Raw genomic sequence first — 64,724 nt, forward strand, 5'->3', positions numbered from 1 at the left:
GTTGATCTTGTTATGAATTAAGTACTTGCTTATCCAAAATCAAACTTTGCAGGCCGTCAGAAGCAAGAAGGTTGGCCTGAAGAGGTTAAATCTAAGGTTATTAATTCAAAATATGACAAATAAAGAGTGATATGAAATTGATTTATTAATACATGTGCCTAGCAGTGCATGCTATTGTTTACCAGTATTTACCGGAGAGAGAATCCATATTTCTCCAGTCTTTTTCTGAGGCCAGCGACTTCAGATAATTGGAAACCTCTACCGGCTTGGAAAGCACTATCACGCCCCAGACTCGGGGAGCGCGACCGGCGCTCAACCGAGAGAACCTGGTCGAGCAAGCCTGTTAGATTACCTTCTACCCAAATGCATCTATGAATAAAGAGGAGATGCACTCCATTACTGAAACACTGAAAAGATTCTATTAACAACTACCTTTTCATTCCCATTAGCAGCTTCATTCATAATTTCCAAAATATTACGAGTTTATAGAATTCATGAAAAACATGATTTCCAATTACCAACATTTCTAGTTCAATTCCCAACATCAACCACAACCCACAACCTGTCTACGGAGCCTCTAAGTACAATAGATGAGTAATATGGTAATGCCGGCAACAAGGCTCCGGCTATACCTCAAAACACAGTACATGAGAAACAAAAGATACATGACCCCGAAATGAAGTGGGGCTCACCAAGTCAACTGAAAAGAGTGCACTGCTATCGCTGATCAGTGCTGCCTGCTGTAGAACCACCTGCATCCATTAAAGATGCAGCAAACGGGACGTTAGTACTGTCGAATAGCACTAGTATGTATAGCTAAAAATCTTCTTTCAAAATAGAATGCCCATATAATAAAAGACAACACATAGAAACAACAAGTCACAATCAACAATATTCAAATGTCCATTTAAATCATAATAATTTTCGAAATACAAACTTCATATACAATTTTGGTTGGGAGATCATTAGCACTGATATACCACCGTCTTTGTTAGCACGGAGTCCGATCACGCCCGATCGGCTAGGCCATCTTCCCACGAACTATGTGGTTTGACAAGTGATGCGAAAAAAAGTTGTTACCAAGAATAGTACCACCATGTGCACAACATGGCGTACGATCTCCACCCGATCAGCTAGGCCGCCTTCCCACATATGCCGTGTGGGTTGACTTTTTCAATCCACAATTGTTATCAGTTTCATCCTAATTAAGGGGAATAATATCACAATTTCTCCAATATTTCAATTTCATCCAAAATAAGGGAAATAATCACAACTCACTCCTACACCGGCACGTGTAGTTTCAGGCGTGGTCCTTATGACCCATCTTTCCTCGGTTTTGCTAATGATGCTCCCAAAAATATTTTTAATTTGATTTGCACACAAAGGTAACATAAATATAATTGTACTCACCTCAACATCTTTTACATTGTATAAATTCTTATTAGTATTTTAAGTCACCCACTACAACAATATTTCCTTGGCTCATTTGGCCATTCACAAGATTCTTTATTCCTGGCACAATGACCGTATTTCATATTCCGCACTTTCACCTCTTTCAATTTCAAAGATCACCATCAAATATCAGCATGTAGAATATTTCAGAAATCGTATACTTCAAAATTCATTTGAAATGTGAAATTTAAACACAAATGGTTTCTTCCCAAAGAATGAGGCATACCAACCAGCAATAGAAACACACATCAAAATCATAAACAATCAATACACCATTTATTCTTGCAATACTCTTTCCCAACAATGACAATATACAATTTCAACACATGAGTGTATAGAACTCGAATCACACTGAATATATTTATAAAGCCAAGCATTAGTTAAAGTAGCCACTAATGGGCATGAATTGAGTACAAAACCTCTTAGGCAAATTCTATTTTCCAAATCACTTTTTAAACAGTAGAGTCGTGGCTCATTTCATATTCTTTATCGCATCCTCTCAAATCATTTACACTACTAGCCACAATCATAACTTAAATCCATGGCACGTTGGCCACACTCTATTTCTTCAGTTTGCTTATTTCATTTTCAAGCATTATTAAAGATTATCAACAACATGGCACTTCCAATCAAGACTTTAGGTACACATATAAGCAATTATGAGTCTTAGGCATGTCGAGTTTTTCTCACTCAATTGGTATACTAGTTTTTTTACTTAAAACATGACTCAAAACCACAACATTTTAATATGCAAACCATACTTTGAACATATATCTTTCGACATAAGGCTCATTCAGAATAAACGAGTTTATAGGGAATAACCCGAAATATAGAAGTTAGGAATCTTGAGTCAATCATTGATCTTACAGAAACATTATGGATATCTATTCTAAGAGAGAAAGTTTAGCCAACATACCTCAATTGAGCTTCCTTACACTCTAAAATATTCCGGAAATCTTAGCAACTTCAATCTATTTTGAAAATGTAACAAATTGAATCCAAATTAGGAAGATGATCATGGTTCTAGCTCATTTGAGCATTTATCAAACACTAGGTGTGCATTAAGGTTCTAAGTCCCTTTTGTGGAAGATTCCATCATTCCCCAACCCATTCTCTACCATTTTTAGCTCACAACCTTCCCACATACCTTAAGGATACATGCATGCAAGGTAAGCACCCCCATCCCCATGAACTACCTTACTAATTGCCCATTCTAGTTACCTTTCGAAATTAAGAGTTTGGTGATAGAACCTTACCTCTTAGGATGAAGACTTGGGGTGCTTCTCTTGATAATCTTCAAGGGTTTATGCGTGAATTGAAGAGTAACTTGATAAAGATCACTTTTTCCCTCTAGGACTCTCTCTCTCACTCTAAGGTATCAGATTTTGCTCAAAATGGTCTATGGGATGTGTTTTAACGGAATTGGGTGGGGTTTAAAAAACCCAAAAATGAAGCTCCGGAACAGTGCGAACCGACCGCAAAATTGGGGGCCAGAACTGGAATGAATTGATCTGGTCTGCGGTCACTATGCGGCCCACAAACCCTTTATGCGGTCGCATAATGCATCGCAGAACGGTTCTACGGTCACATAGTGCACCGCAGAACCTCCCTCCCAAAATTCCCAAGGCGGGATATGCAATAAGAATGCGGCCCATGAAACGGTTATGCAGTCGCATAATGGCCGCAAAATTGGGTATCAAAAAATTCCCCAGAAATCTGTTCCACTCTGCGACCAGTCTGCGGTCCGCAGAGTGGTTCTGCGGCCGTAGAATGGGCCGCAAAAATGCATACTTTTGCCCAACATTTTCCTTCAACTCCTAGCGCACTGCTAAATCCAAAATATTCAAACCGTGGCGAGCTTGCGAGCCGCAAAGAATTTCTACTATTATTAACCTCTATGCATGTCCCGGCATCACGGAACCCTGATTTTTAGGAAATGTTTTCACGGGACCTTACAAGCACGTGCATTCATTTGAAACCGTGAGGGTAACACTTCGTTTGACACTAAGGTTTTATGTGGGTGATGGGAAGGTGTTCCCTAGAATCCCATGATCGGATGACCGTGGGGAGGGAACATCTATTATTTGTTCAGTTGGAGCCGGTGGAGAGATATTACCGGTGGAGCAGAAGATGCAGTGGCAACATGTTCAAAAGTTGAAGGGAGGAAGTTCAGGGGTTAAACTCCTTTGACCAGAATCAACTATGGGGATTCAAAAATGATATGAAGCATTTTCGACTATTTCCATCCCCCCCCTCCCCAGAGTCCTTGAACTTTTTCTGGTGGTGGAGTTTGAAGGTCTCCTAGCTAAGCATCTGGTTGAGCTGATGAAGATCTTTTTCTTCTCTAAAGGGGAGCCTCTTCATCATCAGCTCCTTCGTCATCAAGTATCACTTTGGTTGGTTCGGTTGATGCTTTCTTCAATTTCTTCTCCTGAGTCCCCGCCGAAGAAATACGTTTTCTCTTTGGGTTAGGGACTCTGAGAGGAGGTACCTTCACCAGAAGGTATAGTGGATTCACGAGTTCTCCTCCAGTTAAGGGGATTTTGCAATACCCATCGTGATTCCTGCGGGTCATTGAGAGCCTCAATATCGGGGCAAACAATGGATCCCTTCGGAAGTCCTGTGTGGTACAGAAAAGGTAGTTAATGAATTATTTCTTAGTATTTGGTAAGATAGAGGGAAGGAAGGAATAATTTTTGTTTACCATGGTTTTGGCTTTCCACCTATATTTGGGAGCCATTTCTTTCCACCTTCGGGATTCTGGTGTAGTAATATCCAGAATTTTATGTACCCATTGGGCCAGGTCTTGAACCCGTGGTAGATTCCAGCGAGTAGATGGAGTAAGAAAAATGAAAAGTTAATAGCAAAGGAAGGTCTTTATGAACATAAAAAGAACAAGATATTCGAAGACGTACGAAAAAGATTCCATAATTCGGAAAAAGCAGGTGTTGTGGCCAGGAGCATTGATAACGAACCATTCCATCCATCCACGGTCATTGCCATCATCGATGCTGGTGACAAGGGAATGGTGACCGTGCTTGCTAAGTTTTAGCACACCCCCATGGAAGATCTTTGGGGAGTTATGGTTCATCATGTGTGCAAAAGTCAGGATTTCCTCGGTCTTAGAACACAACTGGCGGAGGCAAGCCACCGTACGCCATATAGATGGGACTACTTGAGCCAAACATATTTGGTACCGGTGGAAAAATTCTAAGATTATTGGGTTGATTCCTTCACCCACTCTCAAAGTAAAAGGGTTTGTATAGGCATACATGAACCCTGGTTTGAAAAAGGTAACCCTTTCTACCTTATTAGGGGTGAGAATTTTAATGTTGTTCCAATTACATTCCTCCCTCACGACAGGGATGCTAGGAGGACGAATTGGAGAAGGATACCTATGAATAAGCCAGTGTCTGTCACTTTTGGGATTTGCAAGTTTTTTTTCGATCTTGAAGGTCAGATTTCGTGCTAAGATAAAGAGGTATGATGGTGTTTACGATAGGAGGTTCCGACTAAACATCGGTCTCATTTGTTTTGTTCTTCTTTGGGACTCCATCGAATATATGGCCAGAGTTTCTGCAAGCAACAATGTTAGAAGACATGATGGTAAGAATTCTGTGAAGAAATATTTTACTGAGAAAATTGAATTTTACAAGTAGGATTCTAAGGTAAGTTGGAGAAGAAAAGGAAGTTGCAAAAGTAAATAGTAAAAATGAGGAGTATCGATAAGTTATAGACGACAAGAATTGTGGTCATGGTAACACTGAGTTGCTTCACCGAAAAGTAGGGTGACTATTTGTATGGGGTAAAACAGCTGGCACCGGATGTAAGCATGCAATCGGTATAGAACGAATCCCTAAGATGGAGTAGCCGGTAACAAAGATTCAAAATATTGTCATCAGATAGCATTCAATGAGCAACCGTTACAGAGAATATCTACATTTATAGCCAACCATTAAGCAACCATCAATGACGTTTTTTTCTTATTAAAGAGAAGCTTGATTTGGGATATTGTCTCCCTAAATAAAGCTATAAATAGGGGAATTAGGATCATTTGTAGACATGAAATATTCTGTAGTAATAAAGCTACATTCTGCTCTCACTTTATAGCACTGTTCTCAGTCTTTATTCTTGAATATTGTTCTCACTCTTGCCACCAGAGAGGCTAAGTTCATAGCCAAACTTGTATTTCCTTTAATTTTATTTCAAAATCTTATTTTGTTTTTTTTTTACTTAATATTTTTGGGTCAAATCGATTCACTTGTCTATAAACTACTCTATAAATTCAACTGTACCCGTTTATTTTTTTACGAAACAAGGTATAACATTTGTGTGGCTGTAAAACTTTTGAAACTTATAGTCTTAAGCTTGCCGAGGGTCTATCGGAAATAACCTCTTTGCTTTCCCAGGGTAGGGGTAATGTCTGTGTACACACTACCCTCCCTATGCCATACTTGTGGGAACTCACTGGGTTTGTTGTTGTTGTTGTTGGTCTTAAACCTGCCATAATATTTTTGTGGCTATAAATGTTTCCTATTAAAAAAATATTGAAAGGTGCCAATCTTTTTGAAACAGACTAATAAGGAAATAGTGCCAATCTTTTATAAACGAAGGGAGTAGTTTTTATGTTTCTTTGGGTAATTTGTTGTTTGACTACCATGTCTACGTTGAGCGAAACTTCACGTTCAAGGGTTGTGGTTCTTTCATGGCTATTATTATTTTAATATTGATTTTGGTATCTTGATTTATCGTATTAGTTTATTTATTTAATTTTGCGCTTAATTATTTGATTTCTTGATCACCAATTGAATACTAACTAAGAATCTAGAATTAAACTTGAAAGTGAGAATTCTAGATTGCACATAGGATTGTGTAGAGCAAGTTCTTGAGCCTATGCATCAAGGAACAGAGTCACGATTAGTATGTGTGTGTATGTGTATATATATATATATATATATATATAATATATATATATATATATATATATATATATATGAATGCATTCTTGTTGATTTGGTAATTATACAGGAATTATGAATGTATTCTTGTTGATTCTAACTTCATAGATATATAGGCGTTAGGGTAGCTTCAACAGGCGGGTAAGATCTCCACAAATTCTTATGAGCAATACTAATACTGTTAGTTAATAAACCAGATACATTATTAGTCAATTCAAGTGAAAAATATAATAGGATTATTAGATAGCTCATAGCCCTAGATCGTTTTGATTGATAATACCAAAATATTCTCTTCCTTTGTTTAGTGTTCACTAGTTATTTTCTTTCTCTTTATTTAGTTATGACTCAAATACTTTTAGTTTTAATTCTTGTTTAGATAATTAAAATTTTTTAATCTAGTTAATAAGTAATAACAAGTCCTCGTAGTAACGATACTAAAATTATTACTTTATTACTTGTCGACCGCGTATACTTACATGTGTGTTTGGCCCCAATACTTAACGAGGAGAAATTGTTCAAACTCTCCCAAAGTATTCAGGGTGATGACAGTCAAATTGACAAATTGCCAAAGATAAGGGAGCAACTAAGGTTGACGACAGAGTGCTGAAAGCTAGTAAAAACGATCGTTACAAATGAAAAGAACACTGTGCGTTGGTAGTACAGGGCAATGTTCGTGTTTGGTTGGTGCGGTGGAAGTGCTGCATACCTAGTTTGGTTCAGGTGGAACCTTGAGTTGGTTAGCAAGGAGCAGAGGCAAGAAATGCTGAAGAAGTCGCAATCTATGAAGATTGCTAGGGATACACAGCAGCTGTCACGACTCAAATCCCATTATAGAGGCCGTGATGACACCTAGTCTCTAAAACTAGGTAAGCCGATCACTTATCAGCATTTAAATCAGTTTAACATGATAGAATAAAACAGATATTAACATAAATGCAAAAAATAAAGGTGATACAAGCCAACACAACGATAATCACAACATATTCCCAAAACTAGGTAGTACAGAGTTACGAGCTCTAATTGAATACATGAGAATATCTCAAAATACAGTACTGTTTGAAATACATAAACAATAAAAATAAAGTAAGGAGAGTGATTCTGAGGCCTGCGAATAAAACAACATCGATACCTTGAAGTCTCCAATAAGCACAACGCCTTCCTATCAATCTACCATGTTATAACCCCAATTTTCCCTCCGTATGAAGTCGTGATGGCACCTAGTCTCTAAGACTAGGTAAGCGTAACACTTACTGAATTAAATAATTCAACCAAAACAACTATCAAACATAAATCATAATCTTCTATAATAGGCCAACAACCTCGAGTACAATACAATATCCCAAAACTGGTAGTACAAGTCATAAGTTCTACTAAATTCAGTTGAAAATTTCTAAGTACAACTGTTTCGGAATAAAAATAAACTGTACAAGTAACTATGAGAAGGTGACTTTGAGCCCTGCGAACGTGATGGCAGGTATACCTTGAGTCTCCACAACAATGTCCGATCAACTAGCTAATGATCCACAAACTCCAGAGTACCTGGATCTGCACAAAAATGTACAGAAAGCATAGAATGCATACACCACAGCGGTACCCAGTAAGTATCAAGACTAACCTCGATAAATTAGTGACGAGGAGCAGTCAAGACACATACTAGACATGACATCCTGTACGAGCATGAATATGAAACTAATTAGGAACAAGATCAATATAAAGCTAAGCATGGTAAACGACAATAATACTTGCAAGTAAGCTGATTGGGTAAGCTGAATACAGTTTAAGTCCGATGAAACCAAGTAAGGAAAGCAAGTAACAACTCAATAAAAATGATTGTTTTTACATAAGATCTATTCAAGAGTTTCCCCGAAGTACCACACCGCATAATTTCAATTCACGGGTCCCAATTCACGAACCCTAATCACTTGGCATCTTGTGCCCACATTACAATTCACAATCGTACAGATAACTCACGTGATGTACGGACACTCATTTGCCAATACCTATAATACCTCATATCTGCACAGACAACTCACGTGCTAGGGGAGTGACAATATCTCATAACCGCGTGGATGACTCATGTGCCAATACTACAACTCTCACACAGAAGGCAATTATACGAAAATATTTGTAAATGGTAAATAAACGTCAAGATTCATCTTCTTTAACCAATATGAGGGATTAATTACATGTATGCTTGTGCAAGTGTTCTACCACAACTCAAGTCAACAAGTAAGAGCAGAGACGACGAATGGTACATAGGAAACAACACTATGAAACGTAAAATGCATAACTCACAGAAGGTAGGCACACCACTACACAAATATCATCAATATCAATGCCCCCAGACCATAGACAGTATGAAAATGTAATATGGATATGTAATGGAAAAATGAAGAAACAGCTGAGACGAAACCAAGACAATAGCATGAACTGGTACCGAAAATCAATAATGGAAATGGCATAAAAGAAGAAACTAAAGGGCTATAGTGATCATGAACGGACAACAACTGCTAGAACGATAAAGAAAGAAGCAACAAGAAAAATTCCCACCAAAACAATTTGCAACATGGAATAAACAACAAGAATCACAACGAGGTACCGCCTCGTGTATAATGAAATCAAACCGAGGTACCACCTCGTATAATCAGGAATCACAACCGAGGTACCGCCTCGTATTCATATTTCTCAATTTTAATCAAAATCTTTTCTTATACCGTCGCGTGAGCCTTACATTTAAAATAGGTTTTGAAAATAGTTTTTCCCGAAATAGCTACACACACTTTAGCCCACCGTATGAGGGTGTGTGGCTTCATGCAGTTCCCATACAAGCAACACGCACATAAGCCCCACCTTATACCGCCGCATGCACATCAACCCCAAGCCTTATACTTCCGCATGGGCGTCAATATCATATCACAATAACAATCCGCACCACAAGTGCCCATATATTACAACTTGCCAACAACAACAATATCAATATTTCCACAACAATAGCCCTTGGCCCCACCACAACATATACAAGAATATCAACAACAACAACAATGGATGAAAAATGCTCAATAAGATAGATGTTTCAACAATAACCAACATCGCCTCAACGTATTAACGACTTTCACAACTTCAACACCAAATAACTCAACAATGAGAGGAATAATGTATAACCACAATACTAGATAAGACTAACTCACAATAAAAGAGATAATATTCAACAACGAGTCTCAAATAATGAAAATCAAAAAGTAAAGATATAACATGAACAATTACTCCAAGTAACGAAAATCAATAAGGAAGGGGATAACACGAACAATAACTTCAAACAATGATAATTAACAATGAAGGGATAACAATAACTTCGATTAAGGTTAAGCAATTACGAAAGAGATAACAATAACTCTAATTAAGGTTAAGTAATTATGGAAGAGATGGCAAAAATTAAAGAGGCAACAACTTTAATTAAGGCCTATAAGAGTTTATTTGACAAAAAGTGTAGAACATAAATCAATCAACTTCAAATAAGACACGTAAGGGGAAATTTAGTAAATGGAGGATTTAACATGATAAGACATTTTCATTTTTAATGAACATAAGAACCTAAGAGTCTAAGCCTGTCAAATTTCTACATATAAGCCGCGTACACACTCGTCACCTCGTGTACACGTCTTTCACGTAGTTCAAATAGTGTAAACACCTCAATTCCTACTAGGTAGTTCCCCCATACAACGTTAGGCAAGATACTTACCTTAAAAACCCTCAATCAATTCTCAAAAATAGCTTTTCCTTTACAATTCACCTCCGCTCAGCACAAATCTAACCAAAATTGACTTAATAACGCCAATTAATGCAAAGGAAATCAATTCCAATAATTAAATCTACGATCTTTACACAATTGCTCAAAAGTCAACCCGGGACTCGCCTGGTCAAAAGTCGGGTCCAATGGTATATTCCGTCTACCCATGACCCCATGAGTTCATATATGCGATTAGTTTCAAAATCCGAGTCCAAATCGACTCTCAAAACTCAAATTCTTATTTTTCAAAACTTTGACAAAGTTTCACAAAGTTTCACAAATTTTTACTTTGATTCATATGATTTTGATGTTAACAATCCAAGATATAATGATGGAATATGATCATAAATAGATTAGAATCACTTACTCAAAGTTTGTAGATGAAATCCCTCTTCAAAATCGCCTCCTACCGAGTCTAGGGTTTCAAAATATGAAAATGAGACCAAAATCCGTCCATCAGCTCTTATGCCGAGTCGCAGGTGTCGCAATTGCGACATCGGGTTCGCAAACGCACACCCTGAAAATGCGAAGAAACCATCGCAAATGCAAAGCTCTTCACACCCCTTCTATGGTCGCAAATGCGACACACAGTTTGCAATTGCGAAAAGTGGCACATAGCAAATGCGACCTGGTTGATCGCAATTGCGAAATAGCTTGCACAGCCCATCCTTTGCATATGCGAACCCGTTATTCGCAAATGCAAACTTAACAGACCTAAACTAACATCGCAATTGCGACTCATTTCTTGCAATTGCGAGACCTGAAGCTTAGGCACAAAACCAGCAGCGCTCAAACTCTATCAAAACACTCTGCAACGCGTTCGAAACTCACCCGAGCCCTCGGGGCTCCAAACCAAACATTAACACAAGTCTTAAAATATAACACGAACTCGCTCGTGTGATCAAATCATCAAAATAACATCCAAAATCATGAATCGGACCTCAAAATACAAGAATTCAACATAAACTCAAGAACTTCTCAAAACAGAACCGCGCGTACGATTCCTATCAAATCAACTCAGAATGACGCCAAACTTTGCGGATAAGTTACAAATGACAAAACGGAATTATTTCAAGTCCTGAAAAGGGAATCCAAACACGATATCTATAAAGTCAACCTACGGTCAAACTAATGAAAATTCAAGGCCTTAAAACTGCCAACTTTCAGCAAAACATCACAAATCAACCTACGGATATTCGAATTCTATTACGAGAATGCGCCCAAGTCCAAAATCACGATATGAACCTATTGGAGCCATCAATACACCGTTCTGGGGTCGTTTCCATGAAAATTAAACCCCGGTCATTATTTTTAAAATAAGCTTCTAAAGTGAGAATCACTCGTCCGAATTCATTTTGAACCATCCAAAAATCAAATCCGGCTATGCACAGAAGTCATAATACACAATATGTAGCTATTCAAGGACTCAAACCACTGAACGGATCACTAAGGCTCGAAACGACCGGTCGGGTCGTTACATGCCCAATCCGAGGTACATGGATTTGCACAATAATTTGAAAAAATATAGTATGAGTACACCACAATCGGTACCCAATAAGTATCAGGACTAACCTCGGTAGAGTAATAACAAGGTTCAAGTCATGTGATACCCACTAGACAAATAACCTGTGCAATATATCAAAAGAAATTGACACAGAATATGTATAATAGAGACAATATCAACACCCTCGTAGAACGTGTGGTAGAACCTCAATATAGTAAATCCTATCTTGTCAATAAAAATTAAATATGAGTGAGGCATGTGATAGCGTATCAAATTCAATCAATAATTCACAGAAGTACAATACATAAACTTTAAGAAACAAGTATGTAATCAAAATATCAACCCCATCTCAACACAAAAACAATATCAAGAAAGATACCCCAAAATATCACATAACATCATCAACAATGCCACCCTTATGTCGCCGGATACACATAATTAATGAAATGTCGCCCTTATGTCGCTGTATGCGCATTTCACCACCCTTATCTCGCCATATGCACATCATATGAAATGCCTCCCTTATGTCACCGCATGCACATCTCGCCACCCTTATACTCCACACAACAATAATCAACCTGCACAACATGTCCACATGTGACACAATATCACAAAATAACAATACCCAAAGTTTCATCAAGATACAAGCTCGCAATTTATCAATAAAGTACATAAGGACATGACAATAACATAAAAGTGTGGAGGAGTATTCAACAATAAAGCATGACTAAGGCTAAGTCAAAGTACCGATCATGATCATGTAGTCACAAGGTGTTTTAAACATGTTTAACATAAAGTTTATTATCAAATTAAGGCATATTAATAGCCTACGGTCTAATCCGGTCAAAACTCACACATAGAGCATGTATACACGCTCGCTACCTTGTGCACACGTCACTTTTCACATAACACAATTAGGCAATTAAGGCAAAATCCTAAGGGGTTTCACTCCCACACAAGATTTGGCAAGATACTTACCTCAAATAAGCTAAATTAATACTCTAAAAATCCTTGCCCCTCAAATGCGCCTTCAAACCAGTCAAATCGAGCAAAACATAACTCAATTGTATCAAACATGGTGGTAGAAATTGATTGATCTTTTACAAAAATAAAGAAGTCAACCAAAACGTCAACCCGGGCCTACCTCCCGAAACCCGATAAAAATCACAAATTCTGAACACCCTTTTACGCCCCACACCTAAGTAAAGATGGAGAGTGTGGCTTCTAGCACGGCCAATCAGCTGGCGACGTGTTGGAGTCCAGAATATGGTTACACGTTTCAGTCAGCTTGTGACAAATGTCTCACTGGGCACTATGACCGGGGTGGGGCGACCCGTTTTGCATGTAGACCCGATGAAGTTTCCTATGTTTGGTATATATATAAAAATGGGCAGTGAGGCTCATTCTCTTTCATTTTTCAGGAAGTATCATTCACTACAACTCACCCAAAATGCTTTAATATCTCTTGATGTTCAAATAGCCTAAACCAAATCAAAAGACAGTTCTATTAGAATTTAGCTTGGAGAACCGTGGAATTGTTGCTGCAACATCTATCATCTGGTGGTATTGATTATGAAGATTTGTTAGAGGCAAAGTTTATCACTATAGAAGTGAAGTTAGTTCTTCAACAAAGGTATGTAGGGCGACTTTCTTTCTTGGCAGGAGTTAGTGTAGGTCTCTTCTTCCTTAAATGACTCCTGCATTGAAGGGTATGGTAGTTCTAAGACCTCTCAACGATGTTTCTCTATTCTTGTACATTCTTGCTGGTAGCATTTATTTCAAGCCAAAAATGTTCCCAGTTAGTATCCTGAGGTCGGGAAGTATGATTTGTTCAAAGTCTAAAACTTAATAATTCTCGAAGTTGATTCTCCATTCCACTTATATGCATGTGTATCGATTTTACTTCACCGAGCCCTTGTTTGGCCGGGTACGACAAATATTGTGCAACCACTGATCAATTCGGTACGATGTGAAATGCTATCGAGTCCTTGTGTGGATGGGTACGACCGAACCCTGGTGTGGCCGGGCATGACCGGGCTATCTAGGAGGCCAAGTACAAAGTAATGTAAGATAAGACACTACCGAGCCCTCTGTGGCTGGGTATGACCGATACCTCCTGAGGCCGGGTACGATGTGATGAGAGAAAGAAATTTACCGAGTTCTCTACGAGGCTTGTTACGATATGAAGTGATATGCCCTAAAAGGGCTAAAAATGTTATATTGAAATCAACATACAATCCTCGTGAGTGGCTTAACTCTTCATAAGACTTGTATATTCTTAAGTGTATAGCTCTACGGAACCCAAGTTGAAAGCATGCTCTCATATCTCTTATGCTATATCTCTAATTTATATGATTAACCTTATATACTCAATACATTTACCGTACTAACGCCCTTCTCTTTAGGCACTGTGTTCATGTGGCCACAGGTGCATATAGACCTGGTGACGTTCCTCCCCAGTAGGTGTACGATTCAGCTATTGGTTGTTACTCTCCTCTTCCCCGAAGTAGCAGTTCAAAGGTCGATACGTACTGAATACAGTGTTCTAAGTATTTTGGGTATGGTGGGGCCCTGCCCCAACCAAGTTATGTCTATATTTAACTCTTTTTGTTTCTCTTAGAGGCTTGAATACTAGAGTTTAGTTGTATATAAAAAGGTGAAAGTATGACTCTGTTACAGTCGTAAATATGAATGGAATGTCCATATTTCTTTTGATAATCAATTATACACTTTATAATTCTGGTATTGATTACTTGGAGGCCTTAATGGCGCTATTAAATAAATGAAAAGAATGTAAGAATACACTTCGGTTCGCGCGGACCTTCGGGCATTATGTGCCGGTCGCACCTTCCAAGGTTGGGGTGTGAAAAACTTGGTATCAAAGTAGGTCTGTCCTAGGGAGTCTGCAAGCCATATCTGGCAGAGTTTTGTTTATCGTTATGTTGTGAACCATACTTATAATTAGGAGGCTACAAGATATTAAGGATGAACACCCTTCTTTCTGATCTAGATCGTGCGATAAAGCTTAGTCGTAAGCGTTCATTTCTAATCTCCATCTTGTTTATGTTTATAGTAATGCCTACAACAAGGCGTCAAGCACTTGCTCAAGGATTAAATGAAGAAGAAGGAAAAGGTACCAGCCAGGTAACGCTTGCCCCGATGGGTCAACATGAACCCCATAGTGAGGTTGAGACACAAGTTTCGGGGACAACGCCACCACACCCGGAACAACATAGAGGAGTTAATGTACCTCCCATTCCTCCCACGGCTGAGCCTGAAGGGGATTTAGATATGAGAAGTGCAGTACAATTGTTTACAGTCGAAAATATGAATGGAATGTCCATATTTCTTTTGCTAATCAATTATACACTTTATAATTTTGTTATTGATTATTTGGAGGCCTTAATGGCCCTATTAAATGAATGAAAAGAACGTAAGAACATGCATCAATTCGCGCGGGCCTTCGGGCATCGTGTGTCGGTCGCACCTCCCAAGGTTGGGGTGTGACAAACTTGGTATCAGAGTAGGTCTATCCTAGGGAGTCTGCAAGCCGTATCTAGTAGAGTTTTGTTTATGAGTATGTTGTGAACCATACTTATAAATAGGAGGCTACACGATATTTAGGATGAACATCCTTCTTTCTGATCCAGATCGTGCGATAGATATGAGTTGTAAGTATTCATTTATGATCTTCATCTTGTTTATGCTTATAGTAATGCCTACCACATGGCGTCAAGCACTTGCTCAGGGATTGAATGAAAAGAAGGAGAAGGTACCGGCCAGGTGCCGCTTGCCCCGATGGGTCAACATGGATACCACAGTGAGGTTGAGACACAAGTTTCGGGGACAATGCCACCACTCCCGGAAAAACATAGAGGAGTTTATGTACCTCCCGTTCCTCCCCCGGTTGAGCCTGAATAGGATTTAGACATGAGAAGTGCAGTACAATTGTTAACTCGGTTAGTGGTCTCCCAGGCCCCTGCCCCTTCAGAAAAAGCAGTCTGCACAAGAGTAAGATTTCATAAACATGGACCCCCCGGTATTCACAGAAACAGATCCAAACGAATATCCCCAGAACTTTTTGGATCAAATGCAGTGGACCTTGCGAGTGATGCATGCTACTGATACTGAGTCCTTGGAGCTTGCCTTTTACAGGTTGAGGGATATAACAATTGTGTGGTATGATACTTGGGATAGTCTAGGGGACCTCTTGCCCCAGCAGCGGGATGGGGGGAATTTTCTGAGGTGTTCTTGCAGCAGTATATGTCCGTTGAACTCTGCTGAGCTAGACAAGATAGATGTTTGCGATTGGAGCAAGGTAACATGAGTGTTCGGGAGTACAACATGCAATTTAACTCCCTCGCTAGGTATGCTCCATCAGTGGCAGCCGAGATGAGTGACCGAGTACATCAATTTGTGGCTAGTTTTGGGTCGCATCAGATAAAGGATTTTACCACGGCTTCTCTGAATCCGATTATGGACATTGCCCGTATTCAAGCCTATGCATAGAACTTACAGGATCGAAAGAAACTACAACAAGTTGCACAAGAAAATGACCAAGGTCAATCTAAGAGATTCCGGTCCATGGGAGACACAGGAGAGTTTCAAGGTGGGCTTGGGTCCTCATTTCCTCAGCAATCATCTAACATGGTGGCTAGCGTGCCATCACAGTCCCGGGGCCAGCATCGAGAACAGACCACTTTTCAAGTAGGGGCCCTTATTTTTTAATGCAGAGTTCTCAGAACAACGGGGACCCTAGCAGGGCGAGACCCCCAATACCACATTGTGGTCAATATGGTAAGAATAATTTTGGGCAATGCCACCAAGGTTCAGATTTGTGTTATTCTTGTGGGCAGCCCGGTCATATCACGCATTTCTGCCCAGTGAGAAATGTGGGTGGCATGACACCCTCAACAGGATCAGCAATAGCTTCTTCATCGATGACACACCCTCCTGAGCAAGGAATGCAACCACTGATAGAAGGGGTAGAGGTAGAGATGGAATGTCTGGCACAGGCGGGCAACAGAATCGTATCTATGCGTTGTCGGGTTGCAAGAACTTAGAGTCTTCACCAGACATGGCATGCTCCGATAGATCCTGTTCCACTTTTTCATGCATTTTCCCATTTGTTTCTAGTAAATGTGGTAAGAAGGCTGAATTGTTATGCCAACCAATCAAGGTGTCCACGCCCGTAGGCAAATCTGTGGTAGTTAGGCGGGTGTATCGAGGTTGTGATGTGATGATTCATGATAGCCATACTTTGGCTGATTTGAATGAGTTAGAAAAGATAGAATTTGATATCATTATGTTCATGGATTGGTTAGCCTCTTGTTATGCTACGGTGGATTGCCTGAAGAATGTTGTTTGTTTTAACTTTCTGGGAGAACACTTTCTTGAATGGTAAGGCGATGTTGCAATGCCAAAGGGGAAATTTATTTTTTACCTTAAGGCTCGAATGATGATCACGAAGGGATATTTCTATCATTTTGTATGGGTGCAGGATGCAGAGGCAAAGTTTCCAACCCTTCTGTCGGTTCCGGTTATTAGCACATTTCCCAATGTGTTCCCGGATGAGCTCTCGGGTGTTCCACCTGAGAGGGAGATTGAGTTTGATATCGATGTTGCACATGATATGCAACCGATATTAATTCCTCCGTACAGGATGGCTCCTGTCGCGCTGAAGGAGTTGAATGGCCAGCTGAATGATCTTCTTGATAAGGGCTTTATCCAACCCAGTACTTCCCTGTGGGGAGCCACAACATTATTTGTTCAAAAGAATGATGGTTCGTTGAGAATGTGTATCGACTGCCAACAAATATATAAGTTAACCATCAAGAACAAGTATTCGCTTCCAAGGATCAATAATTTGTTCAATCAATTGCAAGGTGCTAAGTATTTCTCGAAGATCGATCTCAGGTATGTGTGTCATCATCTAAGGATCGAGGAAGAAGATGTTCCAAAGACATCCTTTCGGACTAGATATGGCCACTACGAATTTCTTGTTATATCTTTTGGCCTAGCTAACCCAACAGCGGCCTTCGTAGATCTGATGAATCAAGTATTTAGGCCATTCTTGGATATGTTTTTTTTAGTATTCATTGACGATATTTTAGTGTACTCTCAAACGGAGGCAGAACATGCGGAATATTTGCGAAAGGTTCTACGTACACTCCGAGATCACAGGTTGTTTGCCAAAATTTCCAAGTGCGAGTTCTGGCTAAGCTCGGTGGATTTTCTTGGCCATATAGTATTAGGGGAAGATATCAAAGTTGACGGTTGGAATGTTAAAGCAGTCAAGAATTGGCCAAGACCAACAACTCCTATCGAGGTACACAGCTTGTTGAGCCTAGCCAGCTACTACCGAAGATTTGTGGAAAATGTCTTTTCTTTAGCTGCTCCATTAACGAAACTAACGCACAAGGCAGCTAAATTCTGGTGGATCGATGGTTGTGAGAAGAGCTTCCAGGGATTAAAGGACAGGCTAACCTTGGCACCAGTGGTAACTCTACCTGAGGGACCAGAAGGGTATGTCATATATTGTGATGCCTCTAGAGTGGGGTTAGGCAGTGTTCTAATGCAACACGGGAAAGTTATTGCATATACTTCAAGGCATCTGAGGAAACAAGAGAATCATTATCCGACCCATGATCTGGAGCTAGCAGTTGTCATTTGCGCTCTAAAGATATGGCGCCACTATCTGTATGGAGTTCATATTGAAATCTTCACCGATCACAAGAGTTTACAGTACATATTCAAGCAAAAGGAGTTGAATTTGAGGCAACGGAGGTGGCTCAAATTGTTAAAAGACTATGATGTTGATATTTTATGCCACCCCGGGAAGGTAAACATTGTGGCTGATGCGTTAAGTCGGAAATCTATAAGCAGCCTGTGGCATGTGGAGATGAAGAAGTTGGAGATGACTAAAGACTTGTACCGGTTGGCAAACATAAGTGTACAATTGCTTGACACTGGTGACATAGGAGCCACATTTCGGAATGTCCCCGAATCCTCGCTAGTCGCAGAAGTAGAGAATTCACAGTTTGAAGATCCAGCCTTGGTGAAAACAAGGGTAATCATTCCCTCTCAAAAGAAGAAAGTGTTTGAGTTATCCGAGGACGGGGTCTTTAGATGCATGCACCGACTATGTGTACCTGATGTCAGAGGACTCCGAGAGAAGATCATGGAAGAAATCCACCAATCCCGATATTTTGTTCATCCAGGGTCAACCAAGATGTACCACGATCTTTGACAGCTATACTGGTGGAATGGCATGAAGAGGGATATTGTTGAATACGTCGCCCAGTGTCAAAAGTTAAGGTTGAATATCAGAAATCGGGAGGATTGCTGCAAAACATGGAAATTCCAACCTAGAAATGGGAAGTAATCAATATGGATTTCATTACTAGACTACCACGGTCATATCAAAGATCTGATTCTATATGGGTCATCATAGATCGACTCACCAAGTCAGCTCATTTCCTACCCGTGAAGACTACTTTCTCGGCTGAAGACTACATTAAGTTGTATATTAAGAAGATAATTTGACTCCATGGGGTTTCGATCTCCATCATATTACACCGAGGTGCCCAATTTATGGCTAACTTCTCATTCCAAAAAGGGTTGGGCACGAGGATTAACCTTAATATATATTTCCATCCACAAACCGATGGCCAGGCCGAGCGTACCATTGAAATACTCGAAGACATGTTATGAGCATGTGTTTTGGATTTCAAGGGAAATTGGGAAGATTACCTACCACTTATCGAATATGCTTACAACAATAGCTACCATGCTAGTATTCAAACGGCACCATATGAAGCTCTATATGGACGAAGGTGCAGGTCTTTGTTCAGCTGGTTCGAAGATGGTGAAACAAAGTTACTAGGTCCAGAATTGGTGCAACAGGTTGTGGAAAAGGTAAAATAAATTCTAAGTTTATTATTAACTGCTCAGAGCATACATAAATCTTACTCAGATAACTGGCAGCGAAACTTGGAGTTCACTAAAGAGACTGGGTGTTCTTGAAGGTGTCACCTATGAAAGGCGTGATGAGATTTGGCAAAAGGGGAAAACTCAGCTCTCGATATATAAAACCATATCAAATTATTCAGAAAATCGGTCGAGTAGCTTATAAGCTTAAGTTTCCCCCGGAATTGGAGGCGTTGCATCCGGTATTCCATGTGTCTATGCTTCGCAAGTGTTTAAGTGATCCATCACGTATCACCCCTATTGAAGACATTTAAGTCATAGAAGATATATCTTACGAAGAAGTTCTGGTGGCTATTTTAGATCGTCAAGTTTGTAAGTTGCGAACTAAAGAAGTGGCTTCAGTCAAGGTACGTTGGAGGAACAAAAATAAGGAAGAAATGACGTGGGAAGCTGAGGAAGATATGAAATCAAGATACCCCCCAGTTATTCCACACTACAGAAGACAACCATGAGACCGTCATGATGGGTCACTATTCAACATTCAGGGATAAATGTTCTGGGGGGGATGATGTTACACCCCACACCTAAGTAAAATTGGTGAGTATGCCTTCTAGCACGACCAATTAGCTGGTGACGCATTTGAGGCCAGAATGTGGTTGCACGTTTTAGTGAGCTTGTGACTGAAGATTTTTCTATTAGAATTTAGCTTGGAGAACCTTGGAATTGCTGCTGCAACATCTATCATTTGGTGGTATTGATTCTAAAGATTGGTTAGAGGAAAAGTTAATCACTATAGAAGTGTTGTTAGTTCTTCAACAAAGGTATAACCATTCATAAGACTTGTATTCTTTAGTGTATAGCTATACAGAACCCAGGTTGAAAGCATGATCTCATATCTCTGATTTACATGCTTAAACTTATATACTCAGTACATTTTCCGTACTGACGCCCTTCTCTTTGGGTGCTGTGTCCATGCCTACGGGTGCAGATAGACCCGGTGACATTCCTCCCCAGTAGGTGTATGATTCAGCTGTTGGTTCTTGCTCTCCACCTTACCGGAGTAGCAATTCAAAGGTCGATAGGTACTAAAGCCTGTGTTCTAAGTATTTTGGGTACGACGGGGCCCTGTCCCGACCAAGTTGTGTGTATGTTTAACTCTTTTTGTTTCTCTTAGAGGCTTGCAGACTAGAGTTTAGTCGTATGTAAAAACGTGGAAGTAATACTTTGTTACAGTCAGTAAATATGAATGGAATGTCCATATTTCTTTTGCTAATCAGGTGTACATTTTATAGTTCTAGTATTGATTACTTGGAGGACTCAATGGCCTTATTAAATGAATGAAAATAATGTAAGAACAGGAGTCGGTTTGCACCGTCCTTCAGGCATCGTGTGCCACTCACACCTCCCAAGGTTGGGGTATGACACACCCATTCGCATACGAGTCCAATCATACAAGTTTAATCCAAATCCGACTACGAATCGGGGTTCAAATTCCCATTTTTTATTTTAGAAAAGTTTTTCCAAAATCCCTAATTCTTCACCTATAATCATCATTCAAATGCTAAAATCAAGGATGGAATCATGAATAATAACCAAATCCGAGTCAAGGATACTTACCGCAATTCGAATCTTGAAAATCGCTAAAACTATCGCCCAAGCCCGAGCTCCAAATCTCAAAATAGGATAAAATAACTCAAACCCTCGAAATAGATTTATTTAAGTCTGCCCAGGGGTCCCCTTCGCGATCGCGGGACGAATATCGCGTTTGCAACGCACAAGTCACAACTACTGCCAAAAGACCCTACACGGACGCGCCAATAAGCCCGCGACATGATACATAAGACCTCAGGTCTACGTGAACGTGGTGCCCCTCCGAGAACACGAAGACTAAACTACATGCCTTCCCCGATCCGGACACAGTCCAATGCAATCACGGAGGCAAATTATGAAAGCGAAGCTTCAGTCCCCAGCAGTCCGCGATCATGACCAACCCAATGTGAACGCAAAGAACAAAATATGCTAGCCACAAAACACACTTCAGCGATAAACCTTCCGCGATCGCGGAGAACAGCAAAACACTAGAAAACCAACAGTTCCAAAACAAGAAAGAATGGTCCATAGCCCATTTGAAACACACCCGAGGCCCTCGAGACCCCGTCCAATCATACCGACCAATTTCAACATAACACGGACCTACACGAGACCTTAAATCACACCAAATAATATCAAAACTGTGAATTGCACACCAAATCAAGCTTAATGAAATATTTCAAATTTTCAACCTCCAAACTTACGCCGAACAGGCCTAAACAACTCGGAAGGACATCAAAGTTTATGCATAAGACAGTAATTACCATACCAACTCACGAACTAAAACTGCACTTATCGCTGCTTCTGAGACTACGAGGTAGACCAACAGTGTTTCACCTTCCTTCTGTTTCGAAAGTAACAGAGGGCTTGACAAGTACCTTTTCAAATCTCACAAAGCCTGCTGGCATTCCGGGGTCCATTCAAAATTGTTTTTCTTTTTGAGCAGTGCGAAGAAACAGTGGCATTTCTCTGATGACCGGGAAATGAACCTTCTCAAAGCGGCCAAACTCCATGTGAGCCTTTGGACTTCTTTCACGCTTGACAGCTGGTCCGGGATGTCTTCGATGGACTTTATCTTATCGGGGTTTACCTCAATCCCTGTTTATGATAGCAGAAATCCTAGGAACTTGCCGGAACTGACCCCGAATGCGCATTTCTTGGGGTTAAGCTTCATGTTATGTTTCCTTAGGATGTCAAAAGTTTCTTGCATATGCTTAAGTTGATCACCTGCATTCAAAGACTTAACGAGCATATCATCTATATAAACTTCCATAGTTTTCCCAATTTATTTTTCAAATATCTTGTTTACGAGCCGCTGATAAGTGGCTCCTGAGTTCTTCAACCCAAATGGCATCATATTATAGCAATATGTAACAAAATTCGTTATGAACGAAGTCTTTTCCTGATCCTCCGAGTTCATGTTAATTTGGTTGTACCCGGAATAAGCATCGAGGAAACTCATTAACTCGTGCCAGGCCATCACATCAATCATTTGATCGATGTTTGGCAGTGGGAACGAGTCTTTCGAGCACGCTCTATTTAAGTCCTTATAATCTACACACATGCAAAATTTATTGTTCTTCTTAGGAACTACTACTACATTAGCTAGCCAGCTTGGATACTTTACCTCTCGTATCGAACCGATATCAAATAAGCAAGTTACCTCTTATTTGACAAATTTATTCCTGGCCTCCGCAATAGGGCGTTTCTTTTGTCTTACCGAAGGTATGTTGGGATCCAAACTTAGCTTGTGTACAGACACCTCCGTTGGGATACCTGTCATATCTGCATGCAACCACATAAAATAATCAGCATTATATTTAAGAAATTCAATAAAGCCAGACCTGAGCTCGGGGTGCAGTCCTGTCCCCAAGTGGAATTTCTTTTCTAAGAACTTTTCAAACAATGCAACATGCTCGAGCTCTTCCGCCGTGAATTTTGTTGCATCCGTCTCTTCTGGTACCTGGAAATACCTTGGCACCTGATAAGAATCCAATGTTTCTACCCCTGGGCTAACTTCATTCGATTCGGGAGCGGGCGCCGGTTCCTATAGTTGCTATGCCACGTGCTCCTTCCCTTTGCTACTGGAGACCGAAATCGCATTCATCTTCCTTGCCTCCGGTTGGTCGCCCCTTATCTATTTAAATCCTTCGGGCGTTGGAAATTTCAACTACTGATGATACGTTGATGGTACAAATCTCATCTCGTGCAACCATGGTCTTCCCAGAATAATATCATATCCCATATCACCATTTACCACTTCAAAAAGAGTCATTTTCATCACTCATTCAGCGTTCATGGGAAACAAAGTCTCTCTTCGGGTTGTAACGCTCGTGAGGTTGAATCCGGCAAGGATTTTTGTGGCCGGATTGATGCTTCCGGTGATTTTAGCTTGTTCCAATACTCTCCATTGTATTTTATTGGCCGAACTTCCTAGATCCACCAGAACACGTTTGATTTTAAAGTCTAGAATATTTAAAGAAATTATCAATGCGTCGTTATGCGGTAGCAACAATCCGTCTGCGTCCTCCTCCGTGAAAGTGATGTCATCTTTAGCAACTTCCCGGAGTCTCTTGCTATGGGTTATTGATACATTCATCTTTTTTCTACCGAGAAGGTGACCCCGTTAATCTAGTTCCCCCCGAAGATCATGTTGATCGTCTGGGGGATCTTCTCTAGCTTTCGAGGGTTCTGCATTATCCCGGTTGCAATCATAGTTGTTCTTGGCCCGGTCACTTAAGAATTAGCTGAGATGCGCATTCTTCAATAGTGTCGCCACTTCTTCCCCGAGATGTCGCCAATCTCCAGTCCAGTGGCCATTCATCCCGTGGTATTCACACCACAAGTTGGGATCCCTCTGGCTAGGATCGGATCTCATCGGCTTCGGGAACCATCCTTCTTTTATGTTTCTCATAGATGATACCAACTCTACTACACTGACGTTGAAATTGTATTCTGATAGCCTGGGGTAGGAAGGATCCCGCATACCTGTCGCTGCTTTGTCCTGCAATGATCTATTGTTCTGATCGCGATCAGTCCTTGTGTCAGTAGCGAATCTTTCTGCTGACCGGAGGCCTCTGCCGCGGCCTTCATTCCCTTCGTAGGGCAAAAACCGGCCCCTCAAACACCGTTTGTCTGTGTCGAAATCGTCTTTTGATTTTTTTCTATTCTTCTCCCGTCCTTTTTCGACGACTGGAAGCCAACCTGATCATCTTCGATCCTTATCTTTGACTCGTACTGGTTGTGGACATCCGCCCAAGTCATTGCTTGGAACTCAAGCAAGCTTTCCTTCAGTTTTCGGGAAGCGTCTGAACTTCTCGGATTCAGACCCTTGGTGAATTCTTCAGCCGCCCATTCATCCGGAACAGCCGAGATCAACATCCTATCCTTTTGGAATCGGGTAACGAACACTCGCAGCAACTCGGATTCTCCTTGTGCAATTCTGCATATGTCGGCCTTTCGGACATGTACCTTTCTGGCCCCGACATGATCCTTAATAAAAGAATCCGCGAGCATCTCAAAGGAATCTATGGAATGCTTGGGTAACAGGGAGTACCACGTCAAGGCTCCCCTCGTGAGAGTCTCTCCAAATTTCTTCAGCAAAACAGATTCAATCTCGTGAGGAGCTAAATCATTCCCCTTCACCGCCATTGTATAGGTGGTAATATGCTCCTGAGGGTCTGAAGTTCCATCGTACTTTGGCACGTCAGGCATTTTAAACTGCTTCGGGATTAATTCTGGTGTCGCGCTTGGTTTGTACAGCAATTGAGTATACTTCTTTGAGTCCGGTCCTTTCAGCACCAGTGGTGCACCCGGGATTTGGTCCATGCGAGCGTTCACTTCTCTCATAAATCGTAATAGTTCATTCTTGAAGGGATCGCTTTCGTTATTGGGGCCGGATCCACTCTCCCAGCCCCATCGGAACTAACCTCGCCCCTCGGGGTGTTGTTGTCGACCCTCTGCATTGTTTGATTTGTGGGAGCACCGGGAGGAACCGGACCTTGTCTATTCGCGTTATTGGAAGCCTCTGATAACGCCTGCTTGAACTCTGTCATAACCTTATCCTGTCGTGTGAGGTACCCTAAAATGATTGCTTGTTGCTCTTGTAGGACCCTTACCGCATCAACAACATGCTCATCTGCAGCATCATCGGGAGTTGCCTCCCGAACATGTCGTGGGCACCGCCTGTCGTGGACCACCTTGGCATCGTTCCCCTCATTGTGGGTGTCACTGATTAAATCCTCGAGATGAGGTTGGTCTCCTTGAACCTCAAGATTGTGTGTGTTGTTAACACCATTATCTGCCATATCTTATAATTTTTTGCTAAGACAAATAATCAAAACACGTTAGTAAAAGACGCAAGGATCAATTTAATTACATGGATGTCTAGGCCCCACGCTGGGCACCAAACTGTTTACCCGTAAAACGGTACAGTTGAATTTATACGTGATTTCTATACAAGGGGATTAATTTGATCCTGAAATAATAAAATAATTAAAGAAATACGCAATACTTAGCTTTGAAATGAAGATAAAATCACGAAAAACAGTAATTCCAGGGGCAGAACTTCCGGGCAGAACAGTGATGAAACCAAAGAACAAGAAAGTAAAATTGTGTAAAGCTTTTAATCGATTATAGCATAAGTTTGTCAGGAAAGTCGTGTCCTTTACAAAGATAACAGAGCTCACTATTTATAGCTACGCCTAGGGAACAAGGCCCTAGGATCGTTCCCTTCTTTAATGTCACTTATGAGGGCCATTGATGAAGGTATAGCGGCGAGCATAAATGACAAATTCTCTGTAATGACAGCGCATTAAATGCTGTGGAATAATGCTACCGGTCGGAGGGTATTTGTTGCATCTTTATGAGTGTCATTCTTTCCTGTGACAAACGGGATAATTGCCTTCGGTTCTAACTATCCCCGCCTTAAGTTTCACGTGTCACTCTCTTTAGCGGCCACTTAGCATAGCGTATTTTACCGTATACAATGATATTGTTTATCTTCCATGCTATGAAAAAATTAACGAGAGACCTCCTTTTCTTTTTTGTTTTCATTTTCTTCCGGTTCCATTTCCGCTTCCCTTGTTTAATTTCATTAACTGCGAGAAAATAAAAATATAATAAATCAAAAAATCTTTCTACGAAATCTAAAGCTGTCAAATTTAAAATAAAACTAGTGAACTTGTCACACTTCTCGTGGATTTACCGAACAGTCATCTTCTAAATTAAATACAATATGAGAAGTTAACATGTTCTTTTACAACTATATTTTTTGAAATAAGCTATTAAAAATGCAATTTATTTTGTTTTTGTGCATTTCTAAATATGTAAAACATATTTCGAAAAAAAAAAATCAATAAGCAAATCTGCACTGACAAATTTAATGTGCTAACTATTGTATCCTTAATTCCAACACACCTTTAGACGTAGGGAGTAAAGGAAAAAGAATGGTCAAAAGCTGTGGTTGACTAGTTGGAGCAAGACGTGTTTGTAGTCCTTTTTTTCAACGATTAACTTATTTAAAAGGTTCTTGCCACCGTAAAACTTAGAATTCAAGGAAGTTTGATTACTTAATTGGATACACTTTAATTCAAGACAATTATCATAATAACAACAATAATAACTACGTCTCTGTCAAAACAAGTTGGGGTCGGCGATATGGATCCTTATTTCTTTCATTAAGCTCAACTCATATCATCATCATTATCGAAATAAAATAAAAGTATAATTAAAAAAATAGATATGTAATAATAATAATAATAATAGCAGCAGTAGTAGTAATAGAAGTTCTCTACCAAGTCTAAAACCTATTTCTAACTTGTAGGTATCACATATATGAATTTTCTTCTTCTATTGTGTCCTATCTTTAGCTAAGTCTGCACATTCATCTTAGCATTCGCATTTTTGCAATACTCATCTTGTGGATATGTTGAATTTAGCAACCCAACATTCACTACCATATAACATTGTCGGTCTTATAGATGTTCTATAGAACTTACCTTTCACCTTGGTAGGCATCCTAAAAGCACATAACACCCCGGTATCACTTCTCTATTTCAACCATCCAGTTCTAATCTTATGAGTAACATTTTCATCTATCTTTCCATTATCTTAAAACAACGAGCCGGGATATATAAATCATTTGCATTTTGGCACCTAATTCCATCTAATCTCACCTTAACTTCGCTCTTCTCATGCTGACTAAACTTGCAGTACATATATACAGCCTTACTTTTACTTATCTTAACACCCTTACTCTCTAAGATGCTTCTTCATAACTCAAGCTTTTGGTTGACACCCTCGCTAGTTTCATCAATTTGCACAATATCATTAGCAAATAGCATACATTACCTCTTCTTGTATTGTATTGCTCATCCAAAACAAGGGTAAATTAGTAGGGACTCCATTTAGAACCCTAGTATAAACCCACTGATGGAAAACTCCTTTGTATCTCCGCTACTGTTTTCACACTAGCAATAGCTCCTTCATGAGCTTTTTCACACTAGCAATAGCTCCTTCATGAGCTTTATGACATTTATATATTTATTATGAATTCATTTCTTCTCCATCACCCACCAAAGGACCTTTCATGATATTCTATCATATTCTTTTTCTAGCTTAATAAAATTCATGTATAGAAATTTTTCCTTCCCCGATAAATTTTCATTGAACTTCTTAGCAAGAATATAATCTCTATTGTAGATCTACTAAACATAAATGCAAAATGATTCTCTATCACTCTTGTCGTGTTCCTAAGTATAATTTATTACTCTCTCGCAGAGTTTCATCGTATGACTCATGAGTTTAATACCACGATAGTTCGCACAACTTGAATATCTCCTTTATTCTTATACATTGGAATCAAGGTACTCTTCTTCAATTCTTCAGGCATCCTACCACTTCTTAGTATGGCATTAAATAGCTTAGTGAGACATACTACTCCAACCTCCCCAAGACAGTTCCAGACCTCTATAGGGATACAATCTAGACTAAAAGCTTTTCTAATCTTCATATTTTCCATGGTATCCTTTACCTCTATCGTCCTAATTCTACTGGTGTAGCTAAAGTTTTTATCATAAACAAATTTCTAGAGGCCTAAAATGCTACCCTCTCGGTTCAAGTTGAACAATTGATCAAAATATCCTCTCCATCTCTCCTTGATCTCGTTATCTCCTTTCGACACTTGTTGACAATCATCTTGAATATACTTCACCTGGTTTAAATCCTTACCTCTCTTCTCTCTTTGTCGTGCTAGTTGAAACACTTCTTTTTCCCTGCACTTGTTCCTAGCTTTTGGTGCAAGATATCTAGAACTTCCCTTGGAGCTTTACTCATAGCCTTCTTAGCTTCCTTCTTAGCTCTTTCAATCTCTTGTATTCTTTAAAGGCTTCTTCGTCTTTTGCTTTTGACAACTTCCTATAATACTCTCTTTTGGCTTTCAATCCAAGACATTTATGGTAACAAATATATGTATTACTAAAAATGGTTTGTATATACTCATTTAGCTTACTTGAACTTTGTACTAAAGATATATATATCTGGTTTTCTAGATTCTAGGTGTATAAGATTCTTTATTAAAAAAATATAATGTTAGAATATTCAAATAACTGATACACTTTAAGTCATTATCAGTGACATAGATTGTTACCTTAAAGAAGAGAAGCTGCCAAACACGCAAGCACATGGTAGCCAAGTGTGAACGAGAAAGCCTTGTCTTATTCTATTAATTAACAAGAATATATATACAAGTCAAATAGTAAATCCTTGTCCTAAAAAATATGAAAAACTAGTCCTAACAAATGTGAAAAGAAAAACTGTCCTAACAAATATGGAAAATAAAAACTGAAAACTCTCCTAACAAATATGAAAAAGAAAAACTCTCCTAGTCCTAAACATACAATATATTTACTATCAATATGTATACCTAAATACACACGCTTTAATACCCTCTCTCAAGTTGGCACATGCGGATTACAAATGCCCAACTTGCAAGAGAGAAACATACCGAGATTTTTTGAATGCCTTCATAAAAATATCTGCCAGCTCATGTGAAGACACAAAGCTAGTACGAATATTCTTACTGTAAATCTTGTCACACATAAAATGACAGTCCACTTCAATATATTTCGCTCTTTTATGAAAGAATGGATTCTTTGCTATGTGCAATACTGCTTGACTGTCACAATAAAGATGAATAGGGGAAGTGCAAGTCACTCCCAAACTAGATAAAATTTCCTTCAACCATTTCACCTCACAGATTGTCATTACTATAGAATAATATTCAGCCTCTGCAGATGATTGAGAGGTATGTTTCTTCTTACTCTTCCAAGATATGGGTGAATCACCAAAGATAAACCAGCCTATGAGCGAGCATCGAGTCAAGGTACAACCAGCCCAATTGGAGTCACACCATCCATAGAGACGTAGATCACATTTGCTTCTCAACAAAATACCTTGTCCCGAATTCCCTTTCAAGTACCAAACAACCCGTAAAATTGCATCCTAATGCTCCTCTTTTGGTTGCTGCATGAACTGAGAAAATGTATGAACACTATAAGACAGTTCCGTCCGAGTAAAGCACAGATAAATAAGTTGACCTATCAAACGACGATAGCACTTAGGGTCATCAAACTCCCGTCTACCCACTAATGCAGCCAATGATTTTGTTCCAACTACATTCCCACATGTTTAGAACCTAATAACCCAACCTCTGAGATAATATTCAAGGTATATTTTTGTTGGCTCAAGAAAATGCCTTTTGAATTTCTGGAGACTTCTACTCCCAAAACATATTTCAAGCTACCTAAATCCTTCATGTAAAAGCATTTGCCAAGATATATTTTGAACTCACTGATAGCCTTGGGCTCACTGCCAGATATAATCAGATCATCAATATACACAAGAACATTACTCTAACTTCACCCTTTTTCATAGTAAAGAGAGAATAATTAGAGTATGAATGCTTGAACCCATAGTCCTCCAAGGCAGTCGACAACTTAGCAAACTAACACCTCGGTGCTTGTTTTAACACATAAATGGATTTCCTAAGTCTACACACTTTTCTTGACTTGAAACTCCAAACCTAGGAGGCAATTTCATGTACACCTCCTCTTGAATATCCCATGCAGGAAAGCATTATGTACATATATTTGATGTAACTCTCAATTCTTTGACACAACTATAGCCAAAAATACACCGACAGTCACCATCTTTGCCACTGGGTAAATATTTCATTATGGTCGATCCCCTCTACTTAATGATTCTTGAGAATAACTAGTCGGGCCTTGTGTCGCTCAATTGTTCCATCAGAGTTGTACTTTACCTTGTAAATTCACCTGCAACTGAGAGCCTTTTTGTTAGGAGGTAAATCCTCTATTACCCATATTCCATTATTCTCAAGTTCCTGTATTTCTAATTTCATTGCTTCTCTCAACTTTCCATCTTTCACAACCTCAAAAAAATGAGCTGGTTCATGTGCTGCAGTGATTGCTGCAAGGAAAGCCCTTTGTTGTACAGAGAACTTATTACAATTCACTTATTGTGTTAAAGGAAAATGCATACTTGAGTGACGTCATGAAGTGTATGGAGGACAAGATGGACTCAATTTCTGGACAACATTAGTAATATAATCACACAATCGGACCGATGTATGTTTCTTGCATTGTACGCATCACAACTTGTAACGACCCAGCCAGTCGTTTTGAGCATTTGTATTTTGTTCAGCTGTTTGAATTCTGAGTAGCTCCATGTGATGTATTATGACTTGTGTGAATCGTCGATTTTGGTTTTCAGGCGATTCAGGATTGATTTGGAAGAATAATTCTCATTTTAGAAGCTTTATGTTTGAAAAATTAACCAAGTGTGACTTTTGAGTATTTGGTCTCGGATCGGAGTTTTGATAGTTCTGTTAGGTCCGAATGGTGATTTTGGACTTGGTTTCATACCTAGATTGCATTTGAATGTTTCAAGAAGGTTTCGGTACTATATGGCAAAAGTTGGCAATTTGAAAGTTTGGGATGTTCATAAGTTTGACTGAGAGTTGACCTCGATGATATCGGGTTCGGATTGTGGTTCTGGAAATTGAAATAGCTTTTTTAAGTCATTTGGGACTTGTGCGCAAAATTTGAAGTCATTCCGAGTTGATTTGATGAGGTTCGACACGCGTTTTGGAAGTTGAAATTTCAAAAGTTCTTCAAGTTTGATTTGAGATGCGATTCATCGTTTAGATATTATTATGTATAATTTGAGGCCTCGAGTAGGTCCGTGTTATGTTTGGGACTTGTTGGTATGTTCGGACGGAGTCCCGAGGGGCCCGGGTGAGTTTCGAAGGTGGTTCGGTCATTTGGGATCATGTTTGTTGATGCTGGTTTTGGCTGGTTTTGATGTGACCGCACCTGCGGATACTTGGGCGCAGTTGCAGAGCCGCAAATGCGGTCACATGCTCGCAGAAGTGATATAAGGATGAGCTTGGGAACTTCACTGATGCGGAAAAATAGGGCGCATATGCAATTGCGCAGAAGGGATTGATGGTACCCAGAAGCGAGGTGAAGTGCAGAAGCGGGGTATGGACGTGCACCTGCAAGGGCGCAAAAGCGGACAACTTTTCACAGGTGCGATAAGTCATCTAGTAAGTGGAGTCCGCAAAAGCGTGGTTTTTTTTTTTGCAAAAGCGACGGCGCAGAAGCGGTCGATATTTTGCAGATGCGGAAATGACAGGCAGATTGTATTTATATATAAGGGATGGTTCATTTTATCATATTTTGGGATTAAGAGCTCGGTTTTGGGCGATTTTGGATAGAATTTTCACCACATGCATTGGGGTAAGTATTTTTGACTCGGCATTGATTATATTTCATGATTCTATCGTCAATTTTGGCATTTGGATTATGAATTATAAAGAGAAATTGGGGGTTTGTCTAAACATTCCTAAAGTGAATTTTTGAGTTTTGAACATCGATTCAGAGTCGGATTTGAGTGAATTTAGTATGGTTGAACTAGTAATCGAATGGTTTGTCGAAATTTGTGAGTTGTCAGAGTTTGTGAGTTTTATCGGGTTCCGAGGAGCGAGCCCTGGTTTGACTTTTTGGTTGACTTTGAGTAATTGAGTAAAGAGTCGACCTTTATCGTTTGGGTTTGTTTCCTATGGCATTATTTGATGATTTTGAGTTTTTTTGGCTAGTTTTGCGTCGTCTGGAGGTTGATTTGCACGGGATGGCATTTCTAGAGTGTTGTTTGGCTTGGTTGGTATTGGATTTAGCTTGTTCGAGGTAAGTAATATATCTAAACTTGAATTTGAGGGTATTTAACCCTGGGAAATATGTTATATGAGATATATTGGGATAACGCACATGCTAGGTGACAGGTGTGTGGGTGTGCACCGGAGTAATCATTATCAGAGTTGCCTTTTAGATAATTACTGAAATTATTTTGCTATCATACCTTGTTATATCTGTGTTTTCCTTACCCGTTTGATTATTTGAGTTGTGATTCATCTTAGAAATTATGTTTAGGCTATGCGCTTATTTGGTTGAGATCTAATTAGGTTGTTCTGTTATTTTAAGCTATCTGAATTAACTTTGGTTATACACTTAGTCATGATTCTTCATTTTCATATCATATCGCAGTCTCTGCTCATTATTCGATATTACATCACACATTGTTGTTGTTTTCCATATGTGGTACTGTTTAGACTGAGTGATATGAGATTGTGAGATCTTGAGACTTGAGAGGTTGATGACTTAGATGGGCCTTAGAGCCGTGTTGAGAGTGTTATTTGGATCGGGATGCACGCCGCAATATGCCTTATTAGCTTATTGTTATTATCTGGATCGGGTTGCATGCTACAGCAGGCCATATTGGTTTTATTATTATTATATGGATCGGGTTGCACGCCGCAACATGCCTTATTGACTTTATTATTATTGTGGATCGGGCTGCACTCCACAGTAGAAATATTGGTTTTTGATTTGCGCTTGGGCAGGATCCGTCCCTCCGGAGTCTGACATACCAGTAGTGAGCACAGGCACGATGATATATACACACGTGCTTTGGTGAGGGGCTTATAAGCCAGGCACTCGTACAGTGTTGAGTGATTTTGGGTGTGTGTAACGAAGTGGGAAATTGGAAACAGACAGCTGGAGTATGTTGAAGGTGAGAGTACCTGGTGATACCATTGTGAAATCATTCATTTGACATGCATACTTGGCATGTATGCATAGAGATGCATTTTTCTTATGCTAGACGGTATATGATAATTGATGACTTGACATGTATATTAACATGTAGACATAGAGATGTATTTTACTTACACTAATTGGTAAACGAAAATTCTTATCTGGTGTTGTGAATTGTGAATACAGTTCTTTTGATAAACTCATGTTTAGTTAATTTTCAGTTGTAATATCTCGACTTGACTGTTATACCTGGAAAACATGTCTACTTTTTTGTAACTGTGAATGAGCTGAGCATGATATCTTTTGAGTCGTTACTTTTACTGCCTCCATTATATTATTATGAGCTGATATTGGCTATTGGTGTTGGACACTGACCTTCTTCCGAGCTCGTCACTGCTTTCAACCAAAGGTTAGGTTTGTTACTTATTGAGTACATGGGGTCGGTTGTACTCATACTACACTTCTGCACCTTGCGTACAAACGTTGGAGCAGACATTGCTGTGTATGGCAGGAGCTAGCATTGAAGATGTACCTACGTTACGGTTATAGCTGCCTCTTGCTGTTTATAACTTTAGATTTGTAAATATGTTTATGTATATTTCGAACAGATAAATATATTTATTTCGTACCAGCTTTGTATATTCTAAGTCTTAGAAGCTCATGACTTGTACTACTAATCCTTGGAATTTTGTATAGAAAGTTCAAATATTTTATTTATTGACTCTTGTTATCCTAATTGAGTTGTGTTGACTATCATTTGGCTTACCTAGCGGGTTGGTTTAGGTACCATCACGACTAGCTGGATTTTGGATCGTGACAAGTTGGTATCAGAGCCCTAGGTTCATAGGTTCTACGAGTCATGAGCAAATGTCTAGTAGAGTCTTGTGGATCTTTATGATGACGTTCATACCTATCTTCGAGAGGCTACAGGGCATCTAGCATGAATTTTCCATCTTTCTTTACTTATCGTACGGCATTGATTCATCTTGAAGCGTATCTCTTTGAATTCCTTCCACTCACTCGTATGTTATATGAGTGCTCGGTATCAACTGTTCACCAGCGGCTTGTGATTCCATGGATGGGGCGAAAGATGTGTTTCTTGTGTTCTGGTGATGGGTTAGTCTGGAAGACTTAAGGCCAGGTTTGGACTGCAGCTTGGGCTCGGTAGTTTCAGTTGTGTAAGCATGCACCTTTGGACTTATATGTTCGGTAGTGTCCCTGGGAGTGGGACTTATGGCTTGGTGAGTGGTTGAATGGCTATATGATGAGTATGATGTGACTATGGGATGTGTTTAGATAGCTTAGGTGTGGTGAGAAGAGTTTTCTTGGGATGTGGAAAAGACTATTGGGTGCTTGATTCCTCTCTTATAATGAATTCCGAATGTTGGAAATTAGGTTCCAAGTCTTATGGACTAAGGTTGAAGGAAGATTCTTCAGTTATGTTGAGTTGACGGACTTATATGGATTAGGGTGACGTGGCATCACCCCAGGGTGTGTGCATGGTAGGTTACATAGTGATTTGATGGCTTTGGAATGACTCTTGGCACGTTCGAGGACGAACGTATGTTTAAGTGGGGGAGAATGTAACGACCCAATCGATCATTTTGAGTATTTGCATTCTTTTCAGCTATTTGAAGTTTTGAGTTAGCTCCATGTGATGTATTATGACTTGTGTGAATCGTCGATTTTGATTTTCAGGTGACTCAGGATTGATTTAGAAGAATGATTCTCATTTTAGAAGCTTTAAGTTTGAAAAGTTGACCAAGTGTGACTTTTATGCATTTGGCCTCGGATCGGAGTTTTGATGGTTCCGTTAGGTCTGGATGGTGATTTTGGACTTGGGCGTATGCCCAGATTTGCATTTGGATGTTTCAAGGAAGTTTCGGCACCATTTGGCGAAAGTTGACAATCTGAAGGTTTTGGATATTCATAAGTTTGATCGGGTGTTGGCCTCGATGATATCAAGTTCAGATTGTGGTTCCAAGAATTGTAATAGCTTTGTTATATCATTTGGGACTTGTGCGCAAAATTTGAAGCCATTTTGAGTTGATTTGATGAGGTTCAGCACGAGTTTTGGAAATTGGAAGTTTAAAAGTTCTTCAACTTTGATTTGAGGTGCGATTCATCGTTTTGACATTATTATGTGTAATTTGAAGCCTCGAGTAGGTCCATGTTATGTTTTGGGACTTGTTGCTATATTCAGACGGGGTCCCGAGGGTCTCGATTGAGTTTCGGAGGTGGTTCGGATCATTTGGGATCATGTTTGTTGATGCCGGTTTTGGCTGGGTTCTGATGTGACCGCACATGCAGAGATTTGGATGGAGGTGCAGAGTCACAAATGCGGTCACGTGGTCGTAGAAGTGATATAGGAATGAGCTTGGGAACTTCGCAGATGCGGAAAAACAGGGCGCATTTGTAGTTGCGCAGAAGCGATTGATGGTACGCAGAATCGAGGTGAAGCGCAGAAGCGGGGTATGGACGCGCACCTGCGAGGGTGTAGAGGCGGGAAACTTTCCGCATATGCAATAAGTTGGCTAGTAAGTGGAGTCCGCAAAAGCATAGTCTGGTCGCAAAAGCGGCCAATATTTCGCAGATGCGAAAATGCTGGGCAGATTGTATATATATTCGAGGGTTGGTTCATTTTATCACATTTTGGGTTAGAGCTCGGTTTTGGGCGATTTCGGGGAGGATATTCACCACATGGATTGAGGTAAGTAATTTTGACTTGGCTTTTATTATATTCCATGATTCTATCTTTGATTTTGACATTTGGATTATGAATTTTAAAGAGAAATTGTGGGGGTTTTGCCAAGCCATTCCTAAAGTGACTTTTTGAGTTTTGAACATTGATTGGGAGTCGGATTTGACTGAAATTAGTATGGTTAGACTTGTAATCGAATGGGTTATTGGAATTTGCAATTTTATCAGGTTTCGAGGTGCGGGTCTGGGTTTAACTTTTTGGTTGACTTTGAGTAATTGAGTAAAGATTCGACCTTTATCATTTGAGTTTGTTTCCTGTGGCATTATTTGATGATTTCAAGTTGCTTTTGGCTAGTTTTGAGTCGTTCGGAGGTTGATTTGCGCGGGATAGCATTTCTAGAGTGTTGTTTGGCTTGCTCGGTGTTGGATTTGGCTTGTTCGAGGTAAGTAACATATCTAAACTTGAATTTGAAGGTATTTAACCCTAGGAACTATGTTATATGAGATGTATTGGGGTGACGGGCGTGTGGGCATGCACCGGAGTAATCATGATCCGAGTTGTCTTTTAGACTATTACCGGACTTGTTTTTCTATCATACCTTATTATATCTGTGTTTTCCCTACCTGTTTGATTATCTTAGCTGTGATTCATGTTAGAAATCATGTTTAGGCTATGTGCTTATGTAGTTGAAACCTAATGAGGCTATTTCTGTTGTTTTGAGATATCTGAATTAACTGTGGTTATACAGTAAGTCATAATTCTTCATTTGTATATCATATCTCAGTCTCTGTTCATTATTAGATGTTACATCACACGTTGTTGTTGTTGTCCATATGTGGTATTGTTTGGGCTGATTGATATGAGATTGTGAGACCTTGAGACTTGAGAGGTTGATGACTGAGATGGGCCTTAGAGCCGTATTGAGAATGTTATTTGGATCGGGCTGCATGCCGCAGCAGGCCATATTGGCTTTATTATTATTACATGGATCGGGTTGCACGCCCCAACATACCTTATTGGCTTTATTATTAGTGTGGATCGGGCTGCACGTTGCAGCAGGCCATATTGGCTTTTGATTAGCGCTTGGGCAGGATCCACCCCTTCAGAGTCTGATATAACAGCAGTAAGCGTAGGCAAGATGATACATATACACATGCTTTGGTGAAGGGCTTACGAGCCAGGCACTCGTACAGTGCTGAGTGATTTTGTGTGTGTGTGATGAAGTGGGCAATTAGAAACAGACAACTAGAGTATGTTGAGAGTGAGTACCTGGTGATACCATTGTGAAATCATTCATTTGACATGCATACTTGGCATGTAGGCATAGAGATGCATTTTTCTAATGCTGGACGGTATATGATAATTGATGACTTGACATGTATATTGACATGTAGGCATAGAGATGTATTTTTCTCGTGCTAATTGGTAAACGAAAATCCTTATATGGTGTTATGAATTGGGAATACAGTTATTTTGATAAACTCATATTTAGTTGATTTTCAGTTGTAATATCTAGACTTGACTGTTATACTTGGAAAGCATTTCTACTTTTGTGTAACTGTGAACGAGCTGAGCATGATATCTTTTGAGTCGTTACTTTTACTGCCTCCATTATATTATTATGAGTTGATATTGGCTATTGATGTTGTACACTGACCTTCTTCCGAGCTCATCACTGCTTTCAACCTATGCTTATGTTTGTTACTTATTGAGTACATGGGGTCGGTTGTACTCATACTACACTTCTGCACCTTGCGTGCAGATTTTGGAGCTGACATTGTTGTGTATGGCAGGAGTTGGCATTGAAGATGTACCTACGTTTCGTTTATAGCTGTCTCTTGTTCTTGGTAGCTTTAGATTTGTAAATATGTTTATGTATATTTTGAACAGATAATGTATTCGTACCAGCTTCGTAAATTCTAAGTCTTAGAAGCTCATGACTTGTATTACCAATCCTTGAGATTATGTATAGAAAGTTCAAATATTTTATTTATTGACTCTTGTTATCCTAATTGAGCTGTGATGACTATCAATTGGCTTACCTAGCAGGTTGGGTTAGGTAACATCACGACTAGCTGGATTTTGGGTCTTGACAAAACTGTTCCTCCTCTATTATTTCATCTTTCTCAGTTTCGGCCCCTACCTCCTAGTGAATATTTTCCTCTATCTCAACTTCGTGGTGATCCTCCACGTCAAGCTCGTCTTCACGAGCTTGGACCGATTCTTTACCCCCTCGCTTCAAACTCCTCATCCTCTCCTAGTTCCTCTATATGCATTTCTTTATTTTCGTCAGTCTCATAGAAATCAATGCTCATGAAACAAGATATTCTTTCTTATCTAAATCATACACATTCCAACCCTTCTTTCCATAGGAATATCCCATGAAGACACACTTATGGCTTCGACTTGAAAATTTATCACCTTCTTCCCTAAGCTTCGAGATAACATATCGATCGAAGATGTCTATACTCAGGCAGTCAACCATATAATAAGTCATAAAGTGTTTTTCCATACAAGATTGAAGATGGAGTTTGATTAATCAAGTGACAAGCCGTCAAACACATTCCCCCAAAAAATCAATCGGTAAGTTACCTTGAAAGTGCAAGGCTCGGGCTACATTCAAGATATGGCGATGTTTTCTTTGCACTTTTCCATTCTATTGGGGTGTTCCTGTACATGAAGTTTGAAAAACAATCTCACATTTCAGAAAATAATTACTAAAGCATACAAACTATGTTCCATTATTGCTCCTGAAGGTTTTAACTCACTTATTGAATTGTCTGTCTATCATAGCAAAGAAATCTTCACAGTTTACACTACTTTTTTCTTATCAATCAATACAAAAATCCACATTCTTATCAATCAATACAAAAATCCACACAGCACGCGGGTAATCATATACGATAGTCAAAAATATGATGCACCACAAGACGAAGTTGTTCGATAAGGTCCCCAGAAATCACAATGAATCAACTTAAAGATGCTAGAAGCTCTACTATTACTCAAAATGAAATTTGTCTCCTGTTTGTTTAGCCCAATGACATACATTGCAACTTTTATTTAAAACATCACTACTTTTTCTAAAATCTACAACAAGAATTAATTTGGTCACTTGTAGAGAGGATGACCCAAACGTCTTTGCCAAAGATACAGCAAGCCCACAACACCAACCTTTAGGACACATACCCTCTGTTTGTTTCTGAAATAACAGAGTCCATCTTTCCGCTCACCCGCTCCAATCAACATCCTCGAGATGTGGTCCTGCATAATACATAAAAGTTTAGTGAAAATCATCAAATAATTTGAGTAATCGATTAATTGAGATATAGAAATCAAGTTGCAAGTTAAGACAGGAAAATAAAAAATTATTTTTAAGACCAAATTTCCTTCAAGTTTCGTTGAACCTGTGCTGGTCGCTATAGCATTACTCCCATCAGGCAAACTAACAGGCCATCGCTTAATCTTTTGCAAATTATGCAATAATTTTAAACATCCTATCATATGATTCGCCGCTCCTGTATCAAGGATCCAAGATACATAATTTTGCTTTCCGGTTATCTTCTCATTCGAACTTATTTATTGGTTATTCAACATAGAAATCAACATTTGTCACCGCTCATTTCTCAACCCCGGAGGCCCAGCCTTTACTTCCCCCATCACAGCTGTGAAGATGCCACCTCTCATAGTCTGTACAACATTCGCGTGATACGCAGCGCCATGTCTGCGGCCTCTATTCATTCCACCCCTATAATGTTGTTATTTTCCTCTACTGCGCCCACTTGATTTACCATCACCGTGAGGTCTGTCTCCCCACCATTCTGGATACCCAACAGCTGGAAGCAACTTTCTCATGTCCAATTCTCTCTTAGTAGGAGCAAGTGTTTTTGTCACTCACTTCATTTCGACCTCTATCGGGGATGTTACTTGTACAGTAGAGGCTGTAACGTCACCATCCCCATCTGCCCCTCAAGCCATCGTCTTCACAAGTTCTTGTACCAACTTCTCATAAACTCAATTCAAAGTTGGCAACAGATCTTGAGCGAGCAAGTTCGACCTCACTGTTCCATATAGTGTTTCATCTAACCCCATAAGAAAAAGGTGCATCTTCTCCTCTTCCTTTTTCTTTTCCAAGGTTGCACCAAGCTCGCATGTGCACTTACCACATGTGCAAGTTGGTATTTGATCAAAATTAGCAAGTTTTTCCCAGAGTTTTGTTAATTTTTCGTAGTAATTAACTATGGTGATGCCCTTTTATTTGAACTCCGCAAGTTTGGCCTTCAACTGGTGTATTCTTGTACCATTAGAGATCGAGAAATGTTCTTTAATACTAGTCCATAAATCTTCAGCAACTTTCATGTGTAGTATAGACGAACACAAAGTAGGCTCAATAGCATTCCGAGTCCATGAAACCAACAACGAGTTAATGCTGCACCATTCTTCAAGATCTAGAGACTTCTCATCTGGTCTCCTGATTATTCCGTCAATAAGTCTGAACTTCTTCCTCCCCCTTAAGGCGGTCCTCATGGACCGTGCCCTTTTATCATAGTTTTCTCCTTTCAAAGCCACATGTGCTATCAAATCCTAGGATTGTCATTAAATATTATGTAGTACGGAAAGATGGCCTTTTGTTTGTTTCTTTCATCACCACCACCACTATTAGAGGTGACGTGTTTACCACTGTCCCCTATCATTGGTTTGTCACTACGAGATTCTTATGGTTTGGCTCGATCTTGGCTCTAATACAAAGCCAAACACACAAGAACACGGTGGCCAAGTGTGGAAGAAAGGCTTGCCTTCTTCTATTGATTAACAAGAATATATATACAAGTCAAGTAGTAAACCCTAGTCCTAACAAATATGGAAAACTAGTCCTAACAAATATGAAAAAGAAAAACTCGCCTAACAAATATGGAAAAGCAAAACGGAAAACCCTCCTAAAAAATTTGGAAAAGGAAAACTCTCCTAGTCATAAACATACAATATATTTACTATCCATATGTACATCCAAATACACACGCCTTAATAGAAGATACAAAATAGATAAAGACTAAAACTTGTAAAAGAAATACATGGAGCAGTAGACTTGCAGTGCAGTATGATTTGCTCATTTAACTAAAAAGATATGAAGAAAAAGCAAGTTTGTTAAGGTAGACAAGTGTAACGACCCGATCCATCGTTTCGAGCATTTGCATTCAGTTCGGTGATTTGAGGTCATGAGTAGCTTCATATGGTGTATTATAACTTGCGTGTATGGATGGTTTTGGTATTCGAATTATTCGGAATTAATTTGGAAGAATGATTTTTAAATAGGAAGCTTTAAGTTGGAAGAGTTGATCAAGTTTGTCTTTTGTGTATTTGACATTAGATCAGATTTTTTATAGTTATGTTAGGTCTGGATGGTGATTTTGAACTTGGACGTATGCCTGGATTTGATATTTGGATATTGCTACAAGGTTTTGGCACTATTTGGCGAAAGTTGATAATTTAAAAGTTTGGAATATTCATAAGTTTGACCGAGAGTTGACTTTGATGATATCAGGTTTGGATTTTGTTCCGGGAGTTGTAATTGGTGTGTTATGTCATTTGGAACTCGTGTGTAAAATTTGAGGTTATTCCGAGTTGACTTGATATGGTTCGACACGAGTTTTGGAAGTTGAAAGTTTAAAAGTTCATTAAGTTTCATTTGAGATACGATTTGTAGTTTTGATGCTATTATGTGTGATTTGAGGACGCGAGTAGGTTCGTGTTGTGTTTTTAGGACTTGTTGCTATGTTCGGACGGGGTCTCGGGGGCCTCAGATGTGTTTCGGATTCATTTCGGATTCATTTTGGGCTATGTTTCCTTGCTGAAGAATTTGTAGGTTCTGGTGTTTCCGCATCTGCGGAGGGTTGGCCGCAGATGCGGGATCATGGTCGCAGAAGCAAAGAATGATGGAGGATGGGATGTCCGCAGGTGCGGAATGTTGGGCGCATCTGCGTAACCACAGAAGCGATGGACTAGGCACAGAAGCGAGAAGCTAGATGTGGGCTAAGCGCAGAAGCGCGATGTGCCACGCACCTGCGATGTCGCAGAAGCTGAAGTGTTTCTACATGTGTATGAGGTCAGGGCTTCAGTGTTGTCCGCAGAATCGGAGTTTTTATCGCAGAAGCGGCTATTGGACCGCACATGCGAGGGTGCCTGGGTAGGTTCTATATATTCAAGGGTTGAGTTATTTTATTCATATTTTGAGTTGGAGAGCTTGGATTTGGGCGATTTTGGAGATTTTCACCACATAGATTAAGGTAAGTATTTTTGACTCAGTTTTGATTATATTCCATGATTCCATCTTTGATTCTGACATTTTGATTATAAATTTAAAAGAGTAATTGGGGGGGGGGGGGGGGGGTTGTCTAATCATTCCTAAAGTAAATTATTGAGTTCTGAACATCGATTCGGAGTCGAATTTAAGTAAAATTAGTATGGTTGGACTCGTATTCGAACGGGTTGTCAAAATTTGTGAGTTTTGTCGGGTTCAAAGGTGCGTGCTCGGGTTGACGTTTTGGTTGACTTTGAGTATTGGATTAAAGATTTGACCTTTATCGCTCAGGTTTGTTTCCTTTGGCATTATTTGATGATTTGAGTTGCTTTTGGCTAGTTTCGAGCCGTTCGGAGGTCGATTAGTGCGGGATGTTGTTTCTAGAGTATTGTTTGGCTTGCTCGGTATTTGATTTGGCTTGCTTGAGGTAAGTATCTTACCTTAACTTGGTTGAGGCACTAGTTGCCAAGGTTATTTGTAATAGCTACGTGATATGGGTGCTCATATATGTGAGGTTTGAGCCCATGTGCAAACACCGGGGTATTTATCCATGCTCGGGGTAGTGCTTAAGCCATGACATGCCTTGAATTGATTTTCTAAGCCCTATGTTGTGATGTTTCTCATATTTGTAACCCTGTTGTAAACTATTTTATCCATGTTAGAGGTTATATAGAGGCCAATCCCCTTAATGAACTTGATAATTTCAATTTCCATGATGCAGCTACCGATATGAGCTATGATAGCATACTTTGGCACATGCATACACCTTAGCATATTATTTATACCAGTCCCGGGGCATAAAATCTTATATTCATTGATCATATACATGCATTCTTGTATATTTACTTCTGTGTGATATGATTTGGACTGGATGCATGTGACCACGCCGAGCGGATTGTGTTGTTATGCCAGTGAACATATCGGGAGGATTGTGTTGTTATGCATGTGACCACGCCGAACGGGTTGTGATATATCCTGTGACAATACCAGGCGGATTATAATATTGAGCATGTGACCATGCCAGGTGGATTATGATATTGAGACTGCGACCATGCCGGACTGATATCACGTTGAATTGGTCATGCTACGTGTGGATACGGATCCATCTCCCTAGGGTCATCCTCTCATGTGCCTTCTTGATGGTGTACACGCGGGTTGTGAGAAACCTACACGTTTTTGGTTGATGTGAGCTCTAGGAGAGCTGGTTACTGGTTTGGTTTGATTACTCAGGGTCAGAGAGCCGTAATGTGATTTCTATTTGGATCGGGTTGTGCGCCGCAATAAATTGATATTTGATTATTGCATTTCTTCTTTAATTGCAATATTCCTTGGATGTTTATCTGATTTATTTGCATATCTTCCCTTTATGCTGGATTATTGACTGAGCAGAGTATGTTAAGGATATTTTGTGCTCCAATGTGGTCTTATCTGAAATTTCATGATTCGTTCATATTACTGTGATGTACTTGTTGGAAATTATAAACCGTTCAGGTAATTGACGAGTATCATTTATAATTATTGCTTCTATTAACTCGCCGATGTTAGTTATGATACTTATTGAGTACATGGGGTCGGTTGTACTCCTACTATACTTCTGCACATTGCGTGTAGATCTTGGAGCTGATGTTGTTGTACATGGCGGGAGTTGGCATTGAAGATGAACCTGTTTTCCGGATATTGCTGCCACTTGTCCTTGGTAGCTTTAGACTTATAATCTATTTATGCACATTCCAAATAGAGGTTGAATTTATTCCAGCTTTCTAAATCTACGTCTTAGTGGCTCATGACTTATACTTCCAATCATTGGGTTATTGTATAAAGATTCAGTTATTTCATTTATTGATTCATATTATCCTCATTTGATTTGTGTTTAATGTTATTTGTCTTACCTAGTGAGTTGGGTTAGGTACCATCACGACTAGTTGGAATTTGAGTCGTGACAAGTTGTTATCTGTAACACTCCAAAAACTTTCCAAGTATTTAAGTGCAAAGCCCGGTAAAATTTCGCAAATGAATTCAAGGTTTCGTGGTGCCGGAGTAGGCTTACGTGTGAGGATTGAACAATGCACTGAGGACTAAAGGAAAATTTTTGGCAGAGAAATGCATTTCTGCGGTCCATTATGTGATCGCAGAATCACTCTGCGAGCCGCATAATGGCCGTAGAGTGAGGCAGGTATGGGCAAGTTTGGATGCCATTCTACGATCGACTATGCGACCTCAGAACAGGTCTGCGGGCCGCATAGTGACCGCAAACCCAGGCAGATATTTTCCCAGTTCTTGAGGCCAATTGTACGGTCGATCTCGAATTTTATCTAGAATTGGGTAATTTGTAAGATAATGTTTAGGCATGGGAGTTGGTTATTTTGCATGCATGTGTTATCAAGGAGTGTAGGAAAATTGTTGAGCTAAAAATGGTAAAGAATGGGTCGTGGGATGATGGAATCCTCCATAAAAGGGACCTTAAAACCTTAATGCACACCTAGTATTTGATAAAATGCTAAAATGAGCTAGAACCATGATCATCTTCCTAATTTTTGTTCAATTTATTATATTTCTAAAATAGATCGAAGTTGCTACGAATTTTGGAATATTTTAGAGTTTAAGGAAGCTCCATTGAGGTATGTTGGCTAAACTTTCTCTCTTAGAATCGAATTCCATAATGTTCTCGTAAGTTCAAGTATGGTTGGCTCAAGATTTCTAACTTCTATATTTCGGGTTATCTTCTATAAACTTGACTATTCCGAATGAGCCTTATATCGAAAGATATATGTTCAAAGTATGGTTTGCGTATTAAAATGTTATGACTTTGAGTCGTGTTTTAAATGAAAACTAGTATACCAACTGGGTGAGAAAAACTCGATGTGCTTAAGACTCTAAATTGCCCATATGTGTACCTAAAGTATTGATTGGAAATATCTTGTTGTTGATAATCTATAAAGATGCTTGAAACTGAAATAAGTGAATTGGGGATATAGAGTGTGGCCAACGTGCCAAGAATTTAAATTATGATTGTGGCTTAGTAGTGCAAATGAAATAAGAGGATGCGATAAAGAATATGAAATGAGCCTCGACTCAATTGTTTAAAAATATTTTCAAAAATAGAATTGTCTAAAAGATTTTGTACTCAATTCATGCCCATAAGTGGTTGCTTCAACTAATGCTTTGCTTTATAAATATATCCAGTGTGATTCGAGTTCTTACATACTCAGGTGTTGAAATTGTACACTGTCATTTCTGGGGAAGAGTATTGTAAGAATAAATTGTGTATTGATTGTTTATGATTTTGATGTGTGTTTCTATTGCTGGTTTGTATGCCCCATTCTTTGGGAAGAAACCTTTTGTGTTTAAAGTTCTCATTACAAATGGATTTAAAGTATATGATTTCTGAAATATCATGTATGTTGATATTTGATGGTGGTCCTTGAAAATAAATGATGTGAAAGTGTGGAACAAGAAATACGGCCACCGTGCCAGGAATAAAGAATCTTGTGAATGGCCAAATGAGCCAAGGAAATATTGTTGTTGTGAGTGACTGGAATACTAATGAGAATTTATAAAATGTGAAAGAGGTTGAGGTGAGTACAATTGTATTTATGTTACCTTTGTGTGCAAATCAAATAATAAAAATATTTTTGGGAGAATCATTAGCAAAATCGAAGAAGAGTGGGTCATAAGGCCCACACCTGAAACTACACGTGCCGGTGTAGGGGTGGATTGTGATTATTCCCCTTATTTGGGATGAAATTGAAATATTGGAGAAATTGTGATATTATTCCCCTTAATTGGGATAAAACTGGTAACAATTGTGGATTGGAAAAGTCAACCCACACGGCATATGTGGGAAGGCGGGCTAGCTGATCGGGTAGAGATCGGACGCCATGTTGCGCACATGGTGGTACTACTCTTGATAACAACTTTCTTTCGCATCACTTGTCAAACCACATTGTTCGTGGGGAGATGGCCTAGACGATCGGGAGTGATCGGACTCCGTCTTAACAAAGAGAGTGGTATATCGGTGCTAATGATCTCCCAACCAAAATTGTATATGAAGTTCATATTTTGCAAATTATTATGTTTTAACTGGACATTTGGATATTATTGATTGTGACTTGCTATTTCTATGTGTTGCATTTTCTTATATGGGCATTCTATTTTGAAAGAGGACTTTTAGCTATACATACTAGTGTTATTCGACAGTACTAATGTCCCTTTTGCCGGGGGCGCTGCATCTTTAATAGATGCAGGTGGTTCTACAGCAGGCGGCATTGATCAGTGATAGCCGTACACTCTTTTCAGCTGATTTGGTGAGCCCCACTTTATTTCGAGGTCATGTATCTTTTGTTTCTCATATACTGTGTCTTGAGGTATAGCCGGATCCTTGTTGCCGGCATTTCCATATTACTCTTCTATTGTACTTAGAGGCTCCGTAGACAGGTTGTGGGTTGTTGTGGATGTTGGGAATTGAACTAGAAATGTTGGTATTTAGAAATCATATTTTTCATTAATTCTATAAACTCGTAATATTTTGGAAATTACGAATGAAGCTGCTAATGGGAATGAAAAGGAAGTTGTTAATAAAATCTTTCCAGTGTTTGATTAATGGAGTACATCTCCTCTTATTTCATGAATGAGTTTGGGTAGAAGGAATATCTGACAGGCTTGCTCAGCCGGGTTACTCGGTTGAGCGCCGGTCGCGCTCCCTGAGTTTTGGGTGTGACAGTATCAGAGCTCTAGATTCATAGGTTCTACGAATCATGAGCAAGTATGCAATAGAGTCTTGCGGACCGGTATGATGACGTCCATACCTATCTTCGAGAGGCTACATGGCATGTAGAAAAATTTTGCATCTTTCTTTCATTATCGTGCGGCATTGATTCAGCTTGAAGCGTATCTCTTTGAATTCCTTCCACTCACTTGTATGTTATGTTGAGCACTCAGTGTCGGTTGTGCGTTGTCGGCTAGTGATGTCATGGATGAGGTGCGAGATGTGTTTCATACGTTTTGGTGATGGGCTAGTCTGGAAGACTTGAGGTCGTGGTTCGAACCGCAACTTGGGCTCGGTGGTTTCAACTGGGTGAGTATGTGCGTATGGAATTTTTTGTCCAGTAGGGTCCCTAAGAGTGGTATTGCTGGCTGAGTGAGTTGTTGGGTAGCTATATGGTGAGTATTATATGACTGAGGTATGTGCTTAGACGGTTTAAATGTCATGCGAAGAGTTTGCTTGGTATGTGAAAGGACTATGGATGCGCGATTTCTGTGTCGATGTGTTGTACAGTCTGGAGTTTTAAGTGTTTTGAGGGATCCTTCATGTTGATCATTTGTGGAATGAGGTAGGTTCTTATGTCTTGTTGATGAGTTCAGACAAGGGAAGATTCAGTGATTGCATAGTGGTTGTATCCATGAAAGGGAATAGAGAAATGCTAGTTTGAGGTTAAGTAGGGGGTTATCTCTTGCTGGATATCCTAAGGTTGTGTGATGCCTATGATGTTTTATGGAGAGTTTTTTCTACAGGTGGGTTGTATATGTTGCAATATGAGTTTGGACCACTTGAGAATGTTGGCTTGATTGTCTTAAGGATGAATGTGAGTTTGGCAGATGATTTGAGGTACTTTATGACTAGTGCTACATGAAATTATGAGGGATTTAATTGAATTACAGTGCGGGATAATGGCAGTTATGAAGTAAAGGTATTGTGGGTTATTGAATGATATTTTCTATGGCTTTGAGCCAAGTGGGGGAGTCTGCTATTGACGATCAGGCTGCATGGTTATGTGCTACATTAGTTTCGGTCTGAGGTATGTTTGTGGATCAATTATGACTTGGAGAGGTTGGTTTCGAGGATGACTTGAGCAAGGAATTCTAGATGCATGATGTATTACACTTTATGGATATATGGAAATTTTGGAATGATTCGGGTTTATGATTCGTGATGGATGTAATGTGCTAAGAAAGGGGAGTCACTCAGTTGCGCTTAGGTGGGGTTACTTCTTTGGGTGTTGGTGTGCTAATTGGGGACATGTCGTTCGGCTCATTTTGGCGGTGCATTTGAGAGTTGGATAGAGTGGATGACTCTCGAGAAAGTTCTAATTGGTTCAAGATTCATATGTGGTATTTGAGGAATCTCTGAATTTGTTAATGGCTAAGATGTGAGATTTGCATTGGATGGTGTCGGGACTCGCGGTGTTTCTGTATCATTAAGAATTCTACATTTTAGTATCATAAAGGTTAAGGGAAACAACTTTAGATTCATATAAAGTCTCATCATAGTGGGTATCTCGGTTGCGGTACTTTTGGGTGCTTAAGAGGGAATACAGTGGCTTATGGGCTTTAGGGCGACATGGTTTCATGCAAGGATCTCTTTTGGTGAGTATTAGGTTAAGGATCGTAGTGTACTAGCAAGGAAAAGTGTTAACATGAAGGCAAGTCGAGAGGAACTCGAAGGAATAAGCCAGCTTAGTAGTGGTTTAGATCGGCATGGTAATAGAAATAAGCGGTTCTTTTGGTTCTCTTGGTGTGGCGAGGCTTTACGGGTGTTTTGTGACGATACTCTTGGGTTTGGCGACCTGTGTGACTTGGTTAAGATAGAGGGATTTAGTATTGATGGCTTGGTCTTGTGCTAATGGGTTTCAAAGAGTTCTCGATGATTTCTACCACTCATTGGGACGAATGTCTTCTACCGGCATGAGGAGTATATTGTGTGTTGTGATTCGCTCGCGGATGGGGTCAAGTAGAAGGTTTCTAGAGGATGGAATGTGTGTTCTGCTTGTGATTCGGGGTTAATAATAGAGTTTTCGTGTTTTTATATGATGGCATGATAAATACGGCGCAACATGTGGAATTAAGGTTTGCATGTAAGAGGTTTTGGTTCTGTTCAAAGGGAAGGTCATGAGTTCTAGACAGCATGGACGGGTTTAGATGTTTAGAAGAATACTGGCACTATTTGGTATCACCTTGGAGGGTGCATATTTCAGAAGGCGCATTGCATTTTGTCTTGCGGATGCTTGACTGTATTACAGTAATTACCTGGTTCTTGACTGCTGATGTTCAAATTTTACTATGTGGTACGAAAGAATAAAGTAGTTCTCGTGAGATGATTGTGCTCGAGAGATGTGTCAGTTATTGGGTGGTCGAGTCAGGATCGGATATGAAGATTTTTGTATTCTCGTGATTTGGAGACTAGATGTCGCAGAGGTGGACTATTTCTTGGTTGTGAACTATGAAGGTATGGCCAGAGTTAGATAGCTGATGGTATGTGTTATGGATGGGTTTCAGTGGATCTTTGGGAAGGTTATCTACTCATTTCGGAAGGATCAAAATCGATTTGGAGGCCACCGGTAGGCCTAATGAGGATGTGTATGTTACACCAGATCAGAATTTGGGTACTCAGTACAACGACCGTTGAGGGGTCTGTCATTCGATTAGAGTTGATCTTATTCATTTTCTGATATTTTCATGTGTTTCTCTTCTATGCTACGATGGGTTATGAGATTGTTGACTATTTACACATATGATGCGGTTCTATTCGGGCCTTGTGGAGGAATTCAAGCGAGATGTCTCTTAGAGTGTTGAATGGTTGATTGCACCTTGGTTATGGTCTTCCGGTTTGTGGTATATTTTGCTATCCATTTCTCCATGGTTGTGATCATGCATTTCGCGTATTTGTTGTTGATATGCATATGGTTGTTGATTGTCAGCATCATGGCTCGAGGTATTCCATGTGGACTGGTGTTTGGATTGGGTCACGCATCGTGATGGAGTTATGCTAGGATATGATCCTTTGTACTTACTTCACGTGTTTTGTTCTCCTTGTGTGGTGGGTTCATATCATTGCGCCTTGCGGTGGTATTTGTTGAGCTTGCTGGACGGTTCTCTCATTTGATTCTCTTTCCCCTTATTGGGTACATTTGACTTGTTGCTTGTTTGGTGCACAAATTGTTGGGTATGTGGCTCGAGGTGGTGCTAGTGTGGTGTGTTGGTCGAGCAGCTTGTACTAGATGAGATGAGGTTACTGGGCCTGGAATGAGTGCTATCGGACTTGATTAAAGTATGTTTGGAAGAATAATGTCACTAGTCAGATTAGAATTTGACTTTTGTTCTTGTAGGGAGACAGAGAGCCCCACGACTTATTGATATGATGAGTGGTTATGAGTTACTACATATTTCTTTCATCATTGGCAGTGTACGAAGGTTTTTGACAAGGTTTTATTTGATATGAGGTTTGTTACCGGTGTCGGATTTGTTATTAGGCAGCTATTATAGTCGAAAGTAATTGCTATGAGTATCCGAGTTATGTGGTATATCATGTGATTATATCATGGGTTGTGGTGATGGCTTGATACAACTTGTTCAGATTTATACAGTGTACAGATACGAGAATCGGATATTATAAGGAGTTCCGGAGCTTGGGGATTTGGGTTTTAAGGTTTATGGACTATGGTTGAAGTGAGGATTTTCAGTTAGGTTGTATTGTCAGGATTATATGAATTGTGGTGACGTGGTATCACCCATGGGTAGGTGCATGATGAGTTTATTCAGTGACTTGATAGCTTTGGAACGACTCTTGGCACGTTCGAGGACGAACATATATTTTAAGTAGGGGAGAATGTAACGACCCGACCGGTCGTTTCGAGCATTTGCATTCAGCTTAGCGGTTTGAGGTCATGAGTAGCTTCATATGGTATATTATGATTTGCGTGTATGGACGGTTTTGGTTTTCGAGTTGTTCGGAATTGATTTGGAAGAATGATTCTTAAATAGGAAACTTTAATTTGGAAGAGTCGATCAAGTTTGACTTTTGTGTATTTGACCTCGGATCGGAGTTTTTATGATTTTGTTAGGTCCAGATGGTAATTTTGGACTTGGTCATATGCCCAGAATTGCATTTGAATGTTTCTACACGGTGTTGGCACTATTTGGCGAAAGTTGGCAATTTGAAGGTTTGGAATGTTCATAAGTTTGATCGAGAGTTGACTTTGATGATATCTAGTTCGGATTGTTATTCCGAGAGTTGAAATAGGTTTGTTATGTCATTTGGAACTTGTGTGCCAAGTTTGAGGTTATTCCAAGTTGATTTGATATGGTTCGACACGAGTTTTGGAAGTTGAAAATTTAAAATTTCATTAAGTTTGATTTGAGATACGATTCGTGGTTTTAATGTTATTATGTGTGATTTGAGGCCTCGAGTAGGTTCGTGTTGTGTTTTGGGACTTGTTGGTATGTTCGTACGGGGTCCCGGGGGCCTCGGGTGTGTTTCAGATTCATTTCGGATTCATTTTGGGCTATGTTGCCTTGCTGGAGAATTTGCATGTTCTGGTGTTTCCGCATCTGCGGAGGGTTGGCCGTAGATGTAAGACCTCAGATGGGGGATCATGGTCGCAGAAGCGAAGAAGGCTGGAGGATGGGATATCCGCATATGCAGAATGTTAGGCGCATCTGCGTGACCACAAAAGCGATGGTTTGGGCGCAGAAGCAAGAAGCTGGTTATGGGCTAAGCGCAGAAGCAGGATGTGTCACGCACCTGCGATGTCGCAGAAGCGAAAGTGTTTTGGAAAGTGTGTGAGGTCAGGGCTTCAGTGTTATCCGCAAAAGTGGAGTTTTTATCGCAAAGCGATGCCGCAGAAGCGACTGTTGGACCGCACATGCGACGGTGCCTGGGCAGGTTCTATATATTCGAGGGTTGAGTTATTTTATTCACATTTTGAGTTGGAGAGCTTGGATTTGGGCGATTTTGGAGGGAATTTTCACCACATGGATTGGGGTAAGTATTGTTTTACTCGGTTTTGATTATATTCCATGATTCCATATTCGATTTTGGCATTTTGATTATGAATTTAGAAGAGAAATTATGGGGGTTTTGTCTAAACTTTCGTAAAGTGAATTATTGAGTTCTAAACATCGATTTGGAGTCGGATTTGAGTAAAATTAGAATGGTTGGACTCGTATTCGAATGGGTTATCAGAATTTGTGAGTTTTGTCATGTTCTGCGGTACGGGATCGGGTTGACTTTTTGGTTGACTTGGAGTATTTGGTTAAAGATTCGACCTTTATCGTTTGTGTTTGCTTCCTTTGGCATTATTTGATGATTTGAGTTGCTTTTGGTTGGTTTCGTGCCGTTCGGGGGTCGATTAGCGCGGGATAGCGTTTCTAGAGTATTGTTTGGCTTGCTCGATATTTGGTTTGAATTGCTTGAGATAAGTATCTTTCCTAAACTTGGTTGAGGCACTAGTTACCTGAGTTATTTGTGATAGCTACGTGCTATGGGTGCGCATATATGTGGGGTTTGAGCCCATGTGAGAGCACCGGGGTATTTATCCATTCTTAGGCTATGACATGCTTTTAATTGATTTGCTAAGCCTTATATTGTGATGTTTCTCATAGTTGTAACCATGTTGTGAACTATTTGAACCATGTTAGAGGTTATATTGAGGTTAATCCCCTGAATAAACTTGATAATTTCTATTTCCGTGATGAAATTGTCGATTTGAGCTATGATAGCATACTTTACACATGCATACACCTTAACATGTTATTTATACTCGTCCAGGAGCATGAAATCTTATATTCATTGATCATATACATGTATTCTTGTATATTTTCTTATGTGTGATACGATTTGGACTGGATGCATGTGACCACGCCGTGCGGATTGTGTTGTTATGCATGCGACCATGCCTAGCGAATTGTGTTATTATGCATGTGACCATGTCGAGCGGGTTGTGTTGTTATGCCCGTGACCACGCCAGGAGGATTGTGTTGTTATGCATGTGACCACGCCGGACAGATTGTGTTGTTATGTCTGTGACCACGCCGGGTTGATTGTGTTGTTTCCTGTGACTACGCTGGGCGGATTGTGATATTGAGCCTGTGACCACACCGGGCGGATTATGATATTGAGCATGTGACCACGTCGGGCTGATAGCACGTTGAATTGGTCGTGCTACATGTGGATACGGATCCATCACCCAAGGTCACCCTCTCATGTGCCTTCTTAATGGTGTACCCGCGGTTTGTGAGAAATTGACAATTTTTCTGGTTGATGTGAGCTCTGGGAAAGCTGGTTACTATTTTGGTTTGATTACTGAGATTCTGATGTGGGCCAAAGAGCTGTAATGTGATTTCTATTTGGATCGAGTTACGCGCCATAAGGGATTGATATTTAATTATTGTATTTCTTCTTTAATTGCTATATTCCTTGGATGTTTATCTTATTTATTTGCATATCTTCCCTATATGTTGGATTGTTGGATTGTTGACTGAGTAGAGTGCATTAAGGATATTTTGATCTTCAAGGTGGTCTTATCTAAAATTTCATGATTCGTTCATATTAATGTGTTGTACATGTTGGAAATTATGAACCGTACAGGTGATTGGCGAGTATCATTTATAATTCTTGTTTCTATTACCTCGCCGAGGTTAGTTATGATACTTATTGAATACATGGGGTCGGTTGTACTCATACTACACTTCTGCACCTTACCTGCAGATCTTGGAGCTGATTTGTTGTGCATGGCGGGAGTTGGCATTGAAGATATACCTGTTTTCCTGTCACGACAAAAAATCCCATCATGAGTATCGTGATGGCACCTAGTCCCGAGGACTAGGTAAACCTAACACATGCTGAGTTATTAACATATTTAAATCATTTAATCATTAAACGTAAATCGGTAACTGACATACATAGCTAAGTCGCAAAAACTCAAATGGGTTCTGCTAAGATTATGTATTAGGAGGAATGGATTTCATACTTTAGAAGAATAAATGTCATAAAAAACATTTAACTTGGGAAGGTTAGCACATGTTGCTAATATAACATATTGCTTTAACATTCCAAATACCTATTGTTGTCCTAAAGAATTAAAGAGAACACATTTGTTTCTTTAAATCTGTACGAGGCCAAAAGATGAAAAGAAAATATCAAATTTCCGCTAATTTACATGATAAAATCTGCAATAGAGAAAGCAGTTTCAATTCCATAAATCACAATTTAGAAGGTTATAAATAATGAGAAGGATGAACCATGCAACACGATTACAATCTTAGACTTACCACATTATAGGGGTTGAGAATCCGAGAGGGGTAATCTTTAAAGACAGAGAGAAAAATCAACCATGCAACACGATTACAATTCAAATATCAAACGAAGAAACAAATATTGAAAGATAGATTAGCAATCAAACAGATAATCAACAAAAGGGGAACAAAAAAAAGAAAAATAAATGAAGAATAAAATGACCTCATTTGAAAGTGGTCAACTGGCTCTTCGTGATCTCTTTTTTCACATTTATCTTCGACGTCAAATTTCACATTTCTCAAGTTCACAATAGCGTATGTGCAAACAGCTTTTGGAGTTTCTTAACCGAGAGAGAGAAAGGTGGAGAGTTAAAATGGTGAGACAGATTTGATGTAGAAGAAAGAGAAAGATTTACAAAATAGTCTCAAACTTGCCTTAATTTCTGGAAACTTACGGATCAACTACAGTAATAACAACAAAGCCAGGAGAAAATGCACATGAATAATAGCGAAATGGCTTGGTTTATTTGGTCTGGCAAGATGATGTTAAATCTTTTCAGGCGTCAAGTACAACCGTTTGAAGCTACACATCATATGTTATTACCAGTTTACCCTTGGTCGTACTCTACTTCCTTAGCTTCATATCACCTAAAAATTTCTATGGTATAAACAAAATTAGATAATTGAGCTTACCCGTAGTGTTAACTGTTAAGTGCTCAATCCTCAATGGACCAAATAAAAAATGCATACCTGCAAAGTCCAATAATAATCAACCTTCAAAAGATGAATTATAGAAACACACGAATCCAGAAATTATAGAAAAATCAGCGGAAGTTCAGTGCAATTCAAATAAATTCACAGACAGAAAATAAAATATCACCTCCACATTATTCCAAAATAAGCAAAAGAAAATTCAAACTTCTCACATGCCGCAACATTAGACAACTGTTTGTAGAGTTCACATGCCGTAACATGCAGTGAAAGAATTAGATTTATTTTCCTGTACAGCAAAGATAGCACAGAACACATAGAACGCAGAGCCAAAGAACAATATGACGGCAGAGACTAAATCTGAAATGTCTAAATCACTTAAACTGACATCCATTAACATTACAGAGAGGATTAAGGCTCATAGTTTACTGCATTTGAAGAAGATGACCACGCAATTACAGATCGAAACCTTGAAATTTCTAGAAAAAAATTAAAAAGGAAGAAAATCAATTACCTCTAACCACATGCATCAAAATCTTAGAAGTTGTGAAAAATTCCCTCCGTATGATCTTAGAGAAAAAAGCACCAAAATCCAAAACCAACAGGAAAAATTAAACCGAAGCTCACCTGCAACAGGTAAATCCAATCGGAACATGAGAACAAAAACAATGCCCGCTTAAGAAGAAGGTGAGAGCGAGATAAAAATTGAAATTTAATGACCAAAAAAAAGGCGAACTTCGAGTTGCAGAGAATGAAAAAGAAATAGAGTGACGAATAAGAAATATGGCAAAATCAGCTGAGGCTTGTGAAACTCAGTGGGACCCTAGTAGACTGTAGTGGAATCCAGCTATATCCAACAAAATGTTCCATCACGTGTCACCTAGAAAAAAGAAATAGAAGGGCTGAAAGTCAAGTACCAAAATACCCATAAAAACTAATATTATTTCGAAAGTACCCTTGGATGCACAAGGGTACCTTCACTTGTTATATAGTTAAAATGTGTTTAACTCTCAAAATGAGTAATAATTAAATTTGTACGCGGTTTAAAAGATATGTGATTTAATTGGATACAAATGATCTAAGAACAACAAGTAATTAAGTTAAAGATAAAATGAACAATCAAACCAATTATAATATGATGATCAAGCCTGATCTTAAGTTGAACACTGAAATTCGGTCTCGATTGGACCCTCGATGTAAGCTCGGTTGCGATTAGAGAAGAGAAAAACTTAAGAACACTTTGAATAATAGCTGAAAGACAAAAATAAACTTTTATATTGCTTTGATTTGCATGTCAACACTGTGTCAAAATAAAAGAAATTTTTCCCTTTATATAGTAAAGAAATTTCAGTCCTAGTAGCAGTCTAAATAAGGTAAAAATCTTCTTTTTCAGGTAAATGTCGATCTTCAGTTGATATCGGACGGGATTCGCGTCGTAATATCCAGTTTAGGGCGAATATTATTGCTCCCTACTTGTCATGCATAACTGTTCCCTGCATTTCTCGTGGTCTATAAACTTTACTTGGTCTAGATCCATTACTTTGTCATGCCCGATCCCAGATACATCGTTCACTCCTCTTGGGTTTAGATATGAGGGGTCCTTCGGCCTTGCTTATAGTCGCATTGAACCGTACTTCCCTCTTATTTTCTTATTGGGGAATCGAGGAAAACTTTGCCCCCGATTTTACCCGTACACAGATAGTCCCTTCGCTTTTCGGAGAGCAGATTTATCAAAGCGACGAGAAGCAATGAATTAACCATGTTCCTTCTTTTGTACACTACAGCCGAGATGACGGGTCAGTAAAACGTCTCATCAATTACGTCGTTCTGACTTCGGACATGTGTCAGCCGCCGGTTGACCGTCCCCGAATGTGAAATGTCACGCATTGATTACCCCTTCTCTATAAAGCTTCGGTTCTTTTCTCACTTTTTTACTTTCTAATTTCAGAGCTCCTTAATTTACCCCCAAACTTTTCACTTATTCTTAACTCCTTCAAATCTTCATACATTTTTCCATATATCTTCATACTTTCATCTTCAAATTTTCATATTCCATCTTTTAATCTTCAAATTTGACCTTCAATCCTTCATCCTCATCTTCAAATCTTCATCCTCACCTTCAAATCTTCATATTTCCCAGAATTTGATGGCGAAGACTTCGAAATATGTGCCTCAACAGACCGTCCCTTCAACTTCTAACCCGGCCATGAATGTTGAAGTTGTCGTACCTGAAGTGGCCCCGGAACCTCCCCTGAAGAGCTTCATCTCCGGAGGCTACTCCATTGAAAATGACTTCAAGGTCGAAAAAGCCTCCAGTTTACAGGACCAAGGCGAGGGGGTATGGAGGTACATATTCTCCATTATCGAGGATACACTCCCTACAGTTTGGGAGGACTACAATTGGGAGGGAAAAGAAGTAGTCGTCCCTGGTCCCGATGACGGCATTACCACTCATGTAGAGGGGTATATAAGTATTTGCACTTATCCCTTCACACTTGCCCCGGTGGATCCCATAATTCTTAACTTCTGCAAAATGTATGAGGTCTGCCTCGGGCAGATTTACCCGTCCTTTTGGAGGATCATAATCCTCCTCCACCATTTTTGTCAACAACACTGAAGCATCGATTTACCATCGACCACCTGCTTCGTATCTACAGTCCCCGAGTTTTCCTAAGGGGTTAATCAAGCTCGTTCGTCGGGTAAGTAAAGCTCTATTTTCGAGCATCGATGAAGATCGAGATCGAAGCTGGCAGGGGAGATTCGTTCGGGTAAAAACCGAAGATCTCATTCCCTCTTAATTCTTATCGTTCCCTGAAAAGTGGAACTTAGCCCGTAAGTTCCTTTCCCTTCTGAGTACTTGGAATTTCTTTTGTTCTTTTTACTTATTGCTTGCTTCTACCATCGTGCAGCGGTTGCCCAAGTTCCCAATGCAGTTCATCACTTCAAAGAGTAGGTCGAGGGTAGCTGCAAACAACTGTCGTACTTTGAGCGCGAACGGCGCAAACTCTCAAATGGCAAGTGGGAGGCTTGTTCCCATGGTGAGTGCTCCTCCCGACCAAGTCTATTCTCATACTCAACCGTCATTTCCACTAAGTTCTCTTTCTTTCATAGGTTTACCCAAGACCACTAAGCTTCGGGTATTGGACAAGGATAAGGCTTCGTCCTCATTCAATAAACCCTCCGCTTCAGGTCAGCCTGGAGCTAAGAGGAGAAAAAGAGAAAAAAGAGGAAATCTTCGGGCTCCCCGGACGCCGAAGCCAAGTAGAAGAGGGTAATGGTCTGGGTCTGAAAAATCAACAAGAAGAGTACCCATGCCAGGGTACTGGACTCTGACTCCCTCTACCGGATCAGGGATTACCCTGAAGATGACGAACTAGAGTTCGTCGCTCATGGTTCGGCCATTGATGAAGAAGAACAGGCGGCAACCGGAGAAAGTGGCCGAGAGGCCGATCCTTTTTTAGCTCGGGAGTCATAAGGAAAATCCGAGGCTACGGTCTCTCGAGAAACTATCCTTGCTCCGAGGGAAGCTGAAGGTGTCACTGACATCGCGGACTCGTCGTCCCATACAGAATCCTTATTCGATGAGGCTCAGGCCATTAAGGAGAATCCAAATGAGATGGCACGGGCTACAGACGAGGTCCTCAACATGTTCTTTGACGGTGTGGACATAGGCGCATTGGAGGATTATTCCAAGTTTGGTCATTTAGAGATCCTGAAAAAGGACGTGTCATTGGGAGAAGGCGAGCCGAGCTCGAGCCCAAAGCTGGTGAAATAATTCCCTACTCCGAGCATGGATCCCGACCGTAAAAGAATGATCGTATTTACTATTATGGCGAACACTCGGGTATTGTCCGCTTCGGTGGGCATGGCCAGCTATCTTTGTTGCCTGGTGACCGAAGAGGACCAGGTGAAGATGAAAAAGGTGAGCACATCGATCCTCTTCAATGAGGCACAACAGGCACTGAACTGGGTAAGTTTCCCATTCCTTTTGCCCTTCGTGCATCTTATTTAACTTCAGTGTATTATCATGATCTTATTGATTTATTTTTCAAGCTTCAGTGCGCCATCATGAAAGCTTCCATTGGTCTTGAATGAAAGTCAGCCAGCTCGAGTTTGAGCTCAAGGAGCAAGTCTGGCAGAAGGACATGTACAGGGTTCTCGGCGAGCAAAAATATGAGGCCCTCGAGGATCTCCCTGTTCTTCAAGCTGAGCTAGAAAAAGCTCAAAGGGAGGCTTTGTCTGTGAAGTGGGAGCATGCCGAACTGGTCGAGAAGGTAAGAATTTTTTAGATTAAAAATGAGAGGTTACACGTAGTGACTAACGATGCAACCTCGCAAGTCCAAGAGAAGATAGACCTGATTGACCAGCTCCGGGCCGAGATGAACGAGCTCAAAACTTTGGCCGAGACACTGAGGAGCAGGATGGACCTTCTGGCCTCAGAAAATGAGGCTACAAAAGAGGAGTTGGCATTGGTCAAGGACCAGCTCCGGGTGGCAAAGGATAAGGCCGACAAGTGGGATTGGGTAAATGACGAGGTTCGAGCACAACTGGATTCAGCTGTCTCGGAATGGGACAACCTCGTTCGGGAATATACTGCGCTCAAGTCCAAGTTAGAGGCAGCATCGATTAATTCCTCCGAAGTCGAGGAAATGTCGGCCCAATACAAAACCGATGTGGAAATAGCCGAGGCCCGCTTAATAACAAAGGCCGAGTATGTAAAGGGGTTATCCCGGAGGGAGACTCTCGAGGAGATTCATGCCGGGGGGTTTGATCTGTCGGCCGAGATTGAAGAGGTCAAGAGGCTTGAGATCGAGGCAAAAAGGCTATATGAGCCCAAAGGTTCCAGTGTTGAGTCGGGCTTTGGTGAAGATTAGGCGTAGATGCCTTAGCTTATCGTTTTTTTTTATTTCCTTTTGTATATTTCTTTTTGTTTATTTTGAGGCCGTTTTATCGTGCCTTTGTAAATATTTTTGGAATATATAAAAAATTTCCCTTCAGCAACACTGTGTCTTTTATTTTTCAGCATCTGTTTGCAATTTTTTATTTGAAGATCGTCATTAATGCCTTAGCATAGAGTTGGACGTAATCTAGAGTACCCGTTTTTCGGAAGCTCGAGTGAGGACCGGTTTCGATAATAACTCTGAGTTGTTTAGGCTTTGAAATCTCGATAAAAAAATGAAGACCTTTAAGATACTTGAGTGTTTTAATCGTACTCGACGATGTTTTGCCGAGGGTAACCTTTTTAATATGTTTTAATCATATGTAAGGGCCTTACTTTCTGAGTACGGACATGGACGTCTCCAAGCCATTTTATGTTAGCTGTAGCCTTTCATATTGGGGCCCTGCTTAATAAGGTCGGTGCCTCCAGGATTCGATAGCCCGGGCCATCTGATCTTTTTGTCAAACGACAGTCCCCGAGTCGGGGTGTCCCGTAGGCTCTAGGATTTAGGATCCATTATTTGTTCTAAGTAACTTAACAAATGTATCGATGGTGCAAAATGCGTAGTGATAAAATATAGACGGAAAATTTCTTTCATTGATTTGCATGTAGAGTACATAATGCGCATAAGCTTTATGCCACGGAAAGAGTAAGCTATATGGGTACGGTTCATTTGACCATTTGACCCTTATAACAGATCCTAATCATCAAGCCTTGGCTTTAAGTATTAAATAATAACACCTTCTAAGGATCCTAACTTAGGGGGTAATGGCCCCCAGTATTAGAGACCGAACTCGTGAGGGCTCGAATATTGTCGGTCCGGCATAGGTGATCAGAAAGTATGGCTTTAGGTCGGCCTTCGAAACTAAGGTAGCACGTTTTACTGTTTCCTCGTTAGAAACCTTTCCGTAAAATTCACTTTGGGAAAAATCGGATCAAGAGAAAAAGAGTACAATATGTGCTTTCAGACTCAATTATCACATTTGCCCTAGGCCTAGTACCTACATAAGTTAGTCCATAGTATAACAAATTTTAAAAAGGGAATTGTGCTTGTACCTTATCAGTTGTTCTGTAGTTGTTCACCATTTTCGGACTCGAGTTTATATGAACCTTTCCCGGTTATTCCGGTAACTCTATATGGTCCTTCCGAATTCGGGCCTAGTTTTTCGTCGTTTGGGTTCCTAGTGTGTAGCATTACTTTACTTAACACCAAGTCTCCTACTTGAAAATATCGAAGGTTATCTCTTCGGTTGTAGTACCTCCCCACTCGCTGCTTTTGGGCGGCCAACCGGACCAGAGTGGCTTCTCCCCTTTCGTCTAATAAGTCCAAACTCGTGGTCATGGCCTCGTCATTTGATATTTCAGTAGCATACTGGAACCTGAGGCTCGATTCCCCCATCGCGATCGGGATTAAGGCTTCTGCACCGTAGACTAGGGAGAACGTGGTCGCTCTAGTACTTGACTTCGAAGTCATTCAGTATGCCCACAAGATTTCTTTCCATTTCCCCTTGAATCGGTCAGTCTCTTTTTCAAGTTTTGGAGTATAGTTTTGTTCGTTGACTCCGCTTGTCCGTTCCCATAGATTGGTAAGGTGTTGACAATATCTTTTTGATTTTGTGGTCTTCGAAAAACATACTTACCTTGCTGCAGACGAATTATTTTCGTTGTCGCAAGCGATCTCGGTCGGTATCCCAAATCGATATATTATGTAATCCCAGATGAAGTCGATGACCTATTTCTCCCGGACCTTCTCGAACACCTGAGCCTCGACCTACTTGGAAAAATAATCGGTCATGAGTAGTATGTAGTAGGCTTTACCGGACGCCCATGGAAGGGGACCGACGATATTCATCCCCCATTTTATAATCGGCCATGGTGATAGGACCGGGTAAAGCATCTCTCCCAGTTGATAAATCATTAGGGTGTGTCTTTGACACTCGCTGCATTTCCGTACGAAGTCTTTCGCATCTTTCTATATCTCATTCCAGTAGTAATCGGCTCTGATTAACTTTCGAACCAAGAATTCTACCCCCAAGTGGTTCCCACAAGTGCCCTCGTGGACCTCTCTCATAGCGTATTCAGTCTCTCCCGGACCCAAGAACCTAGCTAGTGGGCCGAAGAAGGATCTTCTGAACAATTTCCCCTCAACCAAGCTGAACCTGGCAGCTTTGGTGCGCAGGTCTTTTGACTCCTTGGGATCCGATGGCAATTTTCCTATCTTCAGGTAGTCTATGTATTTGTTTCTCCAATCCCAAGTCAAACCTGTCGAGTTTATTTCGGCATGACCTTCTTCTACCACTGAGTTCATCAGTTGTAACACTGCCCCCAATCAAATTCATTAGAGTCGACAGACGACCCCAAGTTGGCCAGTTCGTCAGCCTCACTATTTTGATCCCGAGTTATATGTTGTAGAGTCCATTCCTTGAATCATTGTAAGGTCACCTGCAACTTATCCAAGTACCTCTGTATTCATTACTCCTTTACTTCTAACATCCCATTTACTTGATTTACGACAAGAAGGGAGTTACATTTGGCCTCGATCACTTCGGGCCCTAGGCTCTTAGCCAGTTCTAGACCTGCAATCATAGCTTCATACTCGTCTTAGTTGTTAGTCAATTTTACAGTTCTAATAGACTATCTAATTACATTACCCGTAGGTGGTTTCAATACGATACCGAGCCCGGACCCCTTCAAATTGGAGGCACCATCCGTGAATAGGGTCCAAATCCCCGAGCTAATCCCTGAAGTAAGTAGTAAGTAATTCTCGACCTCGGGTACCAAGGTCGGCGTAAAGTCGGCCATAAAGTCCGCCAAAATTTGAGATTTTATGGAAGTCCAGGGTTTGTACTCGATATCAAACCCGCTAATTTATACGGCCCATTTGGCTAACCGCCCCGAGATCTCAGGCTTATGCATGACATTCCTCAACGAATAAGAGGTCATGACACATATGGGGCGGCATTGAAAGTACGGTTTTAATTTCCTAGAAGCGCTTAGTAAGGCGAGCGCTAATTTTTCTAGGTGAGGATACCTTATTTCTGCATCGCCTAGGGTTCCACTAACATAATAAATAGGAAATTGTGTACCTTCTTCTTCCCGAACCAGGACACCACTTACTGCCACCTCGAAAACTGCCAAGTAGAGGTACAACTAATCGTCCACCTTCGGAGTGTGAAGCAAGAGGGGAGCTTGATAGGTATTGCTTGAGTTCTTCTAAAGCTTGCTGGCATTCCAGGGTCCAAGAGAAGTTGGATTTCTTTTTCAATAGTGAGAAGAACCTATGGCTCTTATCCGACAATCTCAAAATAAACCGGCCCAATGCGGCTATTCTCCCGGTCAGTCTTTGTACTGCCTTGACGTTGTCAACTACGGCGATGTCCTCTATGGCCTTTATTTTGTCCGGGTTGATCTCTATTCCCTAGTTAGAGACTATGAATCCGAGAAACTTGCCCGAGCTGACTCTAAATGCACATTTCTCCGGGTTTAGCTTCATGTTGTACTTCCTCAATATGTCGAAGGTTTCCTGCAAATGTTTCAAATGGCCCTTTGCTCACAGGGACTTAACCAACATATCGTCAATATAAACTTCCATTGATTTTCCTATTTGTTCTTCAAACTTTCGGTTGACTAGGCATTGGTATGTGACACCGACGTTCTTTAATCCGAATGGTATTACGTTATAATAGTAGGTGCCAAATTTGGTTATGAAAGAAGTCTTTTCTTGATCGCCTAGGTCCATCCAAATTAAGTTGTACCTAGAATAAGCGTCGAGAAAACTTAGTATCTCTTGTCCGACCGTTGCATCGATCATTCGATTGATGTTAGGCAAAGGGAAAGAGTCCTTCGTACATGCCTTGTTTAGATCCTTATAATATACACAAATCCTAAGTTTATTTCCTTTATTAGGCACAAATACTACATTAGCTAACCAATCTGGGTATTTAACTTCCCGGATGAAACCTATTTTTAGAAGTTTTGATACCTCATCCTTGATGAATGTGTGTTTGATCTCGGACTATGGCCTTCTCTTCTGCTTAACCGGATGGAACTTTGGATCCAAGCTCAATTTGTGAGTTGTTACCTCCGGTGGTATCCCTGTCATATCTAGATGAGACTAGGCGAAACAATCAGCATTAGCTTTAAGAAAATCAATAAGTTTTTTCTGAGCTCGGGGGTTAATCCCGTGCCAAGGTATACCTTTCGATTTGTTAGGTGCTCGATCAATATAACCTACTCCAACCCCTCGATCGTCGATTAGATGGCGTCAGTGTCATCGGGCGCTATGAAAGATCTCAGGACGTTGTTCATCCTCATCGCCTGCTCTGTGCTCCTTCTGTTTTTATGGATCGGCTGAGGCCGGTATCATTGATTCGATTTAGTTTTTTTTTTGGTCGGTTCCCTGCTTTTTGATGTTGAAACAGCGGGCGCCGGGATTACTTCATCGATAGCGAACATTTCCTTTGCGCCTGGTTGTTCTCTATAGACTGTTTTGACTCCTCCTGGAGTGGGAAATTTCAGCGCCTGGTGTAAGGTCGAAGGCACCACTCTTGTATTGTGAACCCATGGCCTTCTGAACAAGGCGTTGTACCTCATATCCCCTTCGATCACCTAGAACTCTTTTTCTTGGGTGGTCCCGGCAGTGTTTACCGGTAAAGTTATATCACCCTTCGTGGTCT

General features: G+C 40.1%; 2 protein-coding genes across 18 annotated transcripts; one reads left to right on the forward strand and one right to left on the reverse strand.

Moving 5' to 3' along the window:
• Positions 1-25,831: 25,831 nt before the first annotated feature.
• On the reverse strand, positions 25,832-55,925 carry LOC108947219 (uncharacterized). Of its 17 annotated transcripts, none has more exons than XR_011415434.1 (7): positions 55,737-55,862; positions 55,092-55,148; positions 53,866-53,930; positions 39,281-39,355; positions 38,687-38,764; positions 28,869-28,940; positions 25,832-26,319 (listed from the first exon to the last, which is right to left on the reverse strand). XR_011415434.1 is itself a non-coding variant. In XM_070199839.1 (6 exons), exons 1-5 carry the CDS (start codon positions 55,762-55,764, stop codon positions 38,714-38,716), a joined length of 276 nt encoding a protein of 91 aa, XP_070055940.1. In that variant the 5' UTR covers positions 55,765-55,862; the 3' UTR covers positions 25,832-26,319; positions 38,687-38,713. The 17 variants fall into 17 exon arrangements, 9 of the variants coding, with proteins under 9 accessions (XP_070055940.1, XP_018630383.1, XP_070055939.1 ...); XR_001971649.3 differs by having other exon boundaries at positions 39,266-39,355; XM_070199839.1 differs by lacking the exon at positions 28,869-28,940.
• A 3,275-nt stretch (positions 55,926-59,200) lies between these two features.
• On the forward strand, positions 59,201-59,983 carry LOC138909878 (interactor of constitutive active ROPs 2, chloroplastic-like). Its single transcript, XM_070201095.1, has 2 exons — positions 59,201-59,383; positions 59,477-59,983. Exons 1-2 carry the CDS (start codon positions 59,201-59,203, stop codon positions 59,981-59,983), a joined length of 690 nt encoding a protein of 229 aa, XP_070057196.1.
• The last annotated feature ends 4,741 nt before the right edge of the window (positions 59,984-64,724 follow it).

Source organism: Nicotiana tomentosiformis, chromosome 4 (genome assembly GCF_000390325.3).
Source record: "Nicotiana tomentosiformis chromosome 4, ASM39032v3, whole genome shotgun sequence".
NCBI classification, from domain to species: Eukaryota; Viridiplantae; Streptophyta; class Magnoliopsida; order Solanales; family Solanaceae; genus Nicotiana; species Nicotiana tomentosiformis.

Excerpts from the sequence above, each read along its gene's own strand:
- LOC108947219 (XM_018774861.3), bottom strand. The coding sequence starts at position 55,764 with ATGTTCCGATTGGATTTACCTGTTGCAG. Across the intron at positions 55,149-55,736 it reads ATTGGATTTACCTGTTGCAG|GTATGCATTTTTTATTTGGT; the intron begins GTGAGCTTCGGT and ends TGGACTTTGCAG. Across the intron at positions 53,931-55,091 it reads CTTAACAGTTAACACTACGG|GAAAACAGGTATATCTTCAA; the intron begins GTAAGCTCAATT and ends TTGTCGTGACAG.
- LOC138909878 (XM_070201095.1), top strand. The coding sequence starts at position 59,201 with ATGAAAGTCAGCCAGCTCGAGTTTGAGCTCAAGGAGCAAGTCTGGCAG. Across the intron at positions 59,384-59,476 it reads ATGCCGAACTGGTCGAGAAG|CTCCGGGCCGAGATGAACGA; the intron begins GTAAGAATTTTT and ends CTGATTGACCAG.